Source organism: Lactuca sativa, chromosome 6 (assembly GCF_002870075.4).
Source record: "Lactuca sativa cultivar Salinas chromosome 6, Lsat_Salinas_v11, whole genome shotgun sequence".
In the NCBI taxonomy this organism is placed as follows: Eukaryota; Viridiplantae; Streptophyta; class Magnoliopsida; order Asterales; family Asteraceae; genus Lactuca; species Lactuca sativa.
This window is the reverse complement of record NC_056628.2, coordinates 3817656-3889744: the sequence shown is the minus strand read 5'-3', so window position 1 is coordinate 3889744 and position 72089 is coordinate 3817656. Positions and strand designations below refer to the sequence as shown.

The 72089-nt window shown below is 38.5% G+C and overlaps 4 protein-coding genes and 1 long non-coding RNA gene across 7 annotated transcripts; 4 read left to right on the top strand and 1 right to left on the bottom strand.

Annotated features, from left to right (window-relative positions):
• Positions 1 to 24807: 24807 nt before the first annotated feature.
• LOC111886874 (nucleolar protein 12) lies at positions 24808 to 27187 on the top strand. The gene is made up of 6 exons (XM_023883114.2): positions 24808 to 25625; positions 25698 to 25756; positions 25870 to 25939; positions 26070 to 26201; positions 26474 to 26602; positions 26689 to 27187. Exons 1-6 carry the CDS (start codon positions 24900 to 24902, stop codon positions 27109 to 27111), a joined length of 1539 nt encoding a protein of 512 aa, XP_023738882.1. The 5' UTR covers positions 24808 to 24899; the 3' UTR covers positions 27112 to 27187.
• Positions 27188 to 27743: 556 nt separating this feature from the next.
• Positions 27744 to 30897, top strand: LOC111886926 (uncharacterized). The gene is made up of 3 exons (XM_042896015.2): positions 27744 to 29314; positions 29390 to 30350; positions 30424 to 30897. Exons 1-3 carry the CDS (start codon positions 28959 to 28961, stop codon positions 30661 to 30663), a joined length of 1557 nt encoding a protein of 518 aa, XP_042751949.2. The 5' UTR covers positions 27744 to 28958; the 3' UTR covers positions 30664 to 30897.
• Positions 27828 to 28866, top strand: LOC111886910 (uncharacterized). The gene is made up of 2 exons (XM_023883147.3): positions 27828 to 28760; positions 28861 to 28866. Exons 1-2 carry the CDS (start codon positions 27828 to 27830, stop codon positions 28864 to 28866), a joined length of 939 nt encoding a protein of 312 aa, XP_023738915.3.
• Positions 30898 to 38972: 8075 nt separating the features above from the next.
• LOC111886884 (uncharacterized membrane protein At4g09580) lies at positions 38973 to 40822 on the bottom strand. Of its 2 annotated transcripts, XM_023883126.2 has the most exons (5): positions 40668 to 40822; positions 40322 to 40588; positions 39661 to 39931; positions 39395 to 39565; positions 38973 to 39285 (listed from the first exon to the last, which is right to left on the bottom strand). In XM_023883126.2, exons 2-5 carry the CDS (start codon positions 40561 to 40563, stop codon positions 39157 to 39159), a joined length of 813 nt encoding a protein of 270 aa, XP_023738894.1. In that variant the 5' UTR covers positions 40564 to 40588; positions 40668 to 40822; the 3' UTR covers positions 38973 to 39156. The 2 variants fall into 2 exon arrangements, with proteins under 2 accessions (XP_023738894.1, XP_042751562.1); XM_042895628.2 differs by lacking the exon at positions 40668 to 40822 and having other exon boundaries at positions 40322 to 40657.
• A 1917-nt stretch (positions 40823 to 42739) lies between these two features.
• LOC111886953 (uncharacterized) lies at positions 42740 to 44548 on the top strand. Of its 2 annotated transcripts, none has more exons than XR_002848631.2 (5): positions 42740 to 43132; positions 43224 to 43312; positions 43459 to 43560; positions 43655 to 43731; positions 44261 to 44548. It is a non-coding gene; the product is annotated as an uncharacterized LOC111886953 (long non-coding RNA). The 2 variants fall into 2 exon arrangements; XR_006184609.2 differs by having other exon boundaries at positions 42741 to 43132; positions 43235 to 43312.
• Positions 44549 to 72089: the final 27541 nt, after the last annotated feature.

The following is a 72089-nucleotide window of genomic DNA, read 5'->3' as shown; positions in this document are numbered from 1 at the left end:
AGCGGAGGCAGTGATTTCGATGAGTGAAGAGAGTGCATGGGATTGAGAGTCCCTGCAATGAGAACCAGAGTATGTGAATAGCAGTTACGCAAAAAGGGTGGTGTCGCTTGGGGCGAGCACCGTGGAACTGGTTGGAGTGGCATTATGTTCAAGAGAGTTCCGTGGAAAAGGAAAAGAGGAGGGTATGTAACTCCGAAGGGGGTGCAAGTTCACGAAAGTGAAAGCTGCAGAGCAGAGTTATGGTTAGAATATTTCGAGTATGGTTTTGAGCATCGTGTTCGCGGCAGTGGAATAGGAACCCATCCGGTTGGGATGTCTGTTGAGGCTCAGAAGGGATGCATGGAGAGAGAAAATTTTAAATTTTCAGTGTGAATCTGATCAGAGTGTAGGGTGGATGTAGTGGTTCATCTTGGGAGATGTTCGAGGATATCATCAGTGTATCGGGTCTTCCAACCTACGAGTGTTGGGGCTAGTTCAGCATGTGTATATGACGGCAAGAGGAGAATTTGTGAGAGTTACTCTGGGAATGAGAATGGATCTCTCAGTTGGTCTGGGATGGACAAAGTGGGCTTTGGATCGGGGATCCGGTGGTTCAGGGCTTCCTAACCCTTATTGTTCGAGTGATTGTTGGGGTTTAAGAGCAGAGTTGCATCTTGGGTGGTTCTCGGTTACAGAGAGAGATGGACAGTACAGAGTTTGGGCTTCAGTCGACAGAGCAGACTCAGCAGGTTACGGAGAGTTAGTGATCGTTTAGAGTTAACAGGAAAGTTATGCAGGCAGACGCCGTTACGAGTATGTGATTCAGGTCAGCGACTTCGTATTTCTGACGGGTGCTTCGATTTAGGAAGAAGGGTAAATGGGGGGCCCCGGTATGTTGGGTCTTTTCGTGAAGGTGCGAAGGTAAGAAGGGTGGCCTATCGTTTGGAGCTGTCAACGGAATTGGGACGGATCCATGACACTGGTAGGTGTCGCAGTTGAAGAGGTGTATAGCGGATGAGTCAGCAGAGGTTCTACTAGAGAACGATTAGGTGGATGTGAGCCTGTGTTACGTCGAGAGGCCAGTGGCCGTCGGAGATCGGAAGATCAAGGTTCTGAGGAACAAGGAGGTACCTCTGGTAGTGGTTCAGTAGCGACCTCGGAAGATATCGGAAGTGTTTAGGGAAGCCGAAACGTGAGATGCGGGAGCAGCAGCCAGAGCTATTTTCAGAGTAAGACTTCGAGGGCGAAGTCTAATTCTAGTGGGGGAGAATTGTAACAGCCCAAAATCTCAAAGTATTGTTAAATTGCATTTTGGGGTGTTTTAAAGGGGAGACTCGGCGAGTTGGAGCCAAACTCGCCGAGTAGGGTCGCAGAGCTGGTCGCGGGTTCGCGACTGGACTCGACGAGTCCAGGTATGGACTCGGCGAGTCGACGCTGTTCAGTGGAAAACCCTAGCCGTTCGGTTTGGGAAGTATTTAAGGGATCTTATGCCTCCATTGTTCGCCTTTTGGCCGACTGAGAAGGACCCTTAATCGTTGTGGACGTCTAGGGCAGGAGAAGAAGCTTTTGGAACCTTGAAGAATTTGTTAAGCAAGAAGAAGAAGAGTTTTGGCCAAAGGAATATCAAGGGGATCGAGTTCTGAGGTTTGGAGACACAGAGAGGGTGTTATTCAGGTAATATTTCGAATTATCCTCTGCTATGTTGATGTGTTATGGAATTAGGGTTTATGAAACCCATTTGGTGAATTGATGGATTATTATGTTGTTATACAAAAGTTTATACCCTGGTAATAGGATGATTAGAGGTCCAGAAGTCCCATTGGTGTGTTTTTCGGGAATAAACGTATCTCAGGAAGCAGTTGGATCGACTGCATGGCGTGGACTCGCCGAGTCGGATGATCAGACTCGGCGAGTAGCTTGAAGATTCACTGGGACTCGCCGAGTTGTTCTTCAGACTCGGCGAGTGGAGTCGGGGTGGCCCCGCGATTCTTCCAAGGGTGACTCGTCGAGTCAAAGAGGATACTCGACGAGTAGAAGGGGAATCTCAGAGGATTGAAGGACGACCAGACTCGCCGAGTCGCCAGGGAACTCGCCGAGTCCAGTCGAGCTGACATTGGACTGTTGACCAGAGTTGACTGGTGTGATTCTTAGGGTCAGTTAACGTGGAAGATAGAAGTATTAAATAAGGGATATATTGTAACGCCCGGGTTTCAGGGCTAAGCATTTTTGTCAATGTAATAGTCTAGGTCAACTCTTGTAACTCTTTTGAAGTAATAAAGATGAATTATTTGAGTATTATGTGAATTATGTGTATTTATGTGCTTATAATTTAATTATAAATGTATAATTAATAAATAATAAAAATAAGCGTCAAAATTAAAGTGTGAGATAAACCCGATATCTCTACATAAAGTTGTAGACTATGTCTCAAGGTTTCCGTACATATAAAGAACGCCGAAATCCGAGTTATAACGAAGAAGTTATGGCCCGTCGAAGTTTTACGGCAAAACCGGCACGGCACCGGGAAGCGTAAATAGTGAATTTACGATAGAGTGAGATTTAGCCTTAGCAATCTAAGCAAAAGTTGTAGAATATGTTGAACTAAGAACTTCGGTAAAAAGAACGCCCAAATCTGACTTCGTATGAGGAAGTTATGATTTTTCTAAGATTCGGCTTAGCAGTGCACGACCCGAAACTCGAATTTTAGTTCGAGTGGTTTTTGGCTTACGCGACCTAAATGAGAGTTGAAGATCTCATTAATAGGAACTCAACGGCAAAAAGATGGACGAAAACGGAGTTCGTATGAAGGAGTTACGAATTCTTCGCGGTCATTTAACAGTCTAAAGGCCTCCTACTGTTAAATTTGAGATCGGTCGAGAATTAGCCGACGGAGTCTAAATGAAAGTTGTAGATCTTGATTTTACCTACGCGTGGATATAAAGAACGTCGAAAACGGAGCTCGTATGCGAGAGTTATGATTTTTCTAAGTTCGAAGGCTGACACGCGATAGGGGGTGACGTGGCACCACCAGAATTGGACACGTGGCACCACCAGAAGGCCACCACATGGACCAACTCGGCGAGTAGGTCCCCCCTACTCGGCGAGTAGACCAGTCAGCACCCCTATAAATAGAGGTGCCGGGCATTCACTTCTCTTCACACCTCTCCAACATTCTTTCTCTCTCTACACTCTCTCTCTAAGCCTCCTTAAGCCCCCTAAAGCCTAGGTAAACCCCCTAGCACCCGAAGGAAGCCCCGAGGCTCCCGGAGTTCCGAGAAAAGAGCCTTTCGGCTCGGGAACGCTGCTCCAGCGAAGCCCGGTTTTCGAGAAAACCCGCTGTAAGTGAGCTATACCTACCCTAACTTTAGTTTAGCTTATGTTTTAATATAGGAATGTTATTAGGTCCTTAAAATAATTATTTGGGCTATTATTATGAGTTATATCGAGTATTATTAACGCTTAATAATACTCGGACTAATTAATTTGTCGCGGTTATCGTTAAACTAAACCCTAGTGGTATCGATACTAGGTTTTATCGAAGGAATATCGTTTTGAGAGTATCGAAGCGCTGTCCGAGTGCTGAGTCACCACCTAATCAAGTGAGTGCATAGTTACTTTCAGCTTACACATAGATATGAAGTATTTTATATAAATTACGTGCTATGTGTGCATATTATCTGAATACTTGCTATCTATGCTGGATGAACATTGTTATACACGTTTTCAATGATTTAAACTGTATATGTATTTTATATCTACGAAAATGTTGGGGTAAAACATGGGTAGATGTAATAGCTGATGTGTGATAAAATGATGAGAGGCCTCGATGTTGATGTTGTTGTTTCTGTCATCTAGCGGAGTATGGATGACGACCACGGACTCTTCTAGACAGTCCAGTGGAACACTAGCAGGCTCGCAACCTGTAGGTGTTTGTGAACGATGTGTTCACCGGTGTACTCCATCCCCCACATGGTTGCCTTTAGGACATTTATTGCTAAGGAATCCCCTTAGCAGTAGTGTCCGTCCCGATGATGATCCTTAGGCTAGGTCCCTTATGATAGGTGTTTAGGGACGTAAAGTGAGGATAACGGGAACGGGTAATCGGGTTATTGTTGATTGATGAAATTAATAAACTTATTTATTGTGGGTTGAAAACCCTATGTGCTCACCAGGCTCCCAAGCCTGACCCACTCAGTTTTATGTATTACAGGTAGTGGCGTATGAGCATAGATGTGATGTTTTGGACGAGGGATTACGGATATAGGCCTGTAGATATGGAATAATGTAGTAAGGCTTATATTGTACTGTTTATGCTTTTGATCTGTACGAACATGACATCCCAAGTCTTTTAATGAAATACATTTCTATGGAAATGCTTTTGATAAATCTTTATCATATTTTGTTTTGGGACAAATTCCGCAACACTTTCATTTAAAATGTAACTCTGATTTTTAAACAAAGCATAAACAAACCGGTCTTTTCTGGCCGTGATTTTGGGGATGTCACAGTTGGTATCAGAGCATTAGTTTAAGCGAACTAGGAATTTTTAGGATTTCTAGACTTAAACTTAGAATGCTAAGCGATGATTGTGAGGTGTGAGCACTAGCTTATTTTAGGAATTGTGCCTAAAATGCTTTTATGTGCTAAAAGCTTTGTGCATAATATGCTGTTAATTGTTCGGATCTATGGTCTGTTGCCGACCGGATCTGGAAACCTTATGTGTTTAGGATTCTAAACGTACGACTACGATATTAGAACTAGCATGTAAACGTTTCGGAGTGATAAGGACGATTTAAACGTCTATCCTAAATAAAGATCTAAATTCACCTTATTCGGTGTATAGATCAAGATGGTAAGGACCCGTAGCGGAAACGTGAACGCAAATGGAGGTAGGAACCAACCCCCAGTGGTTCAGCAAATACCTGTTGATGAAGAAGTTGCACCTGAGCCAGTCACCATGGCTGGAGTTCAAGCCTTGATTCAGGCTATGCTAGCTGAACAAAGGGAAGAAATGAGACGGATGCTCCGCGAGAATAGGGACGACCCTACCATACATGTTGAACCGACGGAGCCAGTTCCCGAGCCATCTGAGGAAGGGAACTATAGCCGCCAAGTGAGTCAAGTAGGGACTCAAGGTGAGCAAAAGGATGGCCCAGAAGGGAGGAACAACAATGATGGGCGGATGTACAAAAATTTCTTGGGTGCGAAACCACCAAGTCTCTCAGGAAGCCCAAAGCCTGTTGAGATTATGGACTGGATCTCCGAGATGGAGATGGTGTTTGAGAGCTGCGACTGCAGCGAGAAGCAGAAGACTGTCTTCGCTGTGAGACAGTTGAAAACTGGAGTCTTGAGCTGGTGGAAGCTATTGGCAGACACAATGCCACGGGGAGAAGCTCTGAAAATGTCATGGGATGAGTTCTTGGAACAACTGAAGGCGCAGTACTGTTCAGAGATAGACCTGATTGATCTGAACAATGAGTTCCAAAATTTGAAGAAGGGGAGAATGAGCATCGATGACTATGCTGCTGCATTTACGGAAAAGATGAAGTTGTTTCCATACCTAGTGCCAACCGAACTTTCCAAAATTGAGAAATTCGCAAACGGACTGCCGGCTGACTTTGGCCCAACAGTCAAGATGGCAACCACTCTGAAATCAGCTGTTCGAGCAGCTAAGAATGTGGAGACCCAACAAAAGGAAAGATGTCTGGAGAGGGCTGAGGTTGGTGAGAAACGGAAGTTCAATGGATCCTCGAAGTCCAACAAGAAGAGTAGATTCTCGAAGTCTGGTTCGAGGGGAGGAGGATCAGAAGCGAAATGGTGTGACAAGTGCAAGAAGAAGCACTTTGGGAAGTGTAACGGAGGGGTCACTTGTTACAAGTGCGGAAAGCCTGGACACTACGCCAATGAATGCACCCTCAACCAGAAAGCCTGTTATGGGTGCAATGAAGAAGGGCACATTTCGAAGGACTGCCCGAAGAAGAAGGAGACAGGAAGACCCAACATACCACCGAAGCCGAAGGCAAGAGCCTTCCAGATGACGCTCGAGGCTGCAAAGGAGGCAGCAGACGTCGCTTCAGGTACCTTTCTTGTAAATGGTTTGCCTGCAAATATACTATTTGATTCCGGAGCCAACTACTCCTTTGTATCGCATAAATTTGGTGGGAAATTAGCATTGCCTGTAGAAAAACTAGATAATGCCCTGATTGTAGAAGTTGCCAGTGGCAAATTCGTACCTGTTAGTAATCGTATTAGGAACATCGTCATCGACCTAAACGGAAACGATTTCCACGAAGAGCTATTACCCATAGAGTTAAACGGTTTCGACATTGTTTTGGGTATGGATTGGCTTAGCGCCAACGATGCTGAGATTCAATGCCGAAAGAAGATAGTAAAGGTAAACCCACCCGGAAAAGAATCATTTATGGTGTATGGGGACAAACGCAGAGTAAATTCTGGAATCATCTCCCTGATGAAAGCCAGGAAATGTTTGTCCAAAGGATGTGCATCATACTTGGCATTCGTAATCGATGCCAAGAAGGAGAAGAAAGAGGTGCAGAATATACCGGTTGTGTGCGATTATCCGGAAGTCTTTCCCGAAGATCTTCCCGGATTACCACCTGATAGACAAGTGGAGTTTCGTATAGACTTGTTACCAGGAACAACACCGATAGCAAAGGCACCTTACCGATTAGCACCGACGGAGATGAAGGAGCTCATGACGCAACTTCAGGAGCTGTTGGACAACGGTTTTATTCGACCTAGTTCATCACCCTGGGGAGCTCCGGTGTTATTCGTGAAGAAGAAGGACGGAAGTATGAGAATGTGTATAGACTACCGAGAGCTGAATAAGGCAACGGTGAAGAACAAGTATCCATTGCCGAGGATTGATGACCTATTCGATCAGCTGCAGGGTTCGAGCTACTTCTCAAAGATCGATCTTAGGTCAGGATATCATCAGCTGAAGGTGAGAGAGTAGGATATTGAAAAGACTGCATTCAGAACAAGATATGGACACTACGAGTTCTTGGTTATGTCATTTGGACTAACCAATGCTCCTGCAGCATTCATGGATTTGATGAATAGGGTTTGTAAACCATTCCTCGATAAATCTGTGATAGTGTTCATCGACGACATTCTCATCTACTCGAAAAGCCAAGAGGAGCATGGCAAGCATCTACGGGAAGTATTAGAAGTGTTGAAGAAGGAGAAGCTTTTTGCAAAGTTCTCCAAATGCGACTTTTGGATACGGGAAGTCCAATTCTTGGGTCATGTTGTTAACCAGGAGGGAATAATGGTTGACCCCGCAAAGATCGAGGCTGTAATGAAGTGGGAACGTCCAAAGAGTCCCACGGAGATTCGAAGCTTTCTAGGATTAGCCGGATATTATCGACGATTTATCCAAGGCTTTTCTTCGATAGCTGCTCCATTAACAGCTTTGACTCATAAAGGAGCTACGTATACATGGAGTGAGAAACACGATGAGGCATTCGAGAAGCTAAAGAAGAAGTTATGTGAAGCACCGATACTTTCTCTACCCGATGGAGTCGAAGATTTCGCGGTTTATAGTGACGCTTCTGGAGTCGGGTTGGGTTGTGTTCTGACCCAAAGAGAAAAGGTGATAGCATACGCATCTCGACAATTGAAAGAACACGAAAAGAACTACCCCACTCATGATCTGGAGTTGGCAGCGGTAGTTTTTGCCTTAAAGATATGGAGGCATTACCTCTACGGCACGAAGTGCAAGCTCTTCACTGATCATAAGAGTCTCCAGTATCTCTTTAATCAGAAGGAGTTGAACATGAGGCAACGACGCTGGCTAGAACTTCTCAAGGACTACGACTGTGGGATACTTTACCACCCAGGTAAAGCAAATATTGTTGCTGATGCTCTCAGTCGGAAAGTCAATCTGGAAAGGAAAAGGCCAAGAGCGTTAAGAATTGAAGTCGTTTCAACGATTGTCGAAAGTATCAGGAAAGCTCAAGAAGAAGCTTTAGAGAAAAATGACCGAAAGGAAGAACGTTTGGGAAGAACGTTAGTGTTCAGTACAAACAGTCGAGGACTGAAGGTATTCCAAGATCGAATTTGGGTACCTAAGATGGGAGGAATAAGAGATCTTCTGATGGAAGAAGCACACAAGACCATGTACTCGATTCATCCCGGTAGCACTAAAATGTATAGGGACCTAAAACCCTACTACTGGTGGCCGACGATGAAGCTCGATGTTGCGAAGTATGTGGCCAAGTGCGTAACATGTGCGAGGGTTAAGGCACAACATCATAAACCGTATGGGAGTTTAGAACCCTTACCTGTACCCATGGGTAAATGGGAAGACATCACCATGGATTTTGTGACTAAACTGCCCAGGACGAAGAACGGTCACGACATGATTTGGGTAGTCGTGGATCGTTTCACCAAGAGTGCACACTTCATAGCAGCCAACGAGAAGTGGTCTATGGATAAGCTCGCAAATGCTTACGTGAAGGAAATTGTAAGACTTCACGGTGTTCCTCTTACGATTGTATCAGATCGTGATAGTCGTTTCACGTCAAGGTTTTGGAGGAGTCTACAAGAGGAGTTGGGTACAAAGTTATGTTTGAGTACTGCTTACCATCCGCAAACTGATGGTCAGAGCGAAAGAACGATTCAGACACTGGAAGATATGCTGAGAGCATGTACCCTCGAATTTCAAGGAAATTGGGACGAGCACTTACCTCTGGTAGAATTCTCCTACAACAATAGTTTTCACTCGAGCATCAAGATGGCACCTTACCAAGCCTTGTATGGACAAAAGTGTCGTACGCCGTCTTGTTGGCTTGAAGCCGGAGAGAAGCAGTTTATGGGCCCCGAGATAGTCCATGAGACTGCCGAGAAGTTGAAGGTGATTAGGGAAAGAATGTTAGCAGCTCAGGATCGTCAGAAGAGCTATGCTGACAAGAAAAGACGACCGATAACCTTCGAGGTTGGGGATTCCGTTCTGCTTAAAGTCTCACCATGGAAGGGACTTATACGATTTGGGAAACGAGGAAAGTTGAGTACAAGGTTTATTGGACCGTTCAAAGTTCTTCAGAAGATTGGGAACCAAGCTTACAAGCTGGAATTGCCCGAAGAACTCAATGGTATTCATAACACTTTCCATGTGTGTTATTTGAGGAAATTCACGGGAGATGTTCCCGACATAATTCCAATCTCAGAGTTAAGGATGGATGAGAATAAAAGGCTGATTGAAGAGCCTGAGGCAATTGTTGACCGTAAGACTAAGAAGTTACGACGCAAGATGGTCGACTTGGTGCTAGTCCGATGGAAACATTCGAATGGGCCGAATCTCACTTGGGAAACAGAGGATGACATGATGAGTCGCTATCCACATCTGTTTGCTGATGCATGATTCCGGGACGGAATCATCCTAAGGGGGAGAGAATTGTAACGCCCGGGTTTCAGGGCTAAGCATTTTTGTCAATGTAATAGTCTAGGTCAACTCTTGTAACTCTTTTGAAGTAATAAAGATGAAATATTTGAGTATTATGTGAATTATGTGTATTTATGTGCTTATAATTTAATTATAAATGTATAATTAATAAATAATAAAAATAAGCGTCAAAATTAAAGTGTGAGATAAACCCGATATCTCTACATAAAGTTGTAGACTATGTCTCAAGGTTTCCGTACATATAAAGAACGCCGAAATCCGAGTTATAACGAAGAAGTTATGGCCCGTCGAAGTTTTACGGCAAAACCGGCACGACACCGGGAAGCGTAAATAGTGAATTTACGATAGAGTGAGATTTAGCCTTAGCAATCTAAGCAAAAGTTGTAGAATATGTTGAACTAAGAACTTCGGTAAAAAGAACGCCCAAATCTGACTTCGTATGAGGAAGTTATGATTTTTCTAAGATTCGGCTTAGCAGTGCACGACCCGAAACTCGAATTTTAGTTCGAGTGGTTTTTGGCTTACGCGACCTAAATGAGAGTTGAAGATCTCATTAATAGGAACTCAACGGCAAAAAGATGGACGAAAACGGAGTTCGTATGAAGGAGTTACGAATTCTTCGCGGTCATTTAACAGTCTAAAGGCCTCCTACTGTTAAATTTGAGATCGGTCGAGAATTAGCCGACGGAGTCTAAATGAAAGTTGTAGATCTTGATTTTACCTACACGTGGATATAAAGAACGTCGAAAACGGAGCTCGTATGCGAGAGTTATGATTTTTCTAAGTTCGAAGGCTGACACGCGATAGGGGGTGACGTGGCACCACCAGAATTGGACACGTGGCACCACCAGAAGGCCACCACATGGACCAACTCGGCGAGTAGGTCCCCCCTACTCGGCGAGTAGACCAGTCAGCACCCCTATAAATAGAGGTGTCGGGCATTCACTTCTCTTCACACCTCTCCAACATTCTTTCTCTCTCTACACTCTCTCTCTAAGCCTCCTTAAGCCCCCTAAAGCCTAGGTAAACCCCCTAGCACCCGAAGGAAGCCCCGAGGCTCCCGGAGTTCCGAGAAAAGAGCCTTTCGGCTCGGGAACGCTGCTCCAGCGAAGCCCGGTTTTCGAGAAAACCCGCTGTAAGTGAGCTATACCTACCCTAACTTTAGTTTAGCTTATGTTTTAATATAGGAATGTTATTAGGTCCTTAAAATAATTATTTGGGCTATTATTATGAGTTATATCGAGTATTATTAACGCTTAATAATACTCGGACTAATTAATTTGTCGCGGTTATCGTTAAACTAAACCCTAGTGGTATCGATACTAGGTTTTATCGAAGGAATATCGTTTTGAGAGTATCGAAGCGCTGTCCGAGTGCTGAGTCACCACCTAATCAAATGAGTGCATAGTTACTTTCAGCTTACACATAGATATGAAGTATTTTATATAAATTACGTGCTATGTGTGCATATTATCTGAATACTTGCTATCTATGCTGGATGAACATTGTTATACACGTTTTCAATGATTTAAACTGTATATGTATTTTATATCTACGAAAATGTTGGGGTAAAACATGGGTAGATGTAATAGCTGATGTGTGATAAAATGATGAGAGGCCTCGATGTTGATGTTGTTGTTTCTGTCATCTAGCGGAGTATGGATGACGACCACGGACTCTTCTAGACAGTCCAGTGGAACACTAGCAGGCTCGCAACCTGTAGGTGTTTGTGAACGATGTGTTCACCGGTGTACTCCATCCCCCACATGGTTGCCTTTAGGACATTTATTGCTAAGGAATCCCCTTAGCAGTAGTGTCCGTCCCGATGATGATCCTTAGGCTAGGTCCCTTATGATAGGTGTTTAGGGACGTAAAGTGAGGATAACGGGAACGGGTAATCGGGTTATTGTTGATTGATGAAATTAATAAACTTATTTATTGTGGGTTGAAAACCCTATGTGCTCACCAGGCTCCCAAGCCTGACCCACTCAGTTTTATGTATTACAGGTAGTGGCGTATGAGCATAGATGTGATGTTTTGGACGAGGGATTACGGATATAGGCCTGTAGATATGGAATAATGTAGTAAGGCTTATATTGTACTGTTTATGCTTTTGATCTGTACGAACATGACATCCCAAGTCTTTTAATGAAATACATTTCTATGGAAATGCTTTTGATAAATCTTTATCATATTTTGTTTTGGGACAAATTCCGCAACACTTTCATTTAAAATGTAACTCTGATTTTTAAACAAAGCATAAACAAACCGGTCTTTTCTGGCCGTGATTTTGGGGATGTCACATATATGATGTTACAGGGAGCTTGTAGCTCAGAGGATCAAGTGCAAGGGATTTTAGGAGTTGCTATCTTCTAGTGTCCGCGAGGTGAGTCTTCTCACTATACCTCACCCGGAAGGGTTTGATTGTGTGACCGGAAGGTCAAGTATGTTGTGTGTTTTGTTTATATGCTATGAATGGAAAGTTAGCTACTACGTGTGATATACATGCTTATATATGGGCCGGAAGGCAAGGTATTATGTGACAGAAAGGTCAGGTATGATATGTGATATATGTGCTTTATGTGTTAGAGTATTTGTATTATGTGTTATATATGTGTATGGGCCGGAAGGCGATTATCTTGTGGACCGAAAGATCCGGGCCGGAAGGCGATATTATGTGGATCGAAAGATCCGGGCCGGAAGGCGATATTATGTGGATCGAAAGATCCGGGCCGGAAGGCAATGTTATGTGGACCGAACGGTCCGGGCCGGATGGCGTATGTGCGTAAGGTATATTGGGGAACTCACTAAGCTTCGTGCTTACGTTGTTTATGTTACGTTGTTTCAGGTTCTCACAGTAACGCGGGATGGCAACGGTTCGATTGTACACACCGAAGAAAGAGTTGTGTTTTGGAGGATCCTGGTCTTCTTTTATAACGAAAATGAAACTACGTTTTGTAATTTGAATGTGAATAAGATTTTAAACAAGTGTTTTTAATATTAAATTGATTAATTAAATGAAAATTTTATTTGTTGGAAATCTGGGTGTTACAATTTTTCCCTCAGATAGACATCAGATGAATTAGACTTTCGTTTATGTAACATCCATAAAAATCATGCCAAATTTAAACTTTTTAAAACATTTCAAAACCAATGATTATTACAAAACTTGTTTTCAAAATAGTATAATATTAGAGTATCCCAGAGTCAAGTCATAAAATCGTGAAATATGAGGAGCTGTACGATCACGCCTTCGCCTTCCCGCGATCATCATAAGTACCTGAAACAATAATCGATAAATGTAAGCTCGAAGGCTTAGTGAGTTACCCCCAAAATACCAATTCCATATATATATATATATATATATATATATATATATATATATATATATATATATATAACCATATCTTATATAAACACATACAACATGCATAATGAGCCATCAGTCTGACTGGACCGCCTCAGAGGCCATCAGTCTATCTGGACCGCTCTCTGAGCCTTCAGCACGTCTGGACCGCCTCTCAGGGCCTTCAGCCTATCCAGACCCCTCGTCGGGCCTTCGACCTGACTATATGCCCTCCCGGGTCTGCAGTCTATCCGGTCCGCCCTGGGTATCTTGGCCTATAACACAAAGCAGGACCTGCCTCAACCCAATCCCCCAAACCAACAAACATGTGCACATAAATATCATACGCTAGCTAGCATGTATAGATAATCATACGGATCTAACAGATCACTAACATGTCAACCATCATATTGATGGGTTTTAGCCATAAGAACTTTCCTATGTGCGCATGCAAAACCCTAATGCTTGGATCTAGGCTTTCTAATTAAACATGCTTTGAATCCAAGACTTCTAATGGCTAATTAGGTTAAATAACAAAATTGAAACAGATCTAGAACCATACCTTTGAATTCCTTGTTGATCTTGTTGTCTTGGAGCTTCTAGAGTCACAATTGTCACTCCTCTAATGGCTTACAAACACCAATAGCAAGAAAGATGACTTATGAGAGAGGAGAGGGGAGGAAATCGGCCAGGGCTATCTTACTTTAGGTTAGGTGCCGATTTCCCTTGCCCATGGGATCTATTTATACTTGTAGACTCCTTAAGGGTTACAATCTAAACCCTAATTGGATAATCTTCTCTTAAGGCTATCCAAATCCTTTCCTTAGATAAGTCATGGATGATTTTGAAGCTATCCTAGCTTCTAGAATCTGTCCCTTGTATATCTATATGGATTTACAGTCTAAAGCTTAACTATCAAACAATTGACAGTTTATACCCCTTTATTTAATTAATCTCTTTAAGTCACCAAATTAATTCCAATTAATTCTATGACTTATATAAATCAAATAACAATATATTATTCTTTATATTATTCCCATAATATATTAATAATATTTACTCTCTCTTGATAAATCATCCTGTCAAGTTGCTATGGTGAAGGCAACCCAAAAGGACCATGCACAACCGGGTCAAGTACTTGCCTAATATAGTTGCAGCCTTAGACACTATTCCAACAGTCTCCCACTTGGATAAGTCTAGTAACTATATGCACAAGTACAATTTGGTTTGCAATCGTAGCTCTCAAAGACGCTGTCAAACTCTGATCTAATCAATCTTGTCCTTCAGATAAGGGATCGTACAGTCCTCTGTTAGATATCATGCTGACAATCCTATGGAATGGTTAGTCAAGCATTTAGGTTTCTCGATCTCTGATTTATTCGACATAGAACTTAATCGAACACATCCATTCAGTTCTGACCGGGCCCGACACATAAGTCAAATCAAATCATCGAGCGGCCGAGATATCACTTTTACCTTCTTAGATAAAAGTTACAGATAAACTTCGACTTATATGCATTTACTTATTCAATAATCAACTATACAAAACAATGCGTTTTATAACACCGAGTTACTGATGCGTTTTCGCATTATCAATGTACAATCAATTAACAAATAACAAACCATATATCTAGGTTTTAAGACTATATGATATTATCGTCTTGCGATCACCTTTTATATCATATTCCATAAGGTGATTCCAGCAAGCACGGGTTTGTTCCAATGCTCAAAACTAGCTCATAAGCACTCATGAACGTTGCAGCAACCCTTTGCTATGTCTAAAACCATTTAGACAATCTACACACCAATTCATGACAATCTTCATTCATATCTACTTCCAACATATGAACGATTGTGGATAATTTGAACAATTCGAGTATTCTTAATAAACTCAATTATTCTGGAAGTCAAAACATGCAAAATGAAACAATAGTTAAACAATTAACATAAGACAGTAACATTACTCATAAATAAAACTCCTTTATTTAATCATCAAATGTTAATTACATTTATCTATTACACGTTTCTAATACTATCTAATCTATGCTAATATCATCCTTCAGCCCAATACTCCTAGCATGCTGCAAGTGCTTAACCCTACTCAGTCCTTTCGTAAGCGGATCTGCTGGGTTATCTTCTGATGATATCCTCTTCACTACGAGTTGTCCTTCTTCTACATGATGTCTAAAGAAATGGTATTTTCTGTCGATATGTCTTGATCTACCATGATCCCTCGGTTCCTTGGTTAAGGCAACCGCTCCTTCGTTATCACAGAAAATCTCCATAGGCTCCTTTATGGCGGGTACAACTCCAAGATCACCGATGAAGTTCTTTAGCCATATTGCCTCCTTCGACGCTTCGCTCGCTGCAATGTACTCTGATTCGCACGTTGAATCAACTACGGTCTCCTGTTTGGAACTCTTCCATGTCATTGCTCCTCCATTTAGGGTAAAGACCCAGATCGACTGTGAACGGTAGTTGTCCCTGTCGGTCTGAAAATTGGCGTCACTATACCCTCGCACCTTTAAGTCATCACTCCCTCCGAGGACTAAGAACCATTCCTTCGTTCTCCGAAGGTACTTAAGGATATTCTTCACCGCAATCCAATGTGCTCTGCCAGGATTCCCCTGATATCTGCTAACCATGCTCAAGGCGAAGGCTACATCAGGGCGAGTACAAGTCATAGCGTACATGATTGAGCCAACTGCGGAAGCGTATGGTACTCAGCTCATTTCTGCTATCTCAGCTTCGGTACTCGGACTTTGAGTCTTACTCAACTTGGCATTATTTTGTATCGGTAATTCTCCCTTCTTCGAGTTTTCCATACTAAAACGTTTTAGTACCTTCTCCAAGTAAGTGTTCTGACTAAGTCCAATTAGTCTCTTACTTCTTTCTCTTACTATACTTATTCCCAAAATGTAAGAAGCCTCTCCGAGGTCCTTCATAGTGAAGTACTTCCCGAGCCAGGACTTAACCTCCTCCAGAGTCGGGATGTCGTTTCCTATGAGTAATATGTCATCCACATATAGAACGAGGAAGCTTACTATACTCCCACTGGCTTTGACATATACACATGATTCGTCTTCGCTTCGTACAAATCCAAACTCTTTGACTTTCTCATCGAAGCAAAGATTCCATCTGCGAGACGCTTGCTTAAGTCCATAAATGGACTTCTCAAGCTTACACACTCTATTCGGATGCTTCGGATCCACAAACCCCTCTGGCTGAGCCATGTAAACATCCTCAGCCAACTTTCCGTTAAGAAAAGTGGTCTTGACATCCATTTGCCAAATCTCATAATCATGAAATGCGGCAATTGCTAGCATCACTCTAATAGATTTAATCTTCGCAACTGGTGAGAAGGTCTCATCATAGTCAACTCCGGGAGTTTGAGTAAAGCCCTTCGCAACCAATCGTGATTTATATGTGTGTACTTTTCCATCCACGTCGGTCTTCTTCTTGAAGATCCATTTGCACCCAACGGTCTTACGTCCGGGCACATAATCAACCAAATTCCAAACTTGGTTATCATACATGGATTGGATCTCGCTATCCATTGCCTCTTTCCACTTTGCAGACTCCGGGCCTGCCATGGCTTCCTTATAGCTATTAGGTTCATCAAGATTTATTAGTGTACCATCACTAATATACGTGTCCCCTTCGGTAGTAATATGAAAACCATAAAAATGGGGATGAACTCTAAATCTATCGGAACGTCTAAGAGGTAAGGATTCGTCAATCGGTTCAACCGGAGTTTCCTCCTCGGGTTGAGTGCCAGCGGTAGAGGTTCCTTCATCTATCGACTCTTGAATCTCTTCAAGCTCGATTTGCCTCCCACTGTCTCCTTGGCTTATGAGTTCTCGCTCTCGGAAAACTCCTCTCCTCGCAACGAAGACAACATTGTCCTTCGGTCTATAGAAGAGATATCCAAAGGATGTATGCGGGTAGCCGATGAAAATACATCGCTCACTTCGAGGTTCAAGCTTGTCGTGAGTATCTCGTCTTACGAAAGCCTCGTAACCCCAAACCTTGATATGTGCCAACGAGGGAGCTTTCCCTGTCCACATCTCGTGAGGTGTTTTGGCAACCTTCTTAGTAGGGACTCGGTTAAGGATACGGGCGGCAGTCTCTAAGGCATACCCCCAAAAAGAGATAGGTAGTGAAGCACGACTCATCATAGAGCGAACCATATCCAATAAGGTTCGATTACGCCTTTCTGCCACACCATTCAACTGCGGTGTCCTAGGAGGCGTCAATTGCGAAACTATTCCACACTCCTTGAGATAATCGTGGAATTCAAGACTTAGGTACTCTCCTCCTCGATCGGATCGAAGCATCTTGATTTTCCTGCCCAATTGATTCTCCACTTCATTCTTGAACTCTTTGAACTTTTCAAAGGTTTCTGACTTTTGCTTGATTAAATAGATATACCCATATCTACTATAATCATCGGTAAAGGTCACGTAGAAGCGGTTTCCATCCTTCGTGGTTGATCTAAACGGTCCACATACATCGGTATGTATTAGGTCCAATAGACCTTCACCCCTTTCACATGTACTTGTGAAGGGTGATTTAGTCATCTTTCCAAGTAAACAAGACTCGCATGTGTCATCTTCCCTAAGGTCGAATGACTCCAACACTCCATCCTTTTGGAGTTGGGCTATGCGTTTCTTGTTGACATGTCCAAGACGACAATGCCACAAGGATGCTTTATCCATACTAGTGGAAGAATCTATATTCAAAACATCATTTCCTAAGTTATCAACAATCATAACAGTTTCATATATTCCATTACACGGTATAGCTTCAAAGTAAAAGACACCATTTAGATAAGCCAAAATAGAACCATTCTCATTATTAAAAGAAAATCTAAATCCTTGTCTATATAAACCATGAAATGAAATGATGTTTCTAGCCATTTCTGGCGAATAGCAACAATTGTTCAAATCTAAACACAAATTATTCCTAAGCACTAAAGAATACACTCCAATCTTGGTCACAGGCGACGATCTTCTGTTCCCCATGATTAGATTGATTCTTCCTTGCTTCACATCCCTACTTCTTCTTAGTCCCTGCACATTAGAACAAATGTGATAACCACAACCGGTATCAAGAACCCAAGAAATAGCATGATTAGAATTGTTAGATTTAATTGTGTATATACCTGCGAAAGATGGCTTGATCTTTCCTTCTTTGATTGCTTGCAGGTACTCTGGGCAGCTTCTCTTTCAATGTCCTATCTTGTGGCAGTGGTGGCACTCTGCCTCCTTCGGGTTAGGACAGGGCTTAGCGGGATCAAATTTGGTCCCACTAGAAGAGGCACCATCTCGGGCTTTGACCTTGCGATAGTTCTTCGATGAAGCCTTCCTCTTCTTTCCCTTTCCTTGACCAATAGCCAAGACAGGAGCAGCAGGCGAATTGGGAGTTGGCGCAACAGACTTGTATTTGAAGTTGCTCTCAGCAACCCTCAAGAGACCTTGGAGTTTGCTTAGGGTGACCTCTTCCTTGTTCATGTGGTAGGTCATCCTAAATTGGTTGTACATCGGAGGCAAAGAGTGAAGCACCATGTCGATCGCCAAGTCTTCTCCAAAGTCAACATTTAACTTACGAAGGCGGTCAACATACCTTTGCATCTTTTGCAAGTGCACGGTAAGAGATTCTCCATGACCCATCTTAGCGGAAATCATGTTAGTGAAAATCTCATAATGCTCTTGTCTTGCGTTCTGGTGGTACCTCTCCAATAAGTCTTGGTGCATCTCGTACGGGTATATGTCCTTGTAGGACTTTTGGAATTCAGAGTTCATGGTAGCAATCATGATGCAATGTACCTTCGTTGCATCTCGCTCATGAGTCTCAAAAGCGGTGATTTCGGCTAGAGTAGCGATTTCGGGGTTGATTTTCTCGAGCTTCTCATCAAGGACATACTCCTTATCCTCATAGCGAGCAATGGTGCGAATGTATCTTATCCATTCGCTAAATTTCGTTCCATCGAAGGTGACCTTTTGGCAAAGGCTCATCAACGTGAAAGAACTAGCAGCAACGTTGTTTGCGTTCGACATCTACAAAAGAAAAGGACAAAGATAGATTAGAATAAGAATCCCTAATTATCACCCAATAAGAAAATTAGGGCTAGGATCCAACAATAACATTTACATACTAGAAAAGGGATACCGTAATCTAACATGCAAATAAATTGAAGGTAAGTGAATGACGATTCACTAATTCTCCATCACATAACTTAACTATTAGTCCTAAGTGTATTGAGAATTCCTAGGTTCGAATGAGATTCATTGAAACTATTCAATGGCATGTTTAAATCTCGATATGCCCCTCTTGTTTGTGACTAGGATACCGAGGATCACAAAGCGGGTGTGAATTACCATGCAAATTCACATGGTGTCTTCATTGTAACGATCACCTATTCGATGTGCCGGTAAACCACACACGCTCCATCGAACTATGATAAACAATGAGTCACCCTTTGCCACCTTTGCTTAGAACCAATTAGTGTGCCGGTAAACCACACACGCTCCACTAACTTCTTAGCAAGGGTGCAAAGTGTAATTTCATGGGATTGCATCAATTCACTTTTCCTAAAGTAACTAAGATTGGGAAATTTTATAAAATTGTGTAGTTACTTTGTATCACTTATTATACTTTTAATGAGAGGATGAGGTTGCCCTATCCTACCTGTTCGGCTAACGACCCTCCACCAATCAAGCAAGCGGTGGGTGTGAGTGTACACCCATTAAGCGCCATTTTATAGGCCGCAACCTTATACCCACCTTATAGATCGGCTTCGTGAATGAGGCCTACTAACGGTAAGACTAGCATTTAGTTATACATACATACATATATATATATATATATATATATATATATATATATATATATATATATATATATATATTATTCTAGTAATATCATATTAGTATAGGGTTGTATTTTAAACCTTTTAAAATCTAGGGTTTGAAATTTAAGTTGTCTAAATTAAAACTTTTAATCACAAATATAAATTTCAAAACTTGAGGGCAAGTTTTAAACATTTAAAACACAGAGGATCAAATAACAAATAATTCCAATTAACAATTAATATCCTAATTATCCATATTTGATTTTATTCAAGATTTCTTTGAAAGATAATTACCAAAATAATTAAAATAATTAATTAATTATCATATAAGGAAATCAAATATTTTATTAGTTGATAAATACCTTTAACTAGATCAAGATAATAGCCATATATATCAAAAAATCGGATTTAGATTGATCTATTATGATTAAGGTAAGTTTCCATAAGATAACTATGAAAATATCCCGAATCTGGCCATTCCTGACGCCTGGACTCGCCGAGTGCATAAAGGGACTCGCCGAGTCAGGCCTACTCGCCGAGTCCACTTTGGAACTCGCCGAGTCCATGACTCAGAAACCAAAAAAATCGAATTTTGCAGGTTTGTTTCAGTTAATTAAGCAACAATTTAAAGAAAACCAAGCAAGTCTTTGATACCACTGATGGGTTTTAGCCATAAGAACTTTCCTATGTGCACATGCAAAACCCTAATGCTTGGATCTAGGCTTTCTAATTAAACATGCTTTGAATCCAAGACTTCTAATGGCTAATTAGGTTAAATAACAAAATTGAAACAGATCTAGAACCATACCTTTGAATTCCTTGTTGATCTTGTTGTCTTGGAGCTTCTAGAGTCACAATTGTCACTCCTCTAATGGCTTACAAACACCAATAGCAAGAAAGATGACTTAGGAGAGAGGAGAGGGGAGGAAATCGGCCAGGGCCCTCTTACTTTAGGTTAGGTGCCGATTTCCCTTGCCCATGGGATCTATTTATACTTGTAGACTCCTTAAGGGTTACAATCTAAACCCTAATTGGATAATCTTCTCTTAAGGCTATCCAAATCCTTTCCTTAGATAAGTCATGGATGATTTTGAAGCTATCCTGGCTTCTAGAATCCGTCCCTTGTATATCTATATGGATTTACAGTCTAAAGCTTAACTATCAAACAATTGACAGTTTATACCCCTTTATTTAATTAATCTCTTTAAGTCACCAAATTAATTCCAATTAATTCTATGACTTATATTAATCAGATAACAATATATTATTCTTTATATTATTCCCATAATATATTAATAATATTTACTCTCTCTTGATAAATCATCCTGTCAAGTTGCTATGGTGAAGGCAACCCAAAAGAACCATGCACAACCGGGTCAAGTACTTGCCTAATATAGTTGCAGCCTTAGACACTATTCCAACACATATAACCAGGATACAGATCTAACCGATCACTAACATAACAACCATCCTATAACTAGGATACCGATCTAACAGATCACTAACATAGCATAATCCTATAAACCAGGATATCGACCTAGTAGTTCACTAAGCATATCACCATCCTAACTACCAATATGTAAATCAATAAGCATATCATGCAATAAACACGGATATATTGTTCCGATAAGGGTCGACATTGGTGCCTTAGATCCTAATGATATAGTGAGGAGAACTCACCTCACAAGTAGCTCGAAGTGATAAAGTCAAACTTCACCAAAGGTAGCTCCAAGTCCAACACCTACATCCACCGATGATCCACTTCCATAAATTTTCAAATCACCAAAATACCCCCATAAGTCAAACTGGTCAAGCCTTGGTCATAGTCAAAGTCAACAGTCCATGTTGACCCAACTCGTCGGGTGCAGCTAGCAACTCGTCGAGTTCCTTAAGAACTTAGAAAGTTATAAAACCCTAACCGACTCGTCGAGTCCATGCGTGTCCAGAAGTCGGGGAAAACCCTAACTGACTCGTCTAGTCCTCTTACTGACTCGCCGAGTTTATGCATAATCATATACGGGAAACCTTCATCCGACCCACCGAGTCGGCTAAGCGACTTGTCGAGTTCATTTAGTCCATTACTTATACAAATGTTTTTAAGCCACCCCAAAGCTCTATATTGCATATCCAACCTCTTAGGCATGGTTTCCACGTAAAGTTGAAAACTTTACGTACATGCGTGGTCCTAAATGCCAAAACTAGACTAAGGGAAGGGTTAACTCAAAGGGAAAGGCCCAAGCTTGCCAAATCTCATAACTTTATAGCTATAGGGACCAGGGGGAGTCTAGATCTAAAGTCACAACTTCAGATCTTGCCCCAATACTCGAAATGACTCCCAATAAGCCAAAAATCAGTCTTAAGCTCTTAATGCTTAAGATCATAAGTCCAAAATACAGATCTAATCCTTAAAAGACGTCTATAGCCATAAAGTCACTGACTTGGTGACTTTGCATACCCTAAAAGACCCCAACTTCAAGATATAGCATCATACTTGTCACAAAATGGCATAAACTCATGCATGGATGGATCTAAACCTTAAAGGTGAAAACTTTATGCATCTAGAACCTCATAAACACCAAGAGTGGCAACTCAAAGCTCCTAGAGTGGTATCAAACTACTAGATCTCATTTATGTGCCAAAGAGGGACAAAAACTCAAACAAAATAAATCTAAACCATCATTGATCAAGTTCATAGCTTTTTACCTAAAATAAGTTGAAAATGAAGCAAAAGGTCGAGATCCACAAGCTCCTCCTTAATCCACCACATTGCATCAAGCTTCTACTTCTTGAATATGGATCAAAGCACATCGAAATGGACACTATAAGCTTAAAATGCAAGAGAGAGGCTTAGGGTTTCAAGTATAGGGCTAGGAGGACAGAAGAAACTAAGAAAATAAGGGTTCCATGGCCCATAATGATGTTTATATAGTGTCCACACTTGAAAATTAGGGTTTTCATTAAACCATAAGTACACCCCGCGTACAAGGCTGTATGCCCCGCATATGCATACGAAATCCTGTCCAAGCCTTCGCATGAGGCCGCTAAGCGTACCATTTGGTATGCCCAGTGTACTCACTTTACAGCTTGTACGCTAAGCGTACCTTGTGGTACGCCCCACATACAACTCAAAGACTAAAATGCATAAATAAACTCAACAAGGGCAAAAGAAAAACTTACCAGAACTTAAATTTTACATATTTAGCCCTTAACATGGGAATTGTTTGCGTTTTTGACCCTTGAGTATGAGGAAGGGTGCTAGTATGGCCTTAGTGGCAATATGGTAATTCTGATCAGGATTAGTATGCTGAGCGTACGTTGTGTACGATGGGTATGTTAGGGCGTGCCCTAGTACGCTAGGCGTACACCTCGTATGCGGGGCGTACTTGACGAAATAGCAAACCCTAATTTTTAGGGTTTGTTCCATATTTAAACCTCATTATAACCTCATATCTCATTTCGTCTTTAGCCTCCCTCTGTGAGAAACGACACCAAGCAAACCCTAAGTGAGAGAGTGCATTTTGGAGACCTTTGGAGTGTTTAGAAATGTTCTTGAAGAAGAAGAGATTGGTGAGAAGAGCTTGGAGTTTGGGAAGCATCTTGGATATAGGATTTCCTTTTTGTTAGCAACCTCCTGGAGGTATATTGTTTGCAACTTGATCACTCCATCTTATATATCTAGACATTTATCCTTTAAGGCACTTTTTGTCTCAAATATGGTGATCCTTGTGCATGGCATGTTCTTGACCCAATAAGCTGTCCTTTTAGACCTTAGAAAGGGTCTTAAGTCATAAAAATGTGGTCTTGATGGTTAGTTTTGATCCATGCATGCTATTGGGGGTATTAATGCATTAAGATGTTGAGTTTTTGTGTTTTAAGCACGTAATGGACATGTAAAGTCATAAAGTTGGAAACTTTATGACTCTTGAGGACATTTTAGCCTTGGATCTTTAATTGGAAACATTAAGCCGAAGAAATAAATGTTAAATGGATTAAGAAGAGGGCAACTGCATACACTGGGCGTATTGTAGGGTATGCTGCGCGTACACAAATATGGCCCTGATGCCTCGGACGCTTGTACACCCCTCTTAGAAATTCAGACCTCAAGCTTAAAAATTCAAATCCTGCCAAACAACCTCTAAGATGGGTAAATGACATATCCATTCTTTCAAAGAGTAGTTTTAAGGAATTAAAAAAGAAATACATACAAAATTTTCTACACTCCCTTACATCAATCAAAGCCCGTTTTTAATACACACAAAAACATCAGATAAAAACTTATTTTTACAAGAAAATAATCAATAAACAATTATTTAGACTTCACTTCTTCATTCACAACTAAAACATAAAATCCAACATTTATCCACATTGATCTAAGAAAATAATAAAATCAAAGCCAACTACAGTCTTACCAATCATAAAACGGTTGTTGAGAACCAATGTTGTAGAAGAAGATCCAAAGAGACAAGAGGTGAAAATAGGAGAATACGTCAAACCCGTTAACCACTTCCACATCACGAGTTTTCCAGACTTTCTACACAAATAATATATCTTCACATAAAAATTTCAAAATTAGGAAGACAAACGCAACCAAATTTTAATAAACAGATAAAAAAGTGAGCAGAGATCGTGGGAATGGAGACCGGAGTAGGTAACATTTGCTTCAAGTCGTTCCCATTAAGTTACAGTTCGAAGGAAATCATAGCAGGAAGAGATAAGTGTATTCAACCTTTCAAAATTAAATTCCATAATAACCTCCTTAATTCAAACCATCTAAGGCGATCAAGAACCAACAAATAGGAGTCGAGATTCGGGAAATCGAGATTAAAAATAGTTGTTAAACTTTGAATTTTAATAAGTGTTGAAGTTTCAAATTTGAAATTTGTAAATTCCTTAAAACCAGGGATCCATTAGATATTGAGTCGAGGGGTAAAGGATATACTTAATAGTTATTTTGAAATTTTTTGAGTTGAGGATATGCCACGTGGCAAAAGAAAATGATTCTTTTATTAGATATGAAGATTCAAATATATAGTAGGTATGATATAGTTTATATAGGTATTTTATAGTTTATTAGTAATTTTTATAGATAAAATTGATAAATTATCAACCATATTCAACCATATTGGTTGATAAAAAAACCATATGATTCCATATTTTAATGAGAAAACAAATAGTTCACTAAACGTAAGACAAAAGAAACACACATTGCTATATTGTTACCCTAGCCAAACAAGACACCGCAAGGTTAGGGTTTAAGACGAGAGCTCCAACCCATCTACCTCTTTCTTGAAGAAATGGGGAAGAAGTCCAAAGAATCCAAAGCTGAAATCCCTAATTCTTCAGCTTCAGCTCCATCAGGCAATATTTTCAAATCCCTTTTTGGTGGCGGTCTAGAAGAACCCAATAATCCAACCTCCGATTCAATCTTCTCGGATTCCAATCCGTTCCGAAGCAAACCCGCCAATGAATCTCAATCAATTCCTCAAAAACTCCAAGAAGTTCTTCGACTAGACATCGATAGTCCACAAAAGAATGACGCCAAGATCCCCGATTCTGTAAACACATTGCCGAGCAAGAGGAAAAGGAAAGAGAAGTTGCCGGAATCCATCGACTCAGATGATTCTGACATCGAAGGAGATGTCAAGAAATCAAAAAAGGAAAAAGGGGTTGTTTCAGAAGGTTCAAAAAGCTCGAGCTTTGATGAGGAGAAGAAGAAGAAGAAGAAAAGGAAGAGAGGCGAGGTTGAGGCAGAGTACGAAGAAAGAAAATACGGGGCGATGGATGTGGATTTGAAAGAAGATGAGGGGGTTAAAGGAAAAGTTGGGGGGAAGAGGAAGGAGTTGGATAAGGGAGAAGATCAACTTGTTCCCAAAGAAGGATTTGATGATGAAGAAAAGTTATTAAGGACTGTGTTTGTGGGAAATTTGCCATTGAAGGTGAAGAAGAAGGCATTGATGCGAGAGTTTAACCAGTTTGGAGAAATAGAATCCGTTAGGATTCGGTCTATTCCTTTGTTAGACGTACGTTTTCTTATACATGTTTAAATCCCAAGTTTATATGAATCTGATTTAGTTTATTGGTTTTTTTTACAGGACAAGACTCCAAGAAAAGGTGCTATAATCAAGAAGAAAATCAATGATGCTGTTGACAGGTTATTCAAACAAACAACATATTTCTTGTTATTGATTTGTGTTCTTCTATAATCCATGTCCTTACTTAATCATGAATCTGTTCATTAAAGTTAAAATCCTTCGTGAAATTCAGGGTTAATGCATATGTTGTTTTTAAGACGGAGGAATCTGCGCAAGCTTCTTTGTCACATAACATGACAGTTGTAAGTTTACTGTTTTGATTTCAATTTTCCCCAAGTGAGCTCATTATTAGCATACAGAAGAAGTAAACTAAATTATTGGAAAAAACTTAAATAATTTTATATATTATGTTGGATATATTTTTATATGTAGGTGGGAGGAAATCATATTCATGTGGATAGAGCCTGTCCACCTCGCAAGAAATTGAAGGGAGAAAACGCAAATGCCCCACTTTATGACAACAAAAGAACTGTGTTTATTGGCAACCTTCCTTTTGATGTCAAGGTAACATTTCTCTTATGAATCAGGGAAGGAATGGAATTGGTCATTCCTGTTTATTTTGCCTGACGAAATGGAATCAACCATTCTTGAAGGAACGTGATTCCTTTCCTTTTGTTAATTTTCATTCCTTAGCCAAACGGGTGTTTTTGTTCCCATGCTGTCATGGAATGGAAAATTGCAATAAATAAAAGTTTAAACGACACACACACACACACACATATATATATATATATATATATATATTTTCTAATTAATCTTTTTGTTACTTATTCCAGGATGAAGAATTGTATCAGTTGTTTAATGGTTTCAACAATCTAAAAGACTGCATTGAGGCAATTCGTGTTGTGAGAGACCCGGGTACAAGCTTGGGAAAGGGCATTGCTTATGTTTTGTTTAACACAAGGGTATGCATGTCTTTTCACGATAACCCCCCAAAAAAAATTTAATAAAATTATCCAAACATAAAAGTGTTTGTTGTATATTATTTCAGGAAGCAGCAAATACAGTTGTTAGAAAACATAAACTGAAGATTCGGGACAGGGAGTTGAGGTTGTCCCATGCCATGAAGTCAAATCCAACACCGCCGGAATCATCATATGGCAGGAAGGCGGCGGCGGTTGTGGGCGGCAACACCTCTTATCAGGGAGTACGAGCCACCAAATCTGGCGGGGAGAAGAAGTTTGCTACAAGAGTGACTAGGCCTGTGAGGAGTGAATCAAGAAGTGAAAATGGGGTGAAGAGGAAGGTGCGATCGGAAAAGAGGCCGGCGGTGTTGGCTAGGAAGGCGGCGGCAAATGCAGCTAGAAATGGCGGTGATGGCGGCGTTGGCAGTGGTGGTGTGAAACGCAAGAAGACAGAAAGCCGAACACCACAGAGTAATGGGCAGAAGAAGAAAGCCAGGACATTTAGATAGGTGTGTTGGCATGTTATAGGTTTTAATTGAATTTGTTACAAAGAATTAAATTTGATAATATCATTTCTTTTCATGATATGGTTTTTTCCTTGCTCTTGTTTGATTCTGTTTTTTCTTCCTAGAAGTTATTGTTGAGGTCTTTTACTTCCCTTTACATTAATTACATCATTTTTGTTATGAGATTTTGGTAATGTTGATAGGCCTGATAGACATAAAAATAAAGGGAAATCTGCGAAAAAGTCCCAAAATTTTGCCCAAGTTTATGATTTAGTCATAAATTAAATTTTACTTATGAAAAAGGACAGATTACCGGCTAATATACTCAGTTTGGCCCTAACAACCGGTAATCCTTATAAGAGCCGGTTACCCTAGCTCATTGACCTTATCACCCTCCATTAAACACCCCGTCATCAACTCCTCTGTAAAAAACCCCTTCTTACCCTCCATCAAAGCAAGACGTTACCTGAGAAGAATTGAAGGTAAGAAAATCCACGTGGTCCTCCAGTATCGTGTTTCCCTTAAAATATTTGATTAATTTTTGTTTTGTAGTGATAATGGAGACAGTAGATGACTTCGATACCATTGATGTGGAATTGGATGAGTTTTTCAAACACAAACAAAGAAGTTGATGCAAAGATGAGTTCCTAAATACTCTCACAGACGAAGCGCTTGACGAATGCACCATACCTGAGATAAACCTAAATGATTTTGAAGGAATGTCGGAAGATGAAGCACCGCAGGAAAAGCAGAGTGATAGTGAGGGTGACGATGAAGACAAATTTCAGTTTCAATACTCAACCCATGATCCAAAGGTGAAATGGAATAATATGAAGCCAGTTCTTGGAGAGAGGTATGAATCACCACACCAACTAAAGCTTTGTTTGACAAATTACTCTATAAGTAGGGGTTATCCAATTAGGTTCAAGAAATGTGATAGTGTAAGGCTCGTGGCTGTATGTGCAAGTGACCCTGAGAAATTTCAATGTCCTTTTGTGGTAAGGGCCTCATGGATGAGCACTGAAAGAACATTCCAAATCAAAAAAATGGTTGAGCAACATACCTGTGTTAGGAATTTCCGTAGTGCTAATCTTATGGATCCCACATGGATAGCTAGGCAGTTTCTGAAGGAGATGATTAGGAAACCAAATCTGAAATGTAAGGAAATGCAAGCTATTATTCAAAGCAGGTTCCATTGCAAGGTTTCATGGTCAAAATGTTATAGAGCAAAGTGTAGGGCAATTTCTTTAATAGATGGAAAGTTGAGTGATCACTATGCAAAGGTTTGGGATTATGGACATGAATTGATGAGGTCCAATCCAGGGAGTACAATTCAAATATCTGTCACTGTAAACCCTGATAACACTACTACTTTCCATAGAATGTATACATGTTTTAAGGCTATCAAAGAAGGATGGAAAGTTGGTTGTCGAAGAGTTATAGGGCTTGATGGGAGTTTTTTGAAAGGACAATGTAAAGGTGAGCTGCTAACTGCCATAGGGAGGGATGCAAATAACCATGTGTATCCCATTGCTTGGGCAGTAGTTGAAATTGAGAACAAGCCCAACTGGCAATGGTTCTTGGAACTATTACATGATGACCTGGAATTACAAGGAGGCTTGGATTTGTGTGTTATTTCTGATCAACACAAGGTAATGTTTTCAATTATCTCCTTTTTTTCATTTCATTTATACATGGATCAAGTAGTTAGTAATGATATTTTTTAATGTAATTGATAGGGTCTTTTGGAAGCTGTAAAGGTTGTATTGCCACGTGTGGAGCACAAACAATGTGCAAGACATGTGTATGCAAATTTCAGAAAGGTCTTCAGTGGTATAGAGTTCAAGAATATGTTTTGGACAGTTGCCAAGTCAACTGTTGAAGGAGACTTCAAATTGAATATGGAGAAGATCAAAGAAGTCAATCCTGCTGCTTATGATCATTTGATGGCAAGGGAGCCTAAATCTTGGTGCCGGGCATTTTTTAAAGGTGGAATGGCATGTGAGGCTGTTGAAAATGGAATGACAGAGTGTTTTAATGCCATCATACTTGATGCCAAAAAGAAGCCTTTGTTGGCCATGCTTGAGGAGATTAGACCGTATATGATGGAAAGGTTATTTAACTTGAAGCAAGAAGCACGTAAATGGGTGAATAATGTGTGTCCAGGAGCTATTAAGAAAATGGATGAGTTTGCTTTTGATATCAAGTAAGTATTATGTTCATCCTAGTGGTTTGAAACTGTTAATGTGTACACTAATTAAAACTGTTAATGTGTTTGCAGGACTTGGTATGTTCATCCTAGTGGTTTGAATGCTTTTGAAGTGAGAAATGGCTTCCACTCATATGGAGTGAACTTAGAGGGGATGTACTGTACATGCAGACTTTGGGAGTTATCTGGGATCCCTTGTGTCCATGCACAAGCAACCATAGTTTACACACAACAGGATCCAGCTAGATTCATCAGCACATGGTTTGGTAAGGACAAGTTCTTAAGTGCTTATGAGTCTAACATCCTTCCTGTTAATGGCAGTAATATGTGGGAACCAACACCTTACACCAAACCACTACCACCTATTGAAAGAAGGATGCCAGGAAGGCCTTGTATGAAAAGGAAAAGACATGTCTCTGAGCATCAAGACAGGTTTTCCCAAGTCTCCTCTAAGGGTAGAACTGTCCAATGTCAGAATTGTATGCAAATGGGGCACAAGAAAGTGTCTTGCAAGAATCCCTCAGTCCAACCAACACCAAAGCCTAAGAATAAAATAGGAAGGCCAAGGTTGAATCCAGAATTGACCAATTGCACTAGACTTGGGAGAGGTGGTGGAAGAGGTGGTAGAAGAGGTGGAAGAGGTGGTGGAAGAGGTGGTAGAAGAGGGGGTAGAAGTGGTGGAAGAGGGTCTACCAGTGTTTATGAAGAAGGTGAAAGTTCTGGGAAAAAAGAACCTGGGATTGAGACTCAATTTTTCACCCAAACAACACCTAATGTTGAGAGTCAATTTGTCACCCAAACAGCACCTACTGTTGACAGTGACCATGTATCAGAAACACAGGAAGTTGATGTTAACATTGATGATGAAGGTGATGGTATTGATATGGCTGACCTGGATCAAATAATGAGTGATTTGAGTTACCTTAGAGAGTCAAAATACAGTGAAGCAGAGATCCTTATGTGTCTTAATATCACCCAATCACAACTGAGAGGATTTGATGCTTTAATTCACCAATCCAAACAAGCTGCAAAGGTATATATTATAACATTGACAGTTAATTTTATTTTTCAATAACATAACTAACTTGTATTCTTTCTAATGCAAGGAAACACATGAGGACAATGGTGAAGATGTACCAGAAACACAGGAGGACAATGGTGAAGATGGAGCTGAAGAATCACAGGAGGACAATGATGAAGATGGAGCTGAAGAATCACAGGAGGAGGGTGTTGATGATACTCAAGTTAGGGTTAGAACTCAAGTCAGAGTTAGAACAAGAAAAACTTCTGAAAGGATCACCAAAAACATGTTGAAGAAAATTGTGATTGACAAGAAAGGAAAATGAATGGCTCCAGAAAAACCACTTAATTTGGATTAGATTGGTTAGGATTTAAGCAGTTATATGGGCTACTTGGGCAACTTTGTTAGGAAGCCCTTTTTGGTAAATTTGTTAATATGCCCTTTCTTTTGTAAACAATATACAATATGGCTGCATTGTTAACACTTTGGGACTTCAGATTGGGCAAATTTGTTAGGAAGCCCTTTTTGGTAAATTTGTTAATAGGGATATGCCCTTTCTTTTGTAAACACTTTGGCTGATTTTGGTATGTTTTGTTGATGTATAACTTACATCCATTTTGTTCATTTGTTCATTATGTTATATTGAAAAACATCCTTCATTTTGTTGATGTATAAATTATGTTATATTGAAAAATATCCTTCATTGTACATTGCTCAAACAGTAGGTATCCAATAAACCATTTTTCATTCAACAAAATACAACTTACATCCAACTGTCATTTAACAGTTTTACAACAACTTAAAACTACTTCAACATAATCCACACAATCACCAACAAACACAAAAAAACCCAATCTTCCATTTTTCACCTTCACCTTGTACAGGAACCTCTTGAATGCCATTGTTGTGAAAATCCACAGCTTCGTCCACAAATTCTTCCGCAAACTCATTGTGTACTTGAATGTCATTATTGTGAAACTCCATCAACAAGTTTCTGTACCAGTTGTTTGGTAATGGGGGATCGACCCAAGCAAGATACTTGCAATCTTTTTCCTCATCCTGTTATATATGAAATAAAACCTAATTGGAAGACATTTGAGATGTAATTAAAGAGGTTTAAGGGATACTTACCCGGAAATTAGGGCAGCCGATGAACCTCCTGCCAGGGTTTGTTGGCCTCCATGATTTCCACTTACCAACGGGGTCTTCACAAAAGCATGTTGTCCTTAATGCTTGCCTTCGTGATCGGATATTGCTCCTACTTCCCACTGAGCTTGAAGATGCCATTTTGCTTTGATGGAGGGTAAGAAGGGGTTTTACAGAGGAGTTGATGACGGGGTGTTTAATGGAGGGTGATAAGGTCAATGAGCTGGGGTAACCGGCTCTTATAAGGATTACCGGTTGTTAGGGCCAAACTGAGTGTATTAGCCGGTAATCTGTCCTTTTTCATAAGTAAAATTTAATTTAGGACTAAATCATAAACTTGGGCAAAATTTTGGGACTTTTTTTGCAGATTTCCCTAAAAATAAATGACATTTGGTTTCTAGCATAGGAGACAAGGTGTATAATATAAGCCCCCATTCTTGTTTGGTACTTAAAAATTGTGTCGGTAAAGGGAGCCCCATTCTTGTCAGGTTAGCCGGGCACTATAAGGTATGGAGATGATTCCACGAGTGGAATTTTACGTGGAAGGACTAATTACTATGTGAACACCGTTGAATTCTTCTTTAGTCGTCTTGTGGAGTGGGTGGTAGGGATGTCAACGGGACCAAACGGGAGCGGAAATAGTTGCCCCCACCCCCGCTCCTGAAATCAGTTGTTGCCCTCGGTCCCGCTCCCGGATCCTCCATTTACATAGACCCTGGTCCCGCCCCCGATTACCTCTATCGCCCTAGTCCCGCCCCCGTTCCCTTGTTCCCCCGGTTTATAGGCTTAAAATTTGATTTTTTTTTTGCTAAAAAACTGCTTTGTTTTAGGCTTAAAAAACTATTTTTAATAACTTTAAAAGCTTAAAACCTAATATTTTACAAACAAAAAAAAATTAAAAATCCAACATTACAAAACGACAATTCCAACAATCTTACAAATATAAAATACTATAAATCCAACATTACAAATATAAAATAATTATATTTCCAAAAATATATTATCAATTCGCTATATCTTCAACATCCATTAATTGGAAACGGAAAAGTGAAATCTACACTAAACCTAAAATTAGAAAATCTATATTGTATATTTATTTTATATTAAAAATATATATTTTTGCATAAATATATAACCGGGGCCCCCCGGGAGTACGGGACGGAAATACCGACTCCCGATCCCGGTCTCGAAAATAAACGGGGTTTAATATTGCCCCCGTCCCCGCTCCCGCTCCCACTCCCACACCCGCTCCCGTTTTTTTTTTTTTTTTTATTTTTTTTTATTTTTTTTTAATTTAAATTTAGTCCCGTACGGTATCGGGTCCCACGGGGGTTTTTGACATTGGCTTCACAGGCCTTCTCTCTCTCTCTCTCTCTCTCTCTCATGAACACCGCCCCCTTCGGTAATGATGTTGTGAAATGAGGTGGCACCATCTCCACGCGTTACCATACCTGATAGCCTCACGATGAACTGTATTTTTTTTCTTTGTAAAACACCAAATATATTATAAAAAACTAGAAGATGCTAGAAATACAAAATTACATAGAGGAAGTGACGCTACTTAGCTGTGTCAAAAAAACCCGAACCCAATTAACCCGACCTAATCTGAACCCAAATAAGGTAATTAGGGTCGGATTTAATACTCTTAACCCGATTAAGAGTTTATTACCAAAACTTTTTTTACTGCGTTGAAGGACATGAATTCAAGATCCCATGAGATTTTACAACTAATATATATTTCTTATTTAAACAAACCAGATAGTAAAATTATTATGTATAGAGATGTATAAAATGACATAACTTTCCTCTCCTCTTAATGCAATACCGTTGTGTTGTAACAGTTTTACCAATTTTATTCAGCGTTTACATTACCAATATGGTAAAGAAAACTCCAGAAAACTCCAAAAATTCATCTCGTATACCAACTTTACATTTTAAGTCCCTATACATGTGGATTATGTATTAAAATGACACAACATAAAATTCATCTTACGTTTAAATCTCAACCCAACTAACCCGATTAACCCGACCCTATTAACCTGAAACCCGATTAACCCGAACCCGACTAACCCGTACCTTACTAGGGTCGGGTTTCGGGTGAATATTTTTTTCTAGAAAAACCCGACTAACCAAACCCGTTTAACCCGAAACCCGATCTGGTTAACCCTATTAACAACCCTATACTTGAGTTATAAAGTCAACCAACTTAATTAATTTGAAGTGTAACTTTCGTATGAAAGAACCAAAATAAAGACAAAGATTCAATGTAATAAAAAATAGTAACTTTCTTTGATTTTAACCGTTCCAAAAACCGACTCGTTTCGAAACTTCCATAACATCGCTATCAGTGTGACAAACACTACATCAAGACACTTCTTTTGGATTGTACTAAACATGGGTGAGTTTTCTTAGGGGTGAACTTGATACTGTACACTATAACGTTAAAACTAAAGTTTTCTTTTAAAACAATTTATATGGGAAAACTATTAATAAACGCGAATACCTTTGAAAAGAGTATTTAAAACCATAGCTTTCAATGTTAATTATAACAAAATGCTTGTAAAGTATAGCATTCTTGATATCAAATACTTCTAAACAACAATATGTTAAAACTTTCAAAACACATTATTAGAATTACTAAAAGTGTTTCATAAACCAAAATCTGAAAGTCATATCCGAGGTTGCATTTTTAATGTCATAATGATATTATAGCCAAAAATCCTAGAGAATGCAAGCACTGTCTATAATCATGCCATATTCTTTCATTTGTTTATCCTAGAGGGTCCTAAAAAAGATTAATAAACAACGGCTAAGGGAAAATCATACACAATACTCATCATTATATCTTCACAAAACACATACTTTCACAAAATCACATAACACGTATTGTTGGTACCGACTACAGTCCTATCCTCCATCCACCTCCCCCCCGGGAACAACTCCTTATCCCCCTTTTTGGGAATAAGTTAACATTACACATATTTATATTTACTGGCAAAATCAACACAATAAGATATCATTTGAGTGACACTAATGAGGTGAGTTGAATGAACTCCCCATCTATGAGCACCTACAAACCATACCAATAATATACACTTAGATCGTTCCTCGAATCATTACTTGATAATACTTATATTGTACTTTATTTTTACTCTTACATTCAGAATTATTCTTATATTATCATTTTTTTGAAACGGAAAACTATCCTATTCCTAATTTAATCCTAAACACCACTTATGCCTTCTAGTGAGACTTGAACCCATGACTCTCTCATTTGAGAGAGTAACTTCTTACCGTAAGAAGGCCCTTTGGTTATTATCATGTTATACACAAATTTTTTTATATCATTATATAAGCATTAATTGGCATTAATTCATTAGTTTATATACTCTTATTTTCATGTACTTATACTATTTGTGTATTTTTAATAAGTATACATACCATTCGTACCTTATCATATTATACATTAGTATTACTTTTTCTTCTTCCTTCAACATTAGGTACTATTGTTTCCATATTAAACCTTATATGATCATTTTGTGTTTCAAGCTCACACCTTTTCACTTTATTACATATATTCATCCTTTTATTTTAGTAATTCAACCATATGTATACTTGTTAAGTGATAAGTATTATTTTACATGCTTTTACACATAATATTTTACTTTACCAACCTTTAGCATCCTAGTAAGGAATCATGTGAATTAACTACGTCATTGTTAATGAAGTTAACTATGTCAACAAACAAATATTTCATAAAGTGTAGCTCTTGGTTTGTGAGTATGAATTAACTATGTCATTGTTAATGAAGTTAACTATGTTAACAAACAATGCCTTGTCCTTTAGCTGGTTTGAAGCCTCCCAGCTTGAGTATGACATTGTTGATGCATTTATTTACCAAATCCTCCCTATGTGGGATACAACATGCAATATGCTACATCTTGAGCATTAATGCCAAACGACTCATAATAACCATAATTTGTAACTTATGTTCTCATCACATCGATAATGTCATGCCTACTTTTGACAACCCTAGTCACCTAAGACTTTGTGGACACCTTCATCCTAATTTCTTAAATAAAATTAGATGGCACATGGACACCTTACGTCTCATTCTGTTGTAGGATACACTAATATCTGGCGTATCACAACTTATTTTGTTAGTAGCAGATCTCCTTATGAGAAGGACATTATAACGGGAAACGATATAGAAACTGAAAATTCTTTGGAGAAACTTGAAGGTGAATATAAGTGAAACTTTTAGGAATAAGGTGGTCTTGTAGGTGGTAGTTTGTACCAACCAAACAAGAAATAAAGAACAATTATCAAAAAGTAGAATTCGAACCATAATAAAGGCAACCAAATACACACTTGGGATGTTGATATGGAAGGCCAAAATTTTTTAATTTGCATAAATTTGCTTTAAAGAGTTTTTATAATGTTATGAACAAGAGGAAAAAGGCGGGGTGAAAGAAAGATAAAAGAACGCCAAACGAAGTAATAATGACTATAATCAAGGTCATGACATATGGGGAGATGTATAGGAATTTACATACCAATTAGGGGAGAATGGAATCTACAAGCTAGAAAAAGCCAAAGATAAAAGACAAAGTGACATAGATAATGCTAGGTATATTAAGGACAACAACGACCAAATTTTAGTAGATGACGAAGAGACTAGGAGGAAGTATGTTATCTATTTTTATTATTTATTTAATGAGGGAACTCTGACCATGAGGGTCATGGATATGAATGTTAAGGGATTTGTAGGGAATAACTAAATTCTCAATAAGGGTTCGTGGAAGATGATTAGTAGTATGGAAGTGAACATGGATATAAAGAGGATATGGAGAAACAAATCCATATGGACATATCTAAATACTATTAATACATGGCAATGAATTAGGGAAGAAATGGTTAGGTGGTGACGAACCTTTTTAACATCATATTAGACATAACCAAGATCACCGGGGAGCATAGATTTAGCACTATGATGTCGATATATAGGAACAAAATGAGATGTCCAAAGCTGTAAAACTATAAAGGTATTAAGTTACTTAAGCATACCATGAAATCTATACGAGAGAGTTCTAGAGGCCAATGTAAACCTCATTATGATCGTTTTAGAAAAACAATTTAGTTTCATACCAACAAGGTTAATGACTAAGACGATCCACCTCCTTATATGGCTAATAGAGAAATATAAGAAAAATATTAAGGATATCGAAATGGTGTTAATAAAATTGAATAATGCCTATGATAACATATCTAGGGAGAAAATTAGAGGACCTTGGAAACTACCGGTTCATGACATGTATTGTTGGTCTACAACTTGTTTCTAGACCCTAATAAGTGTCATATAGTATTTCATGATGAAAATTGGGTTTCATCAGCCTGTATATCTTTGCTCAGATCTTGGACGAGATGTCCAATGATATTGTGCCTTGGTGTATGCTTTTTGTAAATGATATTATATTGGTCATTGGTGGGACTGAGTCGAATGCTAGGTTGGATATTATGAGAATAACATTGGAAGGGAAGATGTTACTAATCAACACTGCTCAGATAGTGTATTTAGATAGTGTACTTGTGGTGCAATTCAATATGGAGAGGAAAGATAGAGTATATGTATGTATTAGGGATCAAGTTCTATATTCAAATGAGAATTTCAAATACATGAGGGAGTTGATATGTAAAGGAGAGGGAGTGGAGGTTGGTGTTACCCACCACATAAAGGCGGGCTGGTTAAAATGGAAATGGACCATACAAGTCTTGTGTGATAAGAGGATCTCAGTTAAAATGAAAGTTAATATTTTCAAGGTTGAAGTTAGTCCGAGTATGATCTATGGATCTAAATGTTGTCTGAGAAGGAGCATGTAAAGAATATGTAAATAGCATAAATAAGGATGTTGAGGTACATGCGCAACATTTTTTTGATAAGAATTCAAATGTGACAATTAGAAATACGTTGGGAGGGATACCAATCATCAAAAACGTTGAGAGAAGAAACACTTCTGGACATGTCCAAAGCTACTAAGGAAGATGGTTAGAAATGTGGAGTTGATCATAATGCATGGGACAACAAAGAGAGGACACCAAAGAAGGAAGTAAGAAGATACCGTGAGATTCGTCAGAAAGAAGCCGACGCTTCCAAAGACATAACCTCATATAGGAAGGTGTGGAGGCACACTATTGGATCTTTTTGTATACATTCCCCTTGTTTTCTTCTTCTTTTTCATTTAGAATGCTCTTTCTTGCTTCTCCTCCCATTTTACTCGGCAACGTTCCCTTTTTACCCACCTGATCACTATATGTATTTTCTTTTGTTAATGTTTTTTCTATATATTATTCTACAACTTGCATATGCTAACTCATCGTCTTATATGACCTATTACAAATTCCCATTACAATGCTGAAGGTCATCCATGAACATAATCGCTTTACCCTAGGTAAAGGAATAACCAAAGATATCTATCCCTTCTTACATCATCCTAATGAGATTATATCCCTGTAGCTGTATAAAGACAAAAATATACACGTACCACCGCACTAGACGTTTCGAGAAAGAAAACAAAAAAAGTGTTTTTGAAGGTTCCAGTGAATTACTTTGGTTTAGTTGTCACCATGTTCACGTCTTGGCCCAATTTCAAGCGTTACTTACCCATGCTCACTCGTTAATAGAATGTCCATTAATCTTACCATGGTCGCGAAAATTTCTTTTGCCATTGAAATACGATCCGAATTCTCAAAAAATCCTCGAAGCCCTATCATTACATTTGCCACTTACATTAATGCCTAAAGATGCATACGCCTCATCTAAGAATCACAACTATATAAGAAAATATCCTGAAATTTTGAATAAAATAATGGCCAATTACATAAAAAAAAAAAAAAAAAAAAAATCAACCCAAATCCATCCCCATCATATTTGGACATCCATGTTTCCGAATCCATAAAAATCTCAACTTCAAGTCATTATCATAATCGGGACCACTTTCAATAAAACGACGATGAAAATATAAATATCCATTTAGATACAACATATAATAATTATTGCGTTATATTCAAAACGTCTTGCAAAATCTCGTTACATAAATGCAAAGAATTTGATAGCATGCTTTCAAATCCTTCATTTACTTTTGTTCAATAGACCACCGGCATTTTCTCAAAACCGAACAAAACTATTTTGATCACATTTAATGAAAAATGTCTTTCATATTTACGTCCCATAAAAGAAATTTTGTAGTAGTCCTATCTAACAAAGGAATTCAAATATCATAGTTGCTATTTTAATGAAGAACCCAAATACGAGAGATGCTACTAAAATCAAGAAACTCTGAAATGCTAATTGGATACCACTTGTTGATAATAATAATAAGAATAGCCGATATAATATAATAGGAAACATACCTCTATACTCTTTCTATGTATGCGTTATGATCCTATGAATGTGTAGAAAAAGATTGTCACAATGTTTTGCATCCACGATTAAAAGTTAAAAGTTTCCAATAGCAGAAGATTTAAACACGTAATTATCCAGACAATTGCTAATAAAAAAAACTAAACTGCATTGCAAAGTTTATCTTCAACATCACTACACAAAACACAAGTCTTTTAAACATGAACCGGGTTCCAATTTGATGCTAGATCTGTACGACACCACAAGGAAACACTATGCTTTGTTCTTGTTGCTTATCAGTGTAGGTGTAATGGAAACAAGCCCTATCAGAAACAAAGTCCCTATAGAATGCATGTCATACAAGTCCCCAATCGACCTCAATTCACCAAGAGCAATTCCAGCCTATTAATATATATATATAAAAAAAAACACATTTACAAATTACAACTCACACTCATAAAACAAATCTTACAAAGTTTAAGACAATTAAAGAAAGAAAAGAAAAATTTACCCGAACAGTTACATAAGCTGCTGGAATGAGGCCGAGTGAAGTTGCCAAGAAGAATATATGATATGGAACATCAACAATTGGTGACGCGACATTAATAAACGTATTTGGCAAAGTTGGTGTCACCCTTAAGAAAAGCATGTAATTCAGAAGCCCACTTCGTCTTTTTGCCACCTGAGTATATATGGAAAGCAGAGCATCATTATCATATAAGATGATAACATCGAGAGTTGGAGTTGAGAACTTAGAAATGACTATTTTGTCCTCACCTGGTTTTGGAAGAAAACAAGTTTATCAGGCCAGAGAGATGAGATTAAGGGTCGCCCGATTAATTTTGATAGAAAGTAGCAAGAAGAAGCACCGGCAGTTGCAGCAAAGACAACTAAAGCTACACCTTTTAAGACACCGAAAAGGGATCCTGCAAGTAATGACATGAACACAGTTCCTGGAATCATGAATGTTTGCATGAAGATGTAGACTGTGCAATATCCAACAAGGACTTGCATTGTGTAGTCGCTTGTGTAGCTCTCGAGATGCTCCCTATCATGAAAAGGGAATGTACTTTCAGAAACAAACACACACTAGAATTGTGATCAAATCGCCATGGATTTGCAGATATAAGGTGTTTTCAAGTGAAGAACTTTGATCTAATTGACAATTGAACACCCATTTTTGAAACCCCCAAATATGACAAGAGATCGATCAATTTCAGAAATGTTTACAGGTGAACTTTCCATGTTTTTAGTCAAATGCGCGCTACAACTAGCACTTTTTTCAGAATACAAGTAACAAGATTGCGATTCATAACAAACTAGTAACGTCGTAAGTTTAAGGAAAAATATTAAATCTTGGGTGAACCCCATTATGAATAATACAGTAGATCCAGGTTTTAATGGTGATTAAGTAAAGGGTATGTGGGAAATCGAATACCGGAGAATATGAAGATCTTCGATGGTTCTTGGAAGCTTGAGGAAGCTGTAATCGGAATCCGGCAATGTTAGGTAAACTCCAGCGAGACCAACGACGAAGCACAAAACGACGCCGGATGCACCGGCCATTTCGAGAAACGTTAATGGGAATCTTGAGTCTGCTGATTGTTTGATTTTCCTTTCATTCTTATCATCAATTGATCTCATTGAAGTCGAAGAAGTCCCAAGCTGTTCTTGTTCCATGGATTACAATTCTTCTTCTAGTTTTCTATTTCCAAAACACAAAAGGACTTATAAGAAGATCATGAAATAAACTAAATTGAAGAATGATGAAGATTGTTACAAACCAAAGCAGTGAGTTGAAGGCAAGAAATCCAAAGGGGAGAAAGAAGAACACCCTTCTTCCTGGATTAGATTTCAAGACCCTCTTCTCTCACTTATACACAACGTTTCAAGTTTAATTTCTCAAATATTAATGATAATATGTATTTTTGTAGAAATTATATTTTGTTATTTTTATTCCTTTTTAATGTTTAATATGATTATTTTATTTTCAGATTAGTTAGAAAAATCAATAGACTTTTATAATATTATTAATAAGTGTAATATTATTTTTTAACCATTTGGTGTAAATAATTTCTTAATTTTCTTATATTATATAAAGATGACCACTAACTTGTTTTTTGTTTCTTTCTTATTTTAAAATAAAAGAATGGAAACAAAAAGCAAATAAATGTGTTGGAGTGATTTTTCCGCCACCCCCACTTTGAAAAGCAAGTATGAACTTGAATGAAGGTTATCACATTTTAAACTAGACTTGACGGCGTATCACAATATTATAATACTATAAGATTTATTTTGCCACATTAATTTCTTATGAGTTTTGGTAATATTTTTAAAATAAATAATATCTACATGTCAATTTTTGTTATTTTTTTTGCAAATTTTAAAATTAAAAAGTTATATAATACTTATAGTTATATATACAAAATACAAAATATTAATTGTAATAAATATGATTGTAAATTGCAATATATATATATATATATATATATATATATATATATATATATATATATATATATATATATATATATATATATATATATATATATATATATATATATATGGAAAAGTGAATATACCCTTAAAAAATATATAAGCTTAGGTACCAAAACTCATCATATTGTGTCGTTTTGTATCATATATACACATTGTAATTGTCCAATATTATTTTAATTCAACTTCTAACTTAATTTGATTTCAAGATTTTTATAAATTTTACGTTTATCTTCTTTTTACATAATTTTCATTTTCAACTATAATATATATAGCCTAGTAGGCGTTCGACATAAAAATGTGATATAAGAAGAAAATAATAGTGAAATTTCGAAAATTTTGAAAGTAAATCAAGTTAGGAGTTGAAATTTAAGAACATTATAATGAATATATAAAACAAAATGACGTATTATAGTGGATTTGGGTACCTAAGCTTATATACCCTTAAGAGTATATTCACTTTTCCCATATATATATATATATATATATATATATATATATATATATATATATATATATATATATATATATACAGAGAGAGAGAGAGAGAGAGAGAGAGAGAGAGAGAGGGAGAAAGGTTCGAATGTTTTTACTATCTATTGTGTGCTTGTAGGATTGATTCTGGACCAATCATTTTAGTTATTTTAAGAAAGTAATTAATGCATATTAAATACTGAAGTTCTAATTAATGCTCATTATATATTTAACATCTAATATATATTAATTACTTTCTTAAAATAACTAAAATGATTGGTCCAGAATCAATCCTACATGCACACAATAGATAGTTAGACAATATAACTTAACCATATATATATATATATATATATATATATATATATATATATATATATATTATGCATTATTAACATTTTTTAAATAATATTTAAAATTTATAAGATACAACTGTTAAATATCACCAAGGCATTATAAGGTGCAGTTCGAGAAGATATAGTACTTGGCATTGTTTTATTTGAATGTTTCGTTTGTTTAATTCGGGCATTAAAATTGCTTATGAGTTATTTAGTCATTTCAAACATCTTTCATTTCTTTTTTTATAAAATAAACCCATTTAATAAGATAACCTTGTTATAATATTCTAACAAGAAAAAAAATGATATGTACAAATCACATATATATTCATATTTCATATATATATATATATATATATATATATATATATATATATATATATATATATATATATATATATATATATATATATATATGCCCGGCCCAATACATGGGCGAGTTGGGCTTAAGCCCAGGGCATCAAATAAAAGGGGGCATAATATTAATTTGTCCAATAAGATGTACTATATGTATATATATTTTAGCCCAAAAGTGAAGTCCAGGTACTCCAGTCCAAGAAGAAACGCGTCTGGATGCTGAAGGCGGAAGATATGATTGAGCGCCAAATATCTTGAGAACTTCAATCGTCAAATCGGTAACGACTGAAAATCGTATTGTTGTGTTTCGAGGCTGCCAAATCGCTGAACTATCTATTTCTCTTGGTCCGATTTTTAACCCTATCTTATTCTCAATTGCTGTAAATCAACTAATGCTACTAGCCTGCTTGATTGGGTTTGATTCAATCGACTTTTTTTTCAAACTTCTCGCTCGGAGTTCGATCAGCGATTCGCTGTGCTTGATTGGGTTCTTTTTTTTCTGCCCTGAAGCAAGAGGAAAACGGAAGAAAGTGTCTCAAAAGTTCAACTGTTCAATTGATTTGGGAGATTGAGTCTGTAAATCGGTGAGTTCGTTTTTCCATCATTTGTTTCTTATTTATTTCTAAACTTCCTGAAATCAATCATCATTTGTTCATTATCTGATTAAGTGATTAGTTTGAATACAGGATAAGGAGGCATATCACATATCTGAAAGTTGGATGAAAAAGAACTGTTGGATTCGATTTTGTCTTCTTCTGATTTGGGTGACTTATCTAGTTCTCTACTTCCTTTCTTCTGATTTCGATTTCACTATCTGATTATGATTTATGTGTTTCATTGTATTTGATTAATTTCGATTTTTTTTATTATGATTTAACATTAGTTGCTGTTTCTGATTTCGATTTTTCAGTGAAAAGGAATTTTCACCTTTGTTTGAGCTTGGGTTTTGCTTCTGATTAAGTTCGAAATCTATTTCCTTTAATCTTTATCCTCTATTTGTTGTTTACTTCAGGTAAATTTCAGACTTGCTTACAAATTACTCAAGTTCCATTGGTCCTTTCTAATTTTTTTGTTTTTGTTTTTTTTGTTTCTGTAATGTTAATTAGAAGGCTGCTTTGTATTGAAAGTTGACATCATGGTTTGCTCAAAATCTACTGCCTTGTGTACTTGACTTCTTGTTCAGGTTATATCTTTGTTTGTTTAGTGTTTATAACTAGATTTGTTGAGTTTTAAATATTTTTCCAGAAAACAACCATTACATGCTCAAAATAGAAAAAAAAATGAACAAGAAGAGGCTAATCATTTAAGAGGGTCTTTGAATAAATTTGTTGTTAGAAATCAAAATATTAGTGAAAATAATCTGGTTGATAACTTTAATATTCCACCAAGTACTTCCAATGATTCGGTTGATATTTCTAATTATTTTGAAAAAAATGATTTTGAATCTATATTTGGTTTTTTATTTAATGGTTCCAAATTAGTTTCTTTATTTGATGATGAATTAAAAAATATTATTTAAATCTTGAGTCCAATTTGACAAATAGTGAATGTGATATTGATGGAAATGATTTATTGATAGAGTTACAAGTTTTAATAAAATGTTGTTATATGAAGCATACAAAAGTGAAAAGTGAAAAACATTATAAATCTATTCAAACAATGGAGTATACAAGAAGAATGAATATATTTCTTAATGTTTTGGTTGTATGTAGGATATTGTTGAAGGTGTTGGTTACGGCTGCTTCTCCGGAAAGAAGTTTTTCAAAATTGAAGCTCTTGAAATCGTATAAGAAGTATTATGACTCAAGAAAAATTGAATGTATACCAATTTTAAGTATTGAAAGTGAATTTTTACAAAATATTGATTAATTGTAAAGTATGAATTGTTTTTGCTACAAAAAATGTTCGAAAACATTGTTTTAGGTGATTTTTGTAGGTTTTGTTTGTATTGTTTGTTTGATTATAAAATTCACTGTACTTTTGATTTTCTAGTTATTTTATATATAAGGGCATAAAAATTCTTATCTCGCCCTGGATAGTAAAAAACAATGAACCGACCCTGATGATACATATCACTAAAATACCTCATAATGAGATTTGAAAAAAAAAAGCTTGAAGGGATATAACGCCGCTCATCGAAGAATATTCGATAAAATCGAGGTTGAGATAGCCAAGTGAGCCATGATGTTTCACGTGATGCTAAAAATGCTATAATACCGACAAAATACGCACATGGCCGACACCCTTTTCTACATTTTATTTTATATTTTATTATTAAACGTGTTTGGTTTTATTTTAAAACAATCCTCTCTAATAATAATAATATATATAATATATAATAATGTATAAGTATTTGGTGAGTGATTAACTGATTATAAATTTATTTAATTATATTCTCTATCTTTATTGCTGTAAGCCTGATAATTGTCAACGGTTTCAGTATCCATTCAACTAAAATACGATAAAACTACTGGTATTTATGTTTATACAAACGAATAAAACATAAATATAACCGTATAATAAAATTACTTAATTTGAATGAGTTAATGTGTTAATCTGTTACAATTTTTTTCCCATGCAATACTCAAAGATTCGAAAGAATTCACTGTAGTCGTTACAATATTATTATTTAATACAAGCTTTAAATTCAAAGCACAATATCGATCTGTTAATTTTAAAATTAACTAAAATCATGCTAAACTACTCTATAACTGTTGTAGTAATTAATTAGTATGTCTATTACACGTATCACAATTTATCCAAGACGTCTACATGTGTCAATGCAAGAAATAACAAGTGTTATCGTTTGGGTCATATTGTTGCATCATGCATGGATTTTAGCAACGTGAACCATGCATAAGAAAAAGGACGAAATTTATGATGATACCTGACTCTGTTGCATTAATTGTGTCTTCTACTTCGTAAATTCAACTTATTTAATTTTATCGGTTTTAAATGGTTTTGTCGTAATTAAGTTAAAAGCGGACCAACATCGGAAGACTAATCCGCCCAAGCATTCGACCATTTACGGCCAAACCTGTGTACAATATGGATTTTCAAAGGCCATTACAGGCAAAGGACATACCATTACGGTTTTTCTTTTTGGATTCGACCTAACAATTTCTATACACCAAGATGTTTCCACGAAGCAATCTGAAATACTAATTTTGAGAGTTCATTCTTTGTGAGTTAATTAGTGATTGAGTGTTCTTAATCAAAGCTTTATATATTGCTTTGATTTTGGGTTTCGGGAAACACATTTATAACATATTGGGCAAGCAATATACTTATACCACAACAATCCGGTATTTTGGATGTGTTTGCAATTGTTCAGATTTTAGTTCTTACCTTTGGGCACCCCATGCCTATCCCAATTCCCACCAATGTTTTAAAAACTTGTTTTTTTTAGTTAAATCCAAGGTTGTAAAAATCGCTCGACGTTAGCTAGTCGGTGGACTGGGGTTAAGGGATTAATCGGCTAGGCGGAGATTATTCAGGGGATTAATCCGGGACCATTAATTGTTAATTTGTTAGATTTTAAAAAATTAAATATGACTAATATCATATAAAAGTTCGTAAATACCACTGATATCATAACAAAATAGGTTGATATGATAAATACAACACTAATAGTACCTCAAAAGGTTTCTATTGAGATATAATTTCTTCAAAGTGTTAAAATTTCATTGGTCTCTATTGTTTCACTCATCTGTGTATGTAAGGATTAATCGCTAGGCGCCCTCTAATCGGTCGAGTAGCGCCTAGGGATTAATCGGAGATTAATCGGGACCTAATCGAGATTTTTACAACATTGGTTAAATCAATATGGCGTCGGGTCAACCGTTTCTATAATGAGAAATTAAATATTCTCCTACCTTTTGATCCTACCAATCCTCCTACCTATTTAAATGATGACATGTGTCATATTAGTATCCTAAAATATCATAAAATCTCATTAAATGAACATTAAATGTTACAAATGTCACAATTTCATTGAGTAGGAGTATATTTAAGAACAAAAAGTAGGAAGATATTTAATTTCTCTTCTATAATTTTCATATTTTTTTTTTATTTTCCTACATATACATACATATATAAATTATGAATTTGACATTTACAAGTTCAAACATTAAAAATACACATAAAAATAAGTTGTAGATTAATCCAAATACATTAAAGTAACACATAACCATAAATTTTAATGTTTTACGTCAATCTATATACATAAAAAAAATATAATATCGAAACAAAATATGATTTTAGATGAATAAAAACACATCAAAAAACTTTATAACATTTACCATATGTTTTATTTAGAGAAACTAAATAGATTTGAAAAAAAAAATCATCAAAATTTATTATGCAAATGGTTCTTTTCCATGTGTTTTTATTTGGTTTAACCGGTTTATTTTGAACGGTTCAACCGAGTTTTTCTAAAAACCGGTCAGTTCAATCTAGTTCAAAAATCAACATAAAAATGGTGATAGTTGAACCGCTCCCTCCCCCGGCATTACAAGAATAAACATCTATAGGGACGACACCTATAGGGACGACAAAAGTCGTTTCTATAGATCATCTATAGAGACGACATGTCGTCTCTATAGGGTTGACCAACATTTTTTGACTCGTTAACCTATAGAGACGACGTGTTGTTGCAACAAGTTATGCGGATAATTGGCGGGTTTCTGAAAAAGATGTAGCTACGACATGTCGTCCCAACAATTTAGGCAGAAATTTTCGCGGGATAAGGAAAGTATACACGGAACAGGGGACAATCACCTTCAACTCCGGCCTCATCAACAACAATTATTCTCTCTCCTTTGATCGACGGTTTGCTGCTTTCCGGATACGAAATCAACGACTACTTTACCACCCGGACTCCACTGCACAACGACTCTATGTCTGTACATTACTAGCATGACGATTTCAATAAAGGTACACCACAAATTTGAAATCTTTGTTACATTGATGAATATCTACATGCGATTTCTTATCATCAAACTTATATACCAATAAATTTCTCTGATATCGGATTGTGTAAAGTAATGTACAAGGTAAAACTGATAAAAAGGATGTTATAATTGCATGATATCACCAGTAGATCATGTAGGCTTTTTTGTATCTATGATTGTGTAAGTTTTGATCACTTAACCTATTATTAGCAATAATTGTTCGATTTGGATCAAATCTGCATTTGTGTCCTGCTTGTGCTGTAAATCTTGAATGTATATGATTCTATATTCAACCAACATTATAGGACAAACTTGTGTATGTGACAATGAACCTAGTTTGATCCTTGTATATAACATTGATAATGATATATGGAATTGAAATTCAAGTTTTGAGAAACTTGTACCAGAATTAATCTTTAATTCTGATACATGCATCAAATTTGATGTTTTGGCACCATAACAGGCTCTGTTTCTATTGCTGATTTGGAGGTTGAAATCTGTTTTGATAATATCATTATTATGATTATAAAAAGCCTCTTTGTATAAGATATAAACTATAGATCTACTCTGAGCCTTATTCCCTTTTTTCGTTTACATGAACTAGTGACAGGATCACAGGACGAAAATGCCCTCCTCAAGTAAGCTTAAGGTCTCACGTTATTCCCTTTTTCATTCTGAATAAAGACGGAAAGAAATCGGAGGATGGACCGAGTGGTAAATGCTCAAGCCATTCATGTTTTATTTTCACCTAATTTCTTGTTTGTGAATGAAAAATACCTTTCTTTATCCTAACAATTATACATGTTTTAAGAAAATACATTGCCATGATCCTTGACTCTATTCTATGACTCTTCTTTTCATATTACAACTGAAATGGATAGAATTTTTTTAGACATTTGGAATATGAACAAACTGCATATCCATTTGTTTTTTTTTTGTATAAACATAAATTTATTATGGCAGCAAACTTATACAATTGTCTTTTCCAGCCTATTTACAATGAATTTGTACTTTCTTGAGAATCATTTGACGTTGAGAGCTGTATATGTGACTTTAATCTAAACTTTTAAAGTTTCACCTTTTTAAATTTATATCACAAAGTTGATGATTTGACTTGAGAATTAATTGTCTTCCTATTCTGTTTCTACAGTTCAAAGTTCTACTTCTACTTATGTTGATTGGACAAACTTCTTTCCCTTTCAATTGTTTTTTGACTTTGCTTTTTAAGCAAAATATCTTTGGACTAAATTGTAAATAGGGCGCATGAAATACATAAATTACATTATTCTAACTTAAGTGTTATTTGTTTTTTTTTACTTAATGGACTTAACGGGACATGATTAAATCTGGTAAAGATATAGAAAGTCGAACTGAAAGGTTTCTTAGCAGCATCACAAACTCATTTGAAATGGTTCTCCACTGCAATATATAAGTCAGAATCATATTACTTTCAGATGACGGGCCCACACCAAAACCCAATCGAGATTCACAAAAGGTACCGCAAGGAAGCTTTCATGATTCTGACGGAAAGATGTCCAGAATCATCAATTCCAGAGTTGCATCTCCACTTGTTGCAAAAGGGGGAAACCCCCCAAAACCGGGAATCTGGTCCAAAGAATAGAATCGGTCATTCACGAACAACGGTTAGAAACTGCGTGGTTACAAAACCGGAACGGAATCAGGTATTACCGCAAGATGGCGGTGACCACCAGCGGCGGATGGTGGCGATGGACCTGTTGCCACAGGAGAAATGAGATGAGTTGACACATAAACTTAATCTTTTGAAGATAAAAGACGAAAATACCCTTTCGAAGGAACATATTGTGAAACGACCCAAAAATACGACCCAAAAATTTCGTTTTTCAACATAACCAAAAACCATAATCTGAGTGTCATATCATAACCCATACAGGATGTATCTCAAAATAATAATAAAAACACTGTGCGGAAAACTGTATCATATCCATGTCATATAAAAATCAAGAACCAAATCAACTCCTAGGATAAAAGCTGAAGCTGTGGTGTGTGCGATGCCATCATCCCGAGCTCTTCCCTCTACAAGCGGGAGTACCTGAAACCAAAACTGAAACTGTAAGCACGAAGCTTAGTAAGCTCCCCCAAACTACCACATACCATACAATACATATAAAGCACATACTGGGCCTTGCCCACTACATCAGACCGAGGTCTGGAACTAGCTGCATCGGACCGAAGTCCGGAACTGACTGGGACCTTGTCCCCTGCATCGGACCAGAGTCCGGAACTAACTGCATCGGACCGGAGTCCGGAACTAACTGCATCGGACCGAAGTCCGGAACTGACTGCATCGGACCGAAGTCCGAAACTGACTGATCATGACATAGCATATCACATAACAACTATTATATTCACACATACTGCATACTGCATCGGACCGAAGTCCGGAACTCATAACACAAATATGCTTGAATCACAAAGACGTCAAGCCAGCTAGCTACTACATTAAACTAAAGACCGGAACTACTAATAATTACACGGGCCGACATTGTGGCCGTAGACCCGTTCCTACTGAAGGGAAACTCACCTCGTGAACTGGCTGCTGAGTGTATGGCTCTGGAAGCTAGCTGCTGCTGATCCGGCGTCTCCCCGGCTACAAGTCCATAAACACACTCAATCAAATACTAAACACTGCACTGGGTAAAATGACTCTTTTACCCTTGGTCAAAGTCAACTCTCAGACAAAGTCAACTCTCGGTCAAAGTCAACCCATAGTTGACCTGACTCGCCGAGTTGGGCCGCCAACTCGCCGAGTCCCTATTCCCACTCCTCGACTCAACCCGCTGCTACTCGTCGAGTATGGCATCGACTCGACGAGTACTCCCCCGATCAAGAACTCAGACGATCTTCATCTGACTCGCCGAGTCCTATGAACAACTCGACGAGTTGTTCTTGAGCTTTAGAAGACTGCCTTGGACTCGCCGAGTTGTATGAACAACTCGCCGAGTCCCTCCACTACTGAGTCTACCCTCGAACTCGCTGAGTCCACTCCACAACTCACTGGGCCCACTCGACATCGCTCAAAAGGAAGAAATCGGGGACTCGCGACTCGACTCGCCGAGTCGTTCTTCCGACTCGCCGAGTCACCGCCATGCAACTATTCTACACTCGATTCTGCTCGAATCCAATACATACAAATGATAGATCTGGGTCCAATAAGCTGATTTACCACGTAAAGTTTCCAACTTTACGTGTACAAACACATGAACAAGGGAATAAAGGCTAGAAAGGCACTTAAAAGGGTAGATCTAGGGTTATGATGCACAATGGCTCCATAAAGACAATAGATATGGGCTCTACAACCCCTAAATGAACAGATCTAAGGATATCTCGACATGAAATGGCTTCCATATCAACCTAAGGCTTGAGAAAAGCATCAACTAGATCTAAAGGGGATTTTAAAGCATAGAAGGAAAGGAAATCCGAAGAATACCTCAAAGAACTCTTGTTTTCCCTTGAATCTTCGCTCTACACTTCTTCTCCTTGCTCCTTTCTTCTTCTCCTTCTTCAATCCTTCACAAAATGCACACAAGATCACTTAAAACACTCAAGGACGAATTAGGGTTTTCTCACAGCTTTAGAGGGTCAAGGAGGCGAGATTGGGGGCTATAAGGTGGTTTAAATAGTGGGCAACCCGGGGATTTAGGGTTTCTCCCAGACGGATAGACTCGCCGAGTCCAGAATATGGACTCGCCGAGTCGCCAACTAACACGTGCACGAAATCCCGTCCCTACTCGGCGAGTCAGGCTATGAACTCGCCGAGTCCCTTTACAAAATTTCCAAAATAAATACCAAGGAATTATCATACCGGGAATGGGTCGTTACATATTGGGCGACAGTTTCCGATGTCACCGAGCTTGTTGCATGATGGCAGTTTAACGGGCAAGTAAGTGGTCAACAAACTAGTTCTTTTTTTTTCTTGCGTGAAGGTAAAAGACCGAAATACCCTTTTGCAGAATGCAATAATTTGTAACAATTCTTTTGCTTTTTTTTATATAGGGGATATGAGTCTGGATCAGGTGGTGGTGGTTGTTTCTATTTTAACAAGTGGCGGAATAGGAGGGGAAAGGTAAACTTTTAGGTAGTGTTTGGTATGATGGAATTGGGGAAGGAATGGAATGGTTCATTCCATCGAATTGAAAAAAAATGTCTGTTTGGTTTGTGTGGTGGAATGGAATGGACCATTCTTGAAAGAATCTGATTCCTTCCTATTTTATTGTAGTTTTCGTTCAAAAAGAGCTTAATAGAGAAAGTCGGGTTTCACCATATTTTAAATAATCATATATCCAGTCAACACTTTATGCAGACAATAAATAATGAAAAAAAAGAAACATTGCTTGTAGATAGGCTCTTCTCACTTTGTAATTTAAATTTGAAAATGCAGGTGTTGCTTATTGGAGGTTCAATAGGTACTATGCTTGAAGCTTTACAAGTTATTGGAGGTGATTACTACAAATAGTTAGCAAAGCAATCTCTCTGTAATTGTTGCAATATTTTCCAAATGTTCACTTGCAGAAGGTGTTCTGAAATTGGGAGTATAAACAACTGAAGAATTTGATGCAAAGTTTGGTAGATCTGAACTAGTAAAGTTTTAAAACATGTAATGTTTGGGAATCTTCCTTCAATTTGTATTGTTTAAAGCATATAATAAAATCATTTAACACTATTTATTGCAATTAAATTTACAATTTTAGCTATTTTGTAAATATATTGCTTTAACTATTTTGGGATTGTCAAAACTCAAAAAATACATAGAAAAAAGAGCAGGGTGTAGACTTGTGGGCATACCTATAAAGACAACGTGTCGTCTCTATAGGTAAATGTATAGGGACGACAAATCATCTCTATAGGTTAATCTACTATCTTGATCTGCCGTTGCTATAGGTCGGTGTATGTCATGGTATATAGCTTTATCTATAGAGACGACATGTCGTCTCTATAGTTGTTTCTATTGGGACAACATGTCGTCTCTATAACTTTATCTATGGTGATTGGAAAATTAAAGTGACGAACCCTTTAGAGACAGTATGTCGTCTCTATAGGTAAGCTATTGCGACGATATGTACAACGACGACAAAAATAATCTGTTATGACGGGGCTATGGAGACGAACATTATAGGGACGACTTGTCGTTGCTACCATCTATAGGTACAACTTTAGTATCTATAGAGACGAAAATTGTCGTCCCTATAGGTCTCGTTTCTTGTAGTGCGGTTCCCGGTTCAACTGGTTTGATCGACCGATTCAAACCGGTTTTTAAAACATTGATTCCCATCACATGGGTAGGGTGGGGGAAGGAAAACCGTAGAACACTAGCAATATTTTGGACATGACAATTTTTTGGTTCTTATTTAAAATAAAATATATCATCTAATCATGTGGGCATATACAATATCACATTGATAATGGAACAACGGTAAATCGTCATGTTGTTCATGTGGTTGATTTTATAAGCCATATTTGGTAGGTGAATTCGGTCCAATGTTTTGTTGTTGGTTGTTCACTTGGGACATGTAAATTGGTGCTACTAAAATCCCAACAAGTGGTATTTGAACTTTTGGGTTTTTAGTCATCAAGAAGTCAATATTTTCAACAATTTGACCATATCAAGTAACCAATCAATCCAATATAGTTAGCTTAATTTTTTTATAACAATTCGATAAATGGGGTATTGATTAGAATACCCTTGACCTGCTTGATGAATCTCAATTGCTCTTGCTCCAGTGAATGTACCCTTACTCGAGAAGGAAAAGGTAACGGAGGCTGATATAGTTTAACAAAAGATGATTTTTTTTTTTGTTTCAGACTAGGCCCACGATGTGATAATATATGCCTCACGTCGTGAGAACTGCGCATCAACCCTTTCTTTTTCTTTAATATTCATTCTATTTAGCTGTGGATCGGGTTGCTTAGAGGCTTCATTATGGATCTCTATATGCTCTAAATTATGGTTTTCGTTAGTGGATATGGCCATTGACATGTGGTTCGGTATTAGATTAGAATTTCTGAGTGACAATCTTTCCTTCACAAGTGTAGTAAATTACCCGACTTGAGTCTCAATATTTTTGATGGAAGCTTGAAGATTTATCATAGTAACATCAGTAGTATCGTGTGTTTTTTTAGAGGCTTCCATAAACCTATTAAGCATTGACTCAAAGTCCATCTTCTTGTTGGGTGGTGGTTGTTCTGTTTGGTAATAGCCTCATTCGGTTTGCCGTTACTTTTCATCTTTTTGCTTTTTGTATTCTTCATATGGCAACCACTCTTTCTTGGTATTTCTCCAATCTTCATCAAATCTCTCACCATTAGAATAACAAACTTGAGCTTTTCAATTCCCATGTTCATCCAAATCGCAATCTTTAGTTAAGTGCGGCCCATTGCACTTATCATACTGTAACACCTCAAATTTTAGACTAAAATTTTCATTTTTAAATTTCCAAAAATCATAGTTTTACAACCAAGTTATCGAATACAGGATCATCCCAAAACAACAAGTATCATAATTATCAGAGTTCATAAACATGTCCCAGTAGTAACTTCCCCAGTGCGTGTGTTCAATCAGACCTTCGCCTTCCTGCAGTCCTGTGAAGTACCTGTCACATATAAGTCAACAAATATAAGCACAAAGCTTAGTGAGTTCCCCAAGATACCACATATAACACAACATAAATAAACAACTACGGGTAATCTGCAACCCTAGGGCTATCAGCAGTCCCGGTGAGCTAACAACATGCTCGATGGGTTATCAACAACCCTGGTTGGCTATCAACAACCTCAATCAAATATAATTATCACAACATAGCATAACATAGCAGCTAGACCCAGCTGGTCATCATAATAACGCTATCGTACCTTACATGTAAGAATAGGTGAGGATACTCACCTGATACTGATGACATGAAAAGCCTAGCATCCAAATTGCCAGATCTAGACTCTGCCTAGTCAACAAAATAATTAAGCCTAATTAATAATTAAGGTTCAAAACTCACATGCAAGTACAAATCCCATCGCTAAACCTTCTAAGGGAAAAGGACCATTTTGCCCTTCCCATGGTCCAAAAACCCTAAAACTTGACCAAGGGTCAAAGTTAACGAAAGTCAACACTCAGTGCGTACGCTGAGTGTACCACTCCATACGCTAGGCATGCAACTAGGTCAGCATGCATCGAGGAAGAATTAGGCTATGTTGCACGTTACCAGGAGTACACCCGGCGTACTCCATTAATCTCCAAATCCACTAAGTTGGTGTCTTAATCCTTTAAGACAACCAACCCAACTACAAATCTGACTAATTTAAGGCCTCTTAATCCCTAAAGTTGTGGTTTTTAAGACATTGCATGGCTTGGAAAGGCTCAAAGCATCACTTCATCCATTCTAATCTACTTTAGTCATGCATAAGCCATTAGGGAAGATCAAGGAAGCATTTTTATCAATCTAGATGTATTAATATGCATAAAAGGACAACTTAAGCCCTATGGAGATCTAGAAGAACACTAGCCAAGGAAAAATCAAAAAGGTCCAAACTTGGGGACTTTTAGGTCATAAATCTTAAATCAAAGAGATCTAGAAGAACGCTAGCTAAGGTATAAGTTTTATACCTGAAAATGATGCACAAAGGTAGGAAGTTTCTGGATCTTCAAGCTTGCTAGCATCTTCTTCTTATTCTCTAGCCTTCTTCTTCAACTACAAGAGCCAAGAACACTCAAAACTTGCAATAACACACACACACACACGAGATTTGGGTTTATCGGAGGGTTGGAGGCTGATAAGGGTGGCTAGAAATGAAGACATAATGTTCCTTAAATAAGGGAAACCCTTGAAATTGGGGTTTTACATCTGAGCTAGTACGCCCAACGTACTAGCTGCCTCTCGGCGACCATGCAGGCTGCATGAGTACGCTATTTACACCCAACGTACAACCTCTTTTGCAAACTTTTTCTAGTAGGGACCAAATGCGACACTTTTGATAAAGATTCAAAGAATGATAAAATGTACCTTATTTCAAGATGTTACACACACATAAATCATATGACATGTATATATTGATCTATCTTTGTCATTCGCCGATCCATATTCTCTATTTTAGCCATAACTGTGGGAAAGTTCTTGTTCCCTCCATCTCCTATACCTCTTGTTACATCTTCTCGCGGGTTATGGTATTCTCTTGAGTGCTTCATGAATTCTTCAATTAATTCTTTGATCATGCTGGATTCTTCTTAGTCACCAGTCCTTGAGAATCAAGAAGTTGCATCGTTGTCATATTCACCCCATCATAGAAAATAGACACGTCTTGTTAAATGTTCAAGTCATATTGAGGAAAATTTGTCAAAAGACTTTTTTTTATCTCCCCCAAGCTTCATATATGGACTCACCGATTTCTTGTTGGAAGTTGGCTATCTTCTTTGTATGTTTACATATCTTTGAATAAGGACTAAATTGCTCTATAAACGCTTCACGAAGATTATCCCATGTCCGAATTGTTCCAGGGGCTAACAATTTCAACCATATATTTGCATCTCCAGTAAATGTCATGGGATACATTCTCATTAAAACGAAATCTCTTGAAACATTTGGAACATTAAAATAGTAGAAAATATCCAAAACTTCATCGATGTTCTTGAAAGAATCTTCATAATCTTTCCCGAAAAAAGACTTGTATTTAAGCATTGAAAGAATATGGACTTTGAGCTCAAAACCTATTGCAGCTGGAATCGTTGGTGGAACTAAACCAGGACCGTTGTTATTTCGCAACCTCTTCTTATACTCATCCATCTTCATATATACTATTTCTGCTATCTCTTGAACCTCAATATTTATATCATCCTCTAAATCGTCTTCGGTTTCTGGCTTGTAAGAAATGACTCTCTTGTTTGGAGTCTTCTCAAAATGCGCAAATGTGTCAACTTCAAAAGTGCTAGTTGATTTGTCGACCTTTTTCCTTTCTTTTTATGGAAAGATGATTCATGATCTTTAAGTTGTAAAATTGTTGGAGTTCTAGATCCTTGGATCATAATCTCTAAAACAAAATAAAACAAAAATGCGTAGAAACAAACTAAAAGCAAAATAAACGAAAAATTGAGAACTACTGTCCTTATGTCATGAGGTTTAATCCTCACGCCGTGAGCACTGTATAAATAGAAAAATAATTTTTTTTTCAGAAAATCAACTTTTTGCAGTTTTGTACCCCAATATTAACCTCAAGCAATTAAATTAACAACTGAAATAACTATTCCTTGACAACGACGTCAAAAAATTGATGTGCATAAAAGTATACCTATCAACTTTTAAATTTATAAAACTAACTGCTAATTCTCCTAACTACTTATCTACCTAAATTTATAAACCTAACTACTTAGCCACACACACGAGATTATCTACTAATGCACCTATAATCATACTCATATTTACGCCCCACATACAACCTCTTTTGAAAACATTTTCTATTAGGGACGAAATGCTACACTTTTGATAAAGATTCAAAGAATGATAAAATGTACCTTATTTTGGGATGTTACAAATCTCCCCCACTAAAATCAAACTTCTCCCTCAAAGTCATCCTCCGGAAACAACTCAGGGTATTGCTCACGCATCTCAGACTCAGGTTCTCATGTCCACTCCGAACCTTTACGGTGCTGCCACTGAACTTTGACCAAGTTCACAACCTTGTTCCTCAAGGTTTTCACTCTCTGATCCAAAATGGCTACAGGCTTCTCCATATAATTCAGGCGATCATCAACCTGAATGTCCTCCAAGGTAACCACAATCGACTCATCGAATATACACTTCCTCAGTTGGGAAACATGGACGGTATCATGGATCTGACTCTGCTCCTCTGGTAGCTCCAATCGGTAGGCCACCTTACCCACGCGGGCCAAAGCTTGAAAAGGGCCAACGAAACGGGGCCCAACTTGCCTCGCTTCGTGAAGCGGATAACACCCTTCCAGGGTGATGCCTTCAGGAGCACTAGATCCCCCACCTGAAACTCTAACTCAGAGCGTCGCCAATCCGCATAACTCTTCTGATGGATCTGCGCTGTCAATAGTCTTTGTTGAACCTGCTGTATAAGATCAGTCATCTTGAGCACGACCTCGATGCTCCCCATGACCCTCTGCCCCACCTCGCCCCAACAAATAGGAGTCTGACATTTCCGACCATAAAGGATCTCGAACAGGGGCATATCGATACTGGCATGATGGCTGTTGTTATACGAGAACTCAGCCAACAGTAGATAAGAGTCCCAACTCCCCCAAAAATGAATAACACAAGCAAACAGCAAAAATGGATAACACAAGCAAACAACATATCCTCGAGGGTCTGAATCTTTCGCTCGCTCTGCCCGTCCGTCTAGAGATGGTACGCGATACTGAAGTGTAGCCGGGTACCCAACTCCTCATGAAATCTCTTCCAGAATCTGGAAGTAAAGTGCACATCCCGATTGGACACAATAGACTTCAGCACCCCCTGCCGACCCACCACCTATCGAATGTAAGTGTCAGCCAACTTCTTTGTAGAAGAGTTCTCACTAATGGATAAGAAGTGAGCACTCTTCGTTAAACGATCCATTATCACCCAAGTAGTGTCAACACCCCTCGCAGTCCTCAGTAGCTTTGTAATGAAATCCATAGTAATCTGCTCCTACTTCGATAGGGGAACCTCCAGAGGCTACAACTTGCCATGAGGGCATTGGTGCTCCGTCTTGACCTTCCGGCAGGACAAACATCACTCCATAAATCATGCCACATATCTTTTCATACATGGCCACCAATAATTGTGCTTCAAGACAAGATACATCTTTGTAGCCCTCGGGCGGATAGAAAATCTTGATTTGTGGGCCTCCTCCATCAAAATACATCGATCCCCACCCGAATACGGTACCCATACCCTCCCATGAAGTGTCAAAAGCCCTCGATTGTCCATATCAAATGCCGAAATCTGACCGATCACCCGTTCACTCTTCCGGTTTTCCACTTTTATGGCCTCCGACTATGCTTCCTTGATGATCTCTAAAACTGGAGTCATCACGGTCATCCTCATGCACACATCTCGAATCAGGGTACTCGCCGCCCTCTGACTCAAGGCATCAACCACCATATTGGCCATGCCCGGATGATATAAGATCTCAATGTCATAGTCCTTCACTACATCCAACCACCTCCTTTGCCTCCTATTCAAGTTAGGTTAATCCATAAGGTATCTCAGACTCTTATGGTCCGTGTAGATGGTACACCGAACACCATAAAGATAGTGACGCCAAATCTTAAGGTTGAAAGCCACCGCCTATAACACCTGTGTTTCTGGGCTTGTCATTAATGTTGATATAGTAGTCTAGGTTAACCTTTGTAACTCGTTTTGAAATAATAGAAGTGTATTATTTGAATATTATGTGTTTTGTGCTTAATTGTGTGTCTTAATGTAATTAAGAATAAAAATAAACGTCAAAATGAAATGTTAGATAAGCTCTATATCTATAGATAATGTTGTAGTAGTTGAAATGAGGTTTCCAAATATTTAAAGAAAGCCGAAATCCAAGTTATAACGAAGAAGTTATGACCTGTCGAAGTTTCGCGACAGAACCGACAACGCAAAATAATGTAAAAAGTGAAATTCTACATTAGAGCGATATTTAGCCCTAGTGATCTAAATGAATGTCGTAGAGTTCGTTAAACCGAGAGCTTGCATAAAGAGAACGCCCAAATCTGACTTCGTATGAGGAAGTTATGATTTTCTGAAGTTTCGACTTAGTAGTATGCAGCCCGAATACTCGATTTGAGACCGAGCGGTTTCTAGCCGAAACAATCTAAACGAGAATCGAAGATCTCGTTAATTGTAGTGAAACGATAAAAAGATAGGCGAAAACGGACGTCGGATGAAGAAGTTAGGAATTTATAACGGAGTTTTCATGTCCCGGCCTACTAAAAATAAATAATAAAAATAAATTCAAAATTAGCCGACGGAGTCTAAACGAAAGTTGTAGAGAGTAGTCTCACCTACGTGTGGATATAAAGAACGTCGAAAACGGAGTTCGTATGAAGAAGATATGAATTTTATAACTTTTTAAACGATTAATATTTATTTATTTAATCTTTAATCCGATATTATCCGAAAGGGGAGTCACCAGAATTATCCGGGTTACGCCCAGCGTGGGGCTGTACGCCCAACGTACATCGAAGTATGACGCGCCTCACACTCGAGTTCTTCGGATACGTAAGCAGTGACGATTTTGGAGGAGTACGCCCCGCTTAGAGCATTACGCCCACCGTAATGCGAGGCCTCAGCCTCCTATAAAAGGCTTGCGAGGGCAGCCGAGAGTTTTGCTCTTTTTCTCTCATTTTGCATCGTTTTGCGTGCCAGAAGTATCCCGAAGCCCCGGTATCAATCCCGAGCCTCGAAGCAAGTTCCGAAGCCCTGAAGATCCCGAGAAGTGCGATTCCCGAGCCAAAGCTCTGCCCGCGAGGAGCCAGGTTTTGTGAAGATCTTCCAGATCTACCAAAGAATACTACTTCTGTAAGTCGTAGTGTTTTCCGATCATCTTCTGATCAAGTGAGTGTGTAGTTACTTTCTTCTAATGCATAATTATGAAGTGGTTTATATGAAATACGTGTTATGTGTATATTTTGTTGTTATATGTGTGAATGTATATTCACTTTCTTCTATCTCACAGATATGATTTATTCTCTATGAAATACGTGTTATGTGTATGTGTCTCATCTGTTGATTGGAATATGTATTGAATAAGAATGCTATACATGTTTTAAACTATGTATAAAAATTTATATTTTTATCTACTAATATGTTGGGTAGAACATGGGTAGATAGTTGATGTGTGATAAACAGATGAGAGGCCTCGATGTTGTTGATGTTGACCTAGTCATCTAGCGGAGTATGGATGATGACCACAGACTCTTTCTAGACAGTCCAGTGGAACGCTAGCAGGTTCATAACCTGTAGGTGTTGTGAACAATGTGTTCACCGGTGTACTCTATCCCCCTCATGGTTGCCTTTAAGATATCTATTGTTGAGGAAACCCCTTAGCAGTAATGTCCGTCCCGATGAAAATCCTAGATTAGGTCCCTTAAGATAGATGTTGTTTTAGGGACATAAAGTGAGGATAACGGGAATGGGTAATCGGGTTATTGTTGGTTGGTGAAATTAAATATAATTATTTATTGTGGGTTGAAAACCCTATATGCTCACCAGGCTCCCAAGCCCGACCCACTCAGTTATTTCGTATTACAGGTAGTGGCGCGGGGGCATAAGATGGATGAATCATCAAGTTGTTTTGTTTACAAGTCTGTATATGTATATATTTATTGAATGACTTGTAATGTTATCGTTTATGCTTTAAGTCTAGAAATCCTACAAATTCCTAGACTTAAACTTCGAATGCTAAGTGAAGGTTGTTAGATGTGTGCCTGTTATATTTCAGACACGAGCACTAGTTTATTTTAGGAAAGTTGCCTAAAATGCTTTTATGTGCTAAAATGTTATATGTTGCCATATATGATATTATATGTTCGGGTCTATGGTCTGTTGCCGACCGGATCTGGAAACCTTATGTGTGTAGGATTCTAAGCGTATGACGATGGTATTAGAACTAGCATGTAAACGTTTCGAAGTGATAAGGATGATTCGAATATCTATCGTGAATGAGGATCTAATTTCACCTTATTCGGTGTATAGATTAAAAATGGTGAGAACAAGGAGTGGCGTTTTAAACGCGGATGAAAACAGGAATCAACCACTAGTGATTGAGCAAATACCTGTTGTAGTAGCAGCACTAGAACCAATAACAATGGCTGGGGTGCAAGCCATGATTCGGGCTATGTTAGCCGAACAAAGGGATGAAATGCGATAGATGTTGCATGATAATAGGGACGAACCTATCATACCTATTGAGGAACCCGAATTGATTCCCGATCAATCGGAGGAAGGGAAGAATAGTCACATGGTGAGTCAAGTTGGGACTCAAGGAGAATGAAAGAATGACCCGGAAAGGAGAAACAACAAGGATGGGCGAATGTACAAGAATTTCTTGGACGCCAAGCCACCAAGTCTTTCTGGAAGCCCAAAGCCTGTTGTGATTATGGATTGGATCTCCGAAATGGAGATGGTATTTGAAAGTTGGGACTGTAGCAACAAACAGAAGACTATCTTTGCAGTTAGACAACTGAAGACTGGAGTCTTGAGTTGGTGGAAGTTGCCGGCAGATACTATGCCACGAGGAGAAGCCCTGAAAATGTCATGGGAGGAGTTCTTGGAACAACTAAGGGTGCAATATTGTTCAGAGATTGATCTGATTGATCTGAACAATGAGTTCCAAAACTTGAAGAAGGGGAGGATGAGCATAGATGACTATGCTACTGCATTCACTAAGAAAATGAAGTTATTTCCGTACCTAGTGCCAACGGAACTCTTCAAGATTGAGAGGTTCGCTAATGGACTGCCTGCCGAGTTTGGCCCGACAGTCAAGATGGCAACCACGCTGAAAACAGCTGTTCGAGCAGCTAAGAATGTGGAGGCCCAGTAGAAGGAAAAGGGTTTGGAAAGGATAGATGTTGGTGAGAAAAGGAAGTTCGATGGACCTTCAGGGTCCAACAAGAAAAACAAGTTCTCGAAGTCTAGTTCGAGAGGAGGAGGAGGCGAAGCGAAATGGTGCGAAAAATATAAGAAGAAGCATCATGGAAAATGTGAGGTAGTGGCCACATGTTTTAAATGTGGAAAGACAGGGCACTATGCCAATGAATGCACCCTCACTAAGAAAGTTTGTTATGGTTGTGGTGAGGAGGGACACATGTCGAGGGACTGCCCGAAAAAGAAGGAGGCAGCAAGACCGAACATTCCGCCAAAGCCGAAGGCGAGATCATTCCAGATGACACTGGAAGCTGCTAAAGATGAAGCTGATGTCGCTTCAGGTACCTTTCTCATAAACACATTGCCTGCCCAAATTTTATTTGATTCTGGAGCGAACTACTCCTTTATTTCGCATGAATTTGGTAGAAAACTAGCTTTGCATGTCGATAGACTAGATAATGCTTTATTAGTCGAAGTTGCTAGTGGCAAGTTTGTACCTGTTAGCCATCGTATGAAAAAACATCTTAATTGACTTGAATGGGAATAAGTTCCGCGAGGAATTATTGCCTATAGAACTTAATGGTTTCGACATCGTATTGGGAATGGATTGGCTTAGCACCAATGACGCCGAGATATTGTGCAGAAAGAAGATAGTCAAGGTAAACCCGCCAGGGAAAGAGCCGTTTATGGTGTATGGAGATAAACACAAAGTAAATTCTGGAATCATTTCATTGATGAAAGCCAGAAAGTGTTTGGCCAAAGGATGTATATCGTATCTAGCATTTGTGAATGATGCAAAGAAGGAGAAAAAGGCGATGCAGAGCATTCTTGTCGTATGTGAGTATCCGGAAGTATTTCCCGAAGATCTTCTCGGGTTACCGCCTGATAGACAAGTGGAGTTTAGAATAGACTTGTTACCAGGGACGACGCCAATAGCAAAAGCAGCTTACCGATTAGCACCGAAGAAGATGAAGGATCTGATGATGCAACTTCAGGAGTTATTGGACAAAGGTTTCATTAGACCTAGTTCATCGCCCTGGGGAGCTCCGGTGTTATTCGTAAAGAAGAAAGACGGGAGCATGAGGATGTGTATTTATTACAGAGAGCTGAATAAAGAAACGATAAAGAATAGATACCCGTTGCCAAGGATTGATGACCTGTTTGATCAATTCCAAGGTTCGAGCTATTTCTCGAAGATCGATCTAAGGTCAGGATATCATCAGCTAAAAGTAAGAGAGCAAGATATCGAGAAGACTGCATTCAGAACTAGATATGGACACTACGAGTTCTTGGTTATGTCATTTGGACTAACCAATGCTCCAGCAGCATTCATGGATTTAATGAATCGGGTTTGTAATCCATTCCTTGATAAATTTGTGATAGTGTTCATAGATGACATTCTGATTTACTCGAAAAGACAAGAGGAGCATGGCAGACACTTGCGAGAAGTTTTAGAAATTTTGAAGAAGGAGAAGCTGTATGCAAAGTTCTCCAAGTGTGATTTTTGGATTTGAGAAGTCCAATTCTTGGGTCACGTGGTCAACCAAGAAGGGATAATGGTTGATCCAGCGAAGATCGAAGCTGTGATGAAGTGGGAACAACCGAAAAGTCCCACGGAGATCCGAAGCTTTTTAGGATTAGCCGGATATTATCGAAGGTTTATCCAAGGCTTTTCTTCGATCGCTAGTCCATTGACAGCTTTGACCCACAATGGAGCTACTTATGCTTGGAGTGATAAGCATAAAGAAGCATTCAAGAAGCTAAAGAAGAAACTATGTGAGGCACCGATACTTTCTCTACCCGATGGAGTTGAAGACTTCGCTGTTTATAGCGATGCGTTTAGGGTTGGATTGGGTTGTGTTTTGACCCAAAGAGATAAGGTGATCGCATATGCGTCTAGACAATTGAAAGAACATGAAAAGAACTACCCGACTCATGATTTGGAGTTGGTAGAAGATATGGAAGAATTACCTTTATGGAACGAATTGCAAATTTACTGATCATAAGAGTCTCCAATATCTCTTTAATCAGAAAGAATTGAACATGAGGCAACGACATTGGCTAGAGTTACTTAAGGACTACGACTGTGAGATACTTTACCACCCCGGTAAAGCAAATATTGTTGCTAATGCTCTCAGTCGGAAAGTCAATCTTGAAAGGAAAAGGCCAAGAGCGTTGAGAATTGAAGTTGTCTCAACCATTGTGGAAAGTATAAAGAAAGCTCAAGAGGAAGCTTCTGAGAAGAATGACCGAAAGGAGGAACATTTGGGCAAAACGTTGGTGTTCGGTATAAACAGTCATGGACTGAAGGTGTTCCAAGATCGGATTTGGATACCTAAGACAGGAGGAGTCAGAGATCTTTTGATGGAAGAAGCTCACAAGACCATGTACTCGATTCATCCCGATAGCACTAAAATGTATAGGGACCTGAAATGATACTACTGGTGGCCGACGATGAAGCTTGATGTTGCAAGGTATGTGGCCGAGTGTGTGACTTGTGCAAGAGTCAAAACAAAACATCAAAAACCATATGGGAGTTTAGAACCTTTACCTGTGCCTATGGGTAAATGGGAAGACATCGCTATGGATTTTGTCACTAAACTACGCAGAACAAAGAATGGTCATGACATGATTTGGGTGGTCGTTGATCGAATCACTAAGAGTGCGCATTTCATAGCAGCCTAGGAGAAATGGTCTATGGAAAAGCTTGCGAATTCTTATGTGAAGGAAATAGTGAGGCTTCACGGTGTTCCGTTAACGATTGTGTCAGATCGTGACAGCCGTTTCACCTCGCGATTTTGGAGAAGTCTACAAGAGGAATTGGGTACCAAGTTGTGTTTAAGTATAACTTACTATCCACAAACCGATGGTCAGAGCGAATGGACGATACAAACACTTGAAGATATGCTGAGAGCATGTACCCTGGAATTCCAAGGTAATTGGGATGAACATTTACCTTTGGTAGAATTTTCCTACAATAATAGTTTCCACTCGAGAATCAAGGTGGCACCTTATCAAGCTTTGTATGGACAAAAGTGTCGTACACCGTCTTGTTGGCTTGAGGCTGGGGAAAAGCAATTTATGGGACCGGAGGTAGTCCATCAAATTGCTGAAAAGTTGAAAATAATTAGGGAAAGAATGTTAGCAGCTCAGGATCGTCAAAAGAGCTATGCTGACAACAAGCGAAGACCGATGACTTTTGAAGTTGGAGATTCGGTTTTGCTTAAAGTCTCGCCATGGAAGGGACTTAGAAGATTTGGTAAAAAGGGAAAATTATGTCCAAGGTTTATTGGACCGTTTAAAGTTCTTCAGAGGATTCGGAACCAAGCTTACAAGCTCGAACTACCAGAAGAACTGAATGGAATTCATAACACTTTCCATGTGTGTTATTTGAGGAAGTTGAAGTTCCCGACATGATTCCACTTTCGGAGTTGAGAATCGATGAGAACAAAAGGTTGATTGAAGAACCAGAGGCAATCGTTGACCGAAAGATTAAGAAGTTACAACGGAAGATGGTCAAGTTAGTGCTTGTCCGATGGAAACACACAAATGGGCCGAATCTCACCTGGGAGACGGAGAGCGACATGATGGGTCGCTATCAGCATTTGTTTGTTGATGTGTGATTCTGGGGACAGAATCATTCTAAGGTGGAGAGAATTGTAACACCTGTGTTTCTGGGCTTGTCATTAATGTTGATATAATAGTGTAGGTTAACCTTTGTAACCCGTTTTGAAATAATAGAAGTGTATTATTTGAATATTATGTGTTTTGTGCTTAATTGTGTGTCTTAATGTAATTAAGAATAAAAATAAGCGTCAAAATGAAATGTTAGATAAGCTCGATATCTATGTATAATGTTGTAGTAGTTGAAATGAGGTTTCCGAATATATAAAGAAAGCCGAAATCCGAGTTATAACGAAGAAGTTATGACCTGTCGAAGTTTCGCGACATAACCGGCAACGCTAAATGACGTAAAAAGTGAAATTTACATTAGAGCGATATTTAGCCCTAGTGATATAAATAAATGTCATAGAGTTCGTTAAACCGAGAGCTTGCATAAAGAGAACGCCCAAATCTGATTTCGTATAAGGAAGTTATGATTTTCTGAAGTTTCGACTTAGTAGTATGCAGCCCGAATACTCGATTTGAGACCGAGCGGTTTCTAGCGGAAACAATCTAAACGAGAATCGAAGATCTCGTTAATTGTAGTGAAACGATAAAAAGATAGGCGAAAACGGACGTCGGATGAAGAAGTTATGAATTTATAACGGAGTTTTCATGTCCCAGCCTACTAAAAATAAATAATAAAAATAAATTCAAAATTAGCCGACGGAGTCTAAACGAAAGTTTTAGAGCATAGTCTCACCTACGCGTGGATATAAAGAACGATGAAAACGGAGTTCGTATGAAGAAGATATGAATTTCAGAAGTTTTTAAATGATTAATATTTATTTATTTAATCTTTAATCCGATATTATCCGAAGGCGAGTCACCAGACTTATCTGGGTTACGCCCAGCGTATGGCTGTACGCCCAGCGTACAGCATAGCATGACGCGCCACGCACTCGAGTTATTCAGATACGTAAGCAGTGACGATTTTGGAGGAGTAGGCCCCACGTAGAGCATTACGTCCCGTGTAATGCGAGGCCTCAGCCTCCTATAAAAGGCTTGCGAGGGCAGCCGAGAGTTTTGCTCTTTTTCTCTTTTCTGTCTCTCTCTCTCTCATTTTGCATCGTTTTGCGTGCGAGAAGTATTCTGAAGCCCCGGTATCAATCCCAAGCCCCGAAGCAAGTTCCGAAGCCCCGAAGATCCCGAGAAGTGCGATTCCCGAGCCGAAGCTCTGCCCGCCAGGAGCCCGGTTTTTGTTAAGATCTTCCAGATCTACCGAAGAATACTACTTCTGCAACTCATAGTGCTGTCCGATCATCTTCTGATCAAGTGAGTGTGTAGTTACTTTCTTCGAATGTATAATTATGAAGTGTTTTATACGAAATACGTGTTATGTGTATATTTTGTTGTTATATGTTTGAAAGTATATTCACTTTCTTCTATCTCATAGATATGATTTATTCTCTATGAAATATGTGTTATGTGTATGTGTCTCATCTGTTGATTGGAATAGTTATTGAATGAGAATGCTATACAGGTTTTAAACTATGTATAAAAGTATATATTTTTATCTACTAATATGTTGGGTAGAACATGGGTAGATAGTTGATGTGTGATAAACAGATGAGAGGCCTCGATGTTGTTGATGTTGACCTAGTCATCTAGCGGAGTATGGATGACGACCACGGACTCTTTCTAGACAGTCCAGTGGAACGCTAGCAGGTTCATAACCTGTAGGTGTTGTGAACGATGTGTTCACCGGTGTACTCTATCCCCCTCATGGTTGCCTTTAGGATATCTATTGTTGAGGAAACCCCTTAACAGTAACGTCCGTCCCGATGAAAATCCTAGATTAGGTCCCTTGAGATAGATGTTGTTTTAGGGACATAAAGTGAGGATAATGGGAATGGGTAATCGGGTTATTGTTGGTTGGTGAAATTAAATATAATTATTTATTGTGGGTTGAAAACCCTATATGCTCACTAGACTCCCAAGCCCGACCCATTCAGTTATTTCGTATTACAGGTAGTGGCGCGGGGGCATAAGATGGATGAATCATCAAGTTGTTTTGTTTACAAGTCTGTATATGTATATATTTGTTGAATGACTTGTAATGTTATCATTTATGCTTTATGGTCTGTATCGTAACATGACACCCCGAGTTTTGATTATATAATGAAAAGGCATCTCTTGATAAAATGCTTTGATAAATATTATTTTATCACATTTTGTTTTCGGAACAAATTCCACAACTCTTTTAAATCAAAAGGATTTACTCTGAAATTATTTTAAAAAGCATAAATGAAATCGGTCTTTTTTGGCCGTGATTTTGGGGATCTCACACCGCTCCAAATCCAAATTGTGATTGGGATATCTCGCATTGTGAGGGTTCAACTGCCTCAAAGAATAGGCTATCACATGCCCTCTCTGGCGAAGAGTCTCAAATGATGCCTACTGCTCATGCCCTCAACTAAAAGCAACATCCTTCCTTATCAAGTTTGTGAGAGGAACAACAATGTTGGAGAAGTCTCTGATGAATCTCAGATAATAACCTGCCAATCTGAGGAAGCTTCGAATCTCATATGGAGATCTTGGCACCTCCCACTGCATCATCGCCTCTTTCTTGGTGGGGTCGACCAAGATACCATTTTGATTGATAAGGTATCCCAAAAATGGAACCTCTCGTAACCAAAAGTCACTCTTGGAGAATTTTTCATAAAGCCTCTCCATCCTCAAAACCCCAAGAATCTCTTAAAGATGCTCGTCATGCTGTTCCATAGTCTTCAAATATACCAGAATGTCATCGCTAAAAATGATCACTGATCGATCCAACGGCGGGTATAAAATCATACCTGAATATCGCAGTAAACCTCTCCCAAGTCATCGCAACATGCTCTGCAAGCGTGTAGTCAACCGTCACAAACTTCCACCAGTCCTTCACTCCCAAGCGAAGCAGGTTCAATACGAATCGAACCCTCAAATTCTCCGGACAGGAGCAGATATAGGAACATCCCTTAACATCTGAGATCCATCTCATAGTAGCAATCAGATCCTAGGTCCCATCAAACTCGGTTGGCTTCGTGTTCGTGAACTCCCGATACCACAACGAATCACCCCCTGCGGTATCGCATAAGCAAGAGATGCAGTGGCTGCGACAACGACAGTCTCAGTGACAGCGACATAACGCTCATCAAAAGTCTCAATTAACGTGGTCTTGACAGACCCAAACATCTTCGGGATAGCTTCTCTGACGCCACGGCCACCTTTGTGACAACAATCTTGCGGATCTCATTATCATTGGTACTCGGCCTCTCGGGGTCACTAGGGCATGAACCTCGGGTAACCACCATACTGAAATGCATAAAAAAATTATCAGTAACAAACAAAAAAACGTATGCTGACACTCACACCCCTACAAGCTCTTGAGTCCCTCGAGGTTATTCCTCGAGCCGCATACGGATTCGGTGCTTCTAGTGTATGAGCCCAATACTACCTTCCACACCAATTTGTATTTTTCTTGAGTCGTATCCTCGAGACCCCAAGAACTCTACCTCTTTATATCAGTTATGGACTCATCCTACTAGTTCCCTAGAACCACAACCATACGTCTAGACACTAGCTTTAGACAGCTCCCATCACTACTCTGCCTCACGAGATCTCCGTTGCCCTCGCTATTTGCTTCATGTATGCCAATTATACATAGTATGAGACTCGATAGACATTCGAATAAATGATCCTTCCTCAAATCCACAACCTAACATGGAACATGAAGAAAGGCTAAATTAGACATTCTAAGGCTATAAAATTCTAACTATGTACAACAATGTATCATACACTAAGCAAATAATAAAGACAAATTCAATCTCATAAGGGATGAACTCCTAGGCTAAGGCATCATAAATCAGGCAACATTTTCACACTAAATCTACAAGATTCCTTAGCCTACCCCTAGCTAGCATGCAATTCTATCAGCTCATAATATAAACATGTGTGCTCTACACTATTCAAAATGTAAATTGAGGTATTTTGGGAAACTGCCGCCCGAGCGCTGGTCGATTGTACACACCGCTTCTCTGGGTTTTTCCTCCTATAATGTCTTCATTTATTGTTAAGTTCTTAAAAATGTTCAGATCCTTAGTTTGAGTTTGGAATCGCCCAAGGGTTCATCCAAATCCCTCAAACCAGGGCTCTGATACCAAATTGTAACACCTCAAATTTTAGACCAAAATTTTCATTTTTAAATATCCAAAAATCATAGTCTCACAACCAAGTTATCGAATACAAGATCATCGTGAAAAAACAAGTATCATAATTATCAGAGTTCATAAACGTGTCCCGGTAGTAAATTCCCCAGCGTGTGTGTACAATCAGACCTTCGCCTTCCCGCGGGCCTATGAAGTACCTGCCACATATAAATCAAAAACTGTAAGCACAAAGATTAGTGAGCTTCCGAAGATACCGTACATAAAACAACTTGATAATCCAATTAAAACCAACTTGATAATCCATAATTATTAGCTAGCCATAAGGACGAAGTGGATTCGGACTAGACAAGAGTGTGTTTTTACTTATTGATTGAATTTGAGTTAAGTTCGTCTGATCTTGTAAAATCAGATAAAACCCTTTCTAAACTTGTTAATGATTAGGTTAATTTGATAGCAAGTAGATTAATTAGTAACACCATTCCCTGTGATTGACACCCGACTTACCCAAGCTATACTGTAATCTGACTAGGTACACTGCCTATAAGTGCATAGTTAGTTTAAGTTTGTTAGGTTATAAATATTAAAATTAGTGGGTACCTTTGTGCATATCAAGTTTTTGGCGCCGTTGCCGAGGAGCGGCGCATTTATTAGTTTATTTAGTTACATTAGATTAATCGACCCTTTTTGTGGGATAAAATCTGCAAAAAGAAGAGAGGTATAGGCAGACAGGTCGAGGCTTCTATTAAAAGGAGCAGCCACCAGCCGAGAAGAAACCCGGTCTAGAGACCATGTTGATGAAGTTTATGGAAGCTTCGGAAAAAAGACACGATGCTACTGATTCTGCTATTAATGAACATCAAACTTTAATAAGGAATCAGCAAGCCTCCATCAATAACCTTGAAGTACAACTTGGTCAACTAGCCACTCTGGTTCATGAGAAGTTGTCCCCGAAAAATCCCGAAACGAAGGCCCAATCTCATGTAATGGCCATAGATACTGAAGAAGAGGCCATCTCTGAGTTCTTAGAAGCCTTAGAAGATGAACAACAACAGCCTGATCCAAAGATGAAGAAGCCCAAGCTCGAAAATCAAGATGCTACTGAATTTTAGAATTCACGACGTGAACCATATAAGTTCACGACGTGGGCCCGTCATGAACAGAAAAATTTTGTAGCTGGCTCGGTTCATCAGCCGCCTTTGCCTTTTCCTTCCTGAGCTGCCCTTAGTTCACTGGAAAGAGAGCATATAGAGTTTTTTAAGCACGTGAAGGGTATCCCAATTAATACTCCTTTTGTCGAGTCCTTATCAAAAATTCCCGAGCATCAAAAATTACTACAAGACTTGATAGACACTCGCCAGCAATTAAAGAAGCATTCTAAGGTGATTCTAAGTGAGCAAAGCTCAAAAGCTGTGTTGGGAGAGACACTTAAGAAGATGGGAGATCCTGGACACCTCACTCTTCCATGTGAATTTGGTAACAAAATGAAGGTTAATGCTTTAGCCGATTCTGGGGCTAGCATTAATTTGATGCCTTATTTATTTTATCAGAAGTTGGAAATTCAGAAGATGAAGGCTACAAGAATGACTATTCACATGGCGAACCGTTCAGTGACACAACCCCGAGGAATTGTGGAGGATATTTTAGTAAAAATTGGAAAATTTGTTTTTCCAATAGATTTTGTAGTGTTGGATATGAAAGAAGACCCCGATGTTCCAATTATCCTTGGTCGTCCATTGCTTAACACTGCTGGAGCTCTTGTTGATATTCGCGAGTCCACGCTCACCTTGAGGGTAGGTGATGAAAAAGAAATTTTTGGGATAGAAGATGGCTTCCAAAGGAATCATGTTCAAGAAGAGGTGTTCACAATTAATGAAGACAATGAACTAGAAGAACTAGAAAAGCTTATGGAGGAAGAGATCAAGACAGTTCATCAAGTCAAAAGAACAAAACCAAGAGCATCTGTTCCATATTTGGTTGAAGTCATTGCTTATAAGAGTCCACCTTCTTGGGTAAGCAAGGAAGATGAGATGACAAGTGATGAAGAGGAGGTTACTTCAAGGGTGACAAAGCCAGTAGTGAAAGAGGAGAAGGATGCTATGGAGTGCATGGAAGAAACTAAAGGGACCAAACGCAAGCTTGATGAAGAAGAGGTCAAAGCTAAAAAGGAGA

What these genes read in the sequence shown, in the direction of transcription:
- LOC111886874 (XM_023883114.2), top strand. Translation starts at nt 24,900, where the DNA reads ATGGGGAAGAAGTCCAAAGAATCCAAAGCTGAAATCCCTAATTCTTCA. An exon ending in GGTCTATTCCTTTGTTAGAC is followed by an intron (nt 25,626 to 25,697) that starts GTACGTTTTCTT and finishes TTTTTTTTACAG; the next exon opens with GACAAGACTCCAAGAAAAGG. An exon ending in TGTCACATAACATGACAGTT is followed by an intron (nt 25,940 to 26,069) that starts GTAAGTTTACTG and finishes TTTTATATGTAG; the next exon opens with GTGGGAGGAAATCATATTCA.
- LOC111886910 (XM_023883147.3), top strand. Translation starts at nt 27,828, where the DNA reads ATGTCGGAAGATGAAGCACCGCAGGAAAAGCAGAGTGATAGTGAGGGT.
- LOC111886926 (XM_042896015.2), top strand. Translation starts at nt 28,959, where the DNA reads ATGTTTTGGACAGTTGCCAAGTCAACTGTTGAAGGAGACTTCAAATTG. An exon ending in GAGTTTGCTTTTGATATCAA is followed by an intron (nt 29,315 to 29,389) that starts GTAAGTATTATG and finishes ATGTGTTTGCAG; the next exon opens with GACTTGGTATGTTCATCCTA. An exon ending in AATCCAAACAAGCTGCAAAG is followed by an intron (nt 30,351 to 30,423) that starts GTATATATTATA and finishes TTCTAATGCAAG; the next exon opens with GAAACACATGAGGACAATGG.
- LOC111886884 (XM_023883126.2), bottom strand. Translation starts at nt 40,563, where the DNA reads ATGGAACAAGAACAGCTTGGGACTTCTTCGACTTCAATGAGATCAATT. An exon ending in TTGTTTTCTTCCAAAACCAG is followed by an intron (nt 39,566 to 39,660) that starts GTGAGGACAAAA and finishes ATATATACTCAG; the next exon opens with GTGGCAAAAAGACGAAGTGG. An exon ending in CAGCTTATGTAACTGTTCGG is followed by an intron (nt 39,286 to 39,394) that starts GTAAATTTTTCT and finishes ATATATTAATAG; the next exon opens with GCTGGAATTGCTCTTGGTGA.